The 71,725-nt window shown below is 46.4% G+C and overlaps 1 protein-coding gene and 1 long non-coding RNA gene across 2 annotated transcripts; both read left to right on the top strand.

The window, feature by feature from the left end:
• Positions 1-3,905: 3,905 nt before the first annotated feature.
• On the top strand, positions 3,906-9,964 carry PHLDA1 (pleckstrin homology like domain family A member 1; the record flags this gene model as incomplete). The annotated part of the gene is made up of 2 exons (XM_080577206.1): positions 3,906-3,939; positions 5,330-9,964. 2 exons carry the CDS (start codon positions 3,906-3,908, stop codon positions 6,367-6,369), a joined length of 1,074 nt encoding a protein of 357 aa, XP_080433332.1. The 3' UTR covers positions 6,370-9,964.
• A 39,374-nt stretch (positions 9,965-49,338) lies between these two features.
• Positions 49,339-55,354, top strand: LOC308200694. Its single transcript, XR_013955750.1, has 2 exons — positions 49,339-50,758; positions 53,465-55,354. It is a non-coding gene; the product is annotated as an uncharacterized lncRNA (long non-coding RNA).
• Positions 55,355-71,725: the final 16,371 nt, after the last annotated feature.

Below are 71,725 nucleotides of genomic sequence, written 5' to 3'. Positions count from 1 at the left end.
AGGAGAGCTGGTAGATGTTAAAGATAACTTGCAGCCTGCAAGATCCAGAGCCGTGAATCCACGCGGGTGACAGATTTTGGTAAGCTGCTCTCTAGATTGGTTTGCTAGTACTAAATCAGCAGTTCTTGTGCTCTCCAGGCTGCAGCAAAAGGAAGGATACAATCATACAAATTGAGGTGCCAGTTCTAATGGCACTGGTTAAATACAAACTGTTTCAGTGCTCAGCATGGTTTTGTGATGAACAACTCTCTTGTTTAGCAATTTGGAAAGGCAGTATGTAGCAGGAACATTAAACTTTCACCACTGATTGGAGTACTGTGACTCATTCTTTTTGCTTCCTATGGATTTATACCAGCTGTAGAGAAACTGTTCATTAGTATTTCAGGAGAGTAAGTCAGTTATCTTATGAACTTCAGGCTAGGAAAATGTGTCACAAGAAATCAGATTTCTTAGCTGTTGCAGTACTGCGCTACACTAAAGTTTAGGATTTGTGCAAGTGGGGTCTTCTGGTTTTGGTTGCTATATTGAAGTGAGAACTATCGGGGGGAGAAATGAGGTTCGTGAGGAAAGAGGCAGGAGAATCAACTGAGACTTTGCATGAGGCAGAAGGATGCTCAGAGCTTGTGCTTGATGGATTGGGGTGCTGCTTGTTAATTCTACATTTCTGACAACTGTAGATTAGATTACGTTAGCACTAATGGGTTTTCCTGTATGGTATAGCTCCGTTAATGATTTTAAACAGTATCCTGAAATGAAGTAGTAGACCAGAATTAAGTTTAGCATTCTTAAGGCTTGTTTTCTGGAGAGGGGGGATGTTCTAAATATCAGCTTTTCTTACTGAGGTCTTCCACAACTAGCTTCACAGGCTTAGACTTCTTAATCAGATTATTGGAACCAATGTTTCCCAACCTATATAGCAGGTAGTATAACTTTGACATGTTTTTTACTTGTTAAATGAAAAACACAGCAGAATGTAGAAAACTGCAAGAGCTTACTGTGTTCATCTTTGCCTTCAAGCTGATGCTTAAACTTTCCCTTTGTTTTAGGGCCCACTGTTGTTGACCTCAATCAGAAATTGATAGAGAATGTGAGCTAATCACCAGAGATTTCTGTATTCACAAACATCTGTGCAGCAGTTGTTTCTCAGATGCCTTGTGTTGTGCTGGGTGTGAAGACTGCACTGTGTTTTCAGTGGAAACAAAACGCTGAGCTATGTATAAAAGGGGACAGTCTGATAACAAAGGCATTTCTTTTATGTAGTGTATTGGATGGAACTAAAGCTGTGCAGGTGTTTGGGAAGGTGGATTCAGCTCTACAGCAGCTCCTCCTTCCTTCTGTGCTGACATAGCCTTTTCCAGGTAGTGTACCCTGTCCAAGGCTTGTGTGTACAAGTTAGTCAAGTAACTGATACTCACCCCAACCTTGGTTGCACTTCAGAATTGATCCGTTCTATTTGAGATGCACTGATTCTTTTAAGTTCTCAAATGAGTGTCAAAGTAGTGACCTGTAATCACTAATGCTTACCTAAAGTGAACATAAATCCATTTCCTGGAAATAGTAAGGGTCCTACACTGTCAGATCAAGATGAGTTGGAAGCTTTTGTATGACAGGTTGTGTCAAGTGATGGCTTCCATCCCATTGCTTCTTAAATCCTTCTGTTAGGCTGCTGTTAGCCTTCCACATGTGGCCTGCATCCCTCAGCTTTTGCAGGAAAACTAGAACAAGCGAAGCAGGCAAGCACAGAGCACACCAAGCAAAAAGATAAGGTATTCCACACTTGGATCTGCTTGGTGTATACTAGAAGTGGGTGCAAAAGAAGTGTGGAGGTTTAGCGGAAGAACTCTTGTTGTGTCAATAGGTATCTAACTGAAGTGTGCTGAGATCACAAGAGGAGTTCCCTCTGCTGCTGCTGAATTTCAGCTGTTGTCAGATGTACTTTTATGTGCTCAAGTGTTGCAGGTACCCACCCAAACTTGATGCTTATCCTGGAGCTGATGAAAAGCAGTCGGTATGTTTGAACTCGCAGCATGTCTTACTCAGCACTAGGTGATCAACGCTGAGAGACTTCAGGTCACTTAAACCCTCTTACAGGCTGGCTTTGCTCTCCAGTGGGTGCTCAAGTGCTTTATAAAAAAATTTGAAAGACAGACAGCTACCTGTGAAGTGCAAGGAACTCTCGAGAAGCCAGGCTGGAGCAGCTGCAATGCCAGTCTGCCCCTTGCACACAGCTTCTTCATTTGGCACTGTCATACTGTGCTTCGTAGGGAACACCAAAGCCTGGCGCAATGCAACTGGTGGTTTGGGTAAATACTTCATCTGGTTATGCCTGGTTTACTGTGAGATAAGCACCGGTATCAGTAAGAAGGAATTCATAAAAGGAAACGACTGCTCTCCGGATTCCATGCTGGGTGCTTCAGTGTTCAGTCAGCAGGAAGTTCCAGTAAAGTTACTTGGAGACACTGAAGGTCAAGAAAATCGTTTATGAAGTAAGCACTCGGTATAATTGTTCTAATCATATTGCAACACTTCAATTTGTCATGTATTTCTCAATGGCTATTTTCTCATCTTGCTTCTGTCCAGCAATGACTAGATCATGCTTCTTTTTAAGCTTCTTTTTAAGTTTCCCCCTTAACCCTTTTGCTGTTTTAGCCATTTATTTCTGTGTAATGAAATGGGTGTTGTCACTCAGTGTAGATTTAGCATCTCTGAAATTAGTTGATTGTTGGTATCAAGCTGCTCTTTTTTATTACCCAGGAGAACACTAAAATTATGGGCTTCTTAGTCTTTCATGGTGGCTTCCCAAAACAGTTTTTAACTTGCCTCAGGGTTTAAAAAGAACACTTTAAAGAGTAATTACAGTAAGAGTAATTAAGTTTACACATACAAAATTTATTCTACTGAAGCCTTTAAATTAGGGAGCTTATGATATAGGAGACTGAATGTACCTAATGACCAAATATTCATGTTACCAGTATTAACTTAGAGCAATTAAACAAAAGGAAAAATTTAATAAGGGAAAAATAGATTCTTCTAAGAATCAGTGTTTTTTCAGGTTGTAGTATTTCAGGTTTGACAGTAGGAGGCATCTGTGCATCAGCTATATCAGAAGAACTTTCTCAAAGTAGGAACAGATGCAGAACCTGCATACCATTTAGTGAAACTTAATGGTAGCAGCTGCAGAACATTTAATATCATTGCAGTGCTTTAAATACATATTTAAAGGAAAGTCAGGTAAAACCTCAGTGGGACATGCAGTGGGCTTAACAGTGTTGAATGTGGGTTTTCAAGATACTAATTCTAAGAAATGTTTCAGGAAGTTCAGTTGTGACTTCCAGCTAGGAAAACAAAGTTTGTTATTTAGTAAATTCTGAGCAATAAAATTTGGGATATCATGTTCTTTTACCATGAAACTCTGTCAGTATTTCCTTTAACCTAAGTCTCCTAAATTCTGACTGCTCTGGTGTTTTTGGTCAAATATAGTGTATTTTAAATGTCTGTTAATACTTGCTGACATACAGAATACAGTTTGAAATGGATGTTTTGCATGTTTACTTCTGATTACATGCTTAGATGAATTTCACCAGGAATAAACAGTTGTGAGTACATTAGCAGAGTATGTCCATGGTGCTTAGAGTTGGGTTAAAAAGCTGACATCCAACATTTACTACAAGACAACTGAGAACTTTATACAATGGAAGGCCAAAGTGAAATGAACTTAATCCCCTTCTCCTGTATACTGGATGAAATTCTATGGCTTTCTGTACTCACTTTTTTGTTGATTAATTGCAAATTACTCCCAGCACTGAGAACAAGCAAAAAATGCTCATGTTAAAACACAATCTCTATATAAATGTTACAGTGCAGTGTTGCAAGGGAAAAAAAAATTGGATGCTTGCTGCAGAATAATGTGGGACTCCTACAGTAGTTTCCATACTACTGGTTAGTGTTTGCTAGGAAGCAAATGACTGGTCACGTAGAGTAATGAAGCAGCAACCAAAAGTGTACAGGTCAATTAGAATCACAGAGTGGTTTGGGTTGGAAGGGACCCTAAAGCCCACCCAGTTCCAGCCCCCTGCCATGGGCAGGGACACCTCCCACCAGACCAGGTTGCCCAAAGCCCCATCCAGCCTGGCCTTGAGCACCTCCAGGGATGGGGCATCCACAGCTGCTCTGGGCAGCCTGTGCCAGGGCCTCACCACCTGAGGGAAGGATTTCTTCCTAATGTCTAATCTAAATCTTAAACTCTTTTTAAATCTTAAAACCATTACTCTTTGTCCTGTCACTCCACTCCCTCCCCAGCTTTCCTATAGGCCCCCTTTAGGAAATTGATTTCTGGGACCTTGTGTTCTGTGGGTGTAGTTCAGTGTCCTGTGCCTTATAAACTTAGTGTTTTAATCAAGTTGTAGATTGCTATAGATGAATATGGATGAATGTTAACACTTTGACACGTAATCAAGAGTAAAGTAGATGCAAAACGTGAAAAGCTGGGAGATTCTCTTACTCCCTTTGAGCTGTGTGTGAGGCTCCTTGTGGGAGGGTCAGGAGATGAAGATGCAGGTAATTGCAGGGAGCATTCAGGTAGAAATGGCAATGAGCTACAGCTTGAGACAACTGTGAATGATGTTCAGCTCTTCTTAAAATGAGTGTGTACCTCTATTAAAGTAAGTGTGAGACTTGTGAGAATAGACTGTTAGTGTGTGTACTAAGCTCCAAGGCGAAGGGACTGTTTTCTAAAGTGACCTTTAGGATATTAATCCCTCTTTTTGGTGTAGCTAGTACCTTACCTTTGTTCCTGATTTGAGATTCTTCCTAGTTACTTTAGGAAAGGTAAAACAACCAAATTACTTTTAATTGCTTTCACTACTTAAATCAGGGAGAGGTAAACAATTAATCAGAATTAACTTACCTTTTATGCTTGAAGTTCAAACTTGCAAGACAGGCAAGAGGAAACTATCAGAGAGAAATTCCTTTTAAGCAATCATTAATGTTGATTTTTTTCTAAGGTGTTCCTGCTGACCTCTGCCATAGCATGACCTGCTTCCTGCCTCCTAAGAGCAGGGTGAGGAGGTGGTTTTTATTTTTTATGGTCCTTTTAAATACATGTTTAAAAATAAAAAAAAATAAATAAAAGCAAAGCACTGTTCTTGAGTCTAGTGAGACATAGAGCCATCAGCCACATTCAGTTACCTTGCCTCTTGATCTTGCATCTTGATAACTCAAAGAGTTTTAAAACAGCTTAACCCTCAGCCCGTTGGCTTTTCTATGCAAATAAAGGGTTTCTGCAACCACAACCCAAAAGCTGGCCGGGGGGCAGGACTCTAACAACAAGCAACCGTCTGGCAACAGCCCCGGCTCACCGCGAACGGGGCTCTTATCTGGGGGCCACCTGGGACGTTTTCCGAGTTCCCTCCTAACGTTCCGAAGCCGGGAGCGTCCCCTTCTCTCCCCATCCCTCCCCGCCCGCTGCAGGGGGCAGAGGGCCGTGCTCGCCTTGCAGGCGCAGCAGCGAGGCGGAGGGGGGCTGCGTGTGGCTCCCGGCAGCGCCGAGCCCCTTCCCCAGCCGAAACTCCGCTCCTCCGTCCCCGGCCTCCCCGGGGGGGCTCCGCAGCCGCCTTTGGGGGGCTCCGCCCGGGGTGCCCGGCGAGGGGGCGGCGGTGCCGGGGCGGCGCCGGCTCCCCGCGTGTCGGCGGGGGCCGCCCTTTCCGCTGGGTGTCGCCCCGGCCGGGGTGGGCGAGGCGAGCTGAAAAGGCGAGCGGGAGGGGACGGGGGGAGGGCGCAGCCACGCCGCGCCACGGGCGGCAGCCGCTCCGCATCCCGCGGGCCGGGGCGCTCCGGCGGCGGCTCCTCGGCTGGTGCCGGCTGCCGCCCGCCGAGCCCAGCCCCCGCGGAGCCGGGAGGATGCTGGAGGGCGGCTGCAAGGCGGTGAAGGAGGGCGTGCTGGAGAAGAGGAGCGACGGGCTGCTGCAGCTCTGGAAGAAGAAGCGCTGCATCCTCACCGAGGAGGGGCTGCTCCTCGCGCCCCCCAAGCAGCAGCCGCAGCCCCAGCAGCCGGCCCAGCAGCAGCAGCAGCCGCCGGGCGCCGAGCCGGCTGCCAAGATCAAGGAGCTGCACTTCTCCAACATGAAGACGGTGGACTGCGTGGAGCGGAAGGGCAAGTACGTGTACTTCACCGTGGTGATGGCCGAGGGCAAGGAGATCGACTTTCGGTGCGCGCAGGAGCAGGGCTGGAACGCGGCGATCACGCTGCAGATGGTGCAGTACAAGAACCGCCAGGCCATCCTGGCCGTGCGCTCCACCCGCCAGAAGCAGCAGCACCTGGCGCAGCAGCCCCACGGCCCCCGCATCCGCAGCGCCTCCAACTCCGCCTAGCGCCGGCCCCGCGGCCCCCCCAGGGGGGCTCCGGCCGCCCCCCCCCCCCCCCCAGCGGGACACCCCGCGGACCTGGCCGGGACCCCCCGCCCGGCCGCCCTCCGCGCCCAGGAGCCCCTCCAGCCCCGGGTTTGGGGACCTCGGGACGGATCCTGCGGTGCCCCGGGGACTCCAGGCAGACGTGACGTACTGTAACTTTAACGTATCTTATTTATTAGTTTTGGTCGTTTGTTGGCTTCTTGTTTTCAAAGGCTTGTTTGCAGGACGCTTCGGAGCATAGGCCGTGCCCAAAAAGCGAAGGAAAAAGCGCGGCGTACGTTAGCGCCCTACAGAAGCCCCGGGTAGCCTGGCGGCGTGCGGTGTGACAAAAAGTCCTTCGGTTTTACCCGAAATACGCTGTGTTACGCTAACGCGGAAAATGTGATGTCTGGCTCGGAATTTGGCTGAAACCCATGCTGCGCGTGAAAACTCTTCTCTCCAGTGAGAAGAGCGATTACAAATCGGGCTATAAATGATTCTCTTTCAAAATACACGCCTGGTGGAAGACGATAAAATTCTATACACGCTTGGTTATTCAAAAAAAAAAAAAAAAGTAATGCCAGGGGTTATTCCGAGACTAAAACCCATCTGTTCGACGTGTGAGCTGAGGGGAATCCAACCCGATTCCTCGCTGGTGCAGGAATCACGGCTGGATTCCGCGATGGGTTTGAGGCTCCGGCTCCTTCAGGCCGGAGGGCAGCAGCTGAGAACCATTTATGAATGTTTCTTAGCATCCGAATTCAAGGTTCCATCTGCTTGTAAACGGTCTGGGCTCTCGACCTTATTTTCATGGCAGTTTTTAAATGTCTCGCATTAAAGTAGCCCCTAGTTTAAAATTCATCTTATGTATGTCTTAGTGTCCAAACGCATCATTCTGGTCACAGCCCCCGTAAGCTGAGATAAACTAGACTAATTTTGGTGTTCAGCACTGTCAGATGCTGCGAGAGGCGTGCGATCTCGCCTCTAAAAATGTTGATGAAGCCACCAAGTTGGAAAACAAAGGGCTAATTGCACAGCTGGTGCGTCTTCCTGTGCCTCTCGCAAGCCGCCGGGAGTTCGGCCGTGGGCGCGAGCGAGCGCGGCTGGGAGCTGCTCACCGGGGCGGGATGGGCACGCACCCCGTGTGCTTCTCAGGATGCACACCCCGTGTGCTGTGTGCGTCCCAGGGTGCACACCCCGTGTGCGTCCCAGGGCTCGCACCCCGCGTGCATCCCCGGGCAGCACCCTCCAGGCAGCGCCCGCTTCGTGGTGCTCTCCGGCACGAGTTGCGCTCGTGAGCGGGGCAGACCAGCTCGGGGCCCCCCTGTCTCTGGCTCAAGGTAAAAGGCTGCAGCCGCAGAGCTATTTATTTTAACTAACGCGGCGAGGAAAACCGCTTCTGGCCCCTTGACAAGTTACGTGAGCGTAAACAAAACCTTTCAAAGCTGCGCATCCAGCACCCCATTGTTTGTGTAACTGAGACATAGTTTGACTGTAAAACCCCCACAATCTTGGTTCAAGCTGTTTCTCTAAGTGTTTTAGGCAAAACTCTGAAGCGACACTCAAAAGGAGAAGTCAGTCTGCTACTGCGTGCGATGGTCCTTTCTGGTCTGCTGTGCACCTGAGCTTACTCCCAGCCCTGTAAGGAGTAACCAGAGATCTCTCTTTGTCCTCTTCTTCTTTCCCCTGCCCCCAGGTGTCTGGGTCACGCACACAGACACACAAAATGTGGCAGAGTTAAAGCCCAGACCTCCTCCGTCCTCTGTGGTTGCCCCCGAGCTCTTCTCTCAGATCTGGCCCTCGAAAAGTTTGTGCGACAAGCCTGGGGAGGTAGATTACAGCTGTCCTAACAAAGTTATTACTTGGAGACTAATTGAAGTCGAAGGTGCCCTGCATCTTCTAGGATTAGATTCGCTGTCTTGGCAATCATAATAGCCAATTTCCACATCTCTGTACATCTGCCATTATCATTCTGCTAATGCTTGGATGTTAGAGCTGCAAGGGGATTCTCTAATGAGCTAGTTGGAGACTTACAAAATAGGCTGTAATTTGTAATTTGGCTCCTCTCTTTAGAGTCGTTAATTACAGTTTACTGAGTAACTAATCCACCTTTTCAGATATACAGACATATCGCTGGTATCTCACCTACTAAAATATGTTTCAGCCTAATGAAGAATAAATGTACTTGATGAAAAACTGTTCCTACGTGATTGGAGACGTGCCTATTTCGCTGGTGGAGGCAGGTATTCCTGTCCCAGGCAGGCACAAGCCCACTGAATGCCACTGAATTCTACAGATCTGGTGTAAAGCTGAAATGTTACTGCTCTTTTGGAAGTATTTGTACTCTGAAAACAAAAGATGAGAGTTTTAGTGATATAATTGATGTAAAGGGCTGAAAAAGCAAAGGAAATTCAAAATGAAAGCTGTTTATCCACTGATTCGAGGTCAATGTTGTGTTTCACCTCACATTTCTTGTTTTAAGTTGTTCTGAAGGATGCTCTCTCAAAACCCTTTGGACTGATCTAGTTTGCTGACAAACTTTTGCCTGTTGTCATTGCCCACTGTGTTACCTTTGTAGAAATGCTGGTGTCAGACGGTCACGCCACAACATCCACCTCGAGCTGTTTCTGTGCCTCAGCCTGGGCTGACGGGTCACGGCTGGGATGGGTACGGGCACCCAACGTGCTGGAAACCAAAGGGAAACGAAGGGGCTGGGGTCCCCTGGGGACAGTCGCGCTTGCGGCTCATGCCGTGTCAGTATAAAGAAGGCTGAGGTGTCCGACGTGGTCAGTCTGGTAACTTTCTCACCCTCTAAATTCCCTGGTGTTCTCGGCTGATAGCAATTTTTGACCGTAGTCTTCACTGGAGCTGCTTGGTTAAATACTGTCTGTCACTGCCTTGTAGGAAATGGCCGTGAAAGTAGTTCCAGCAGATTATGCTCCATCCTAGTGGAACCGCAAGAAAAGGAATAATAGTGTCTTTCCCCTCATCAAAACAAATAAAAAACCCACAAACAACCAAACTAGAAACAAAGCAACCCCCCCCCCCAAAAAAAAAAAAACAAAAAAACAGTATATGGTTTAAATAAATTTATCGAGAATAAATAACAATGCCAGTAAAACAAAATGGGAAAATGCTTGGTATAGGTAACAAAGTTGTAGACAGTCAATAAGGAGGTCAAAATTTTACATCTCGATTAAAAATAAATAAATAAAGAAAAGTGAAGAGCGGCTGAGGGGCAGGATGCAGCCAGAAAATTCAAGCTGTGGTGACCGTTTTGTACCAAGAAAATTTAGAAATTGGGGGAAAAAGTAAAGGTCAAGTGGATGTTGTTTTTGTGACATCATGAAGTATTTCCTCTCTTTTACTGTTCATGATATGCAAATGCCAGCTTTGGAATTATAGCTGCAGTGATGTACCAAATGTTTTCTAGCATATCCTATTGTGAGCAGAAATATCAGTGTCGTCAAAAAGATTGTGTGTAAATATGACTCATAAATGATTTCCGAGAGATGTGATTTATTTTTCATATTTTTCAAGATGCATTCCATTTCAAATAAAGAGGTATCTATTGAAAGAGTTCTCGCTATGTCGAAGGAATGGTTGTTTGGGCTCTTTTCTAGCTTTAAAATGATTAAGGCCTGACCTAAGCTTTTCCTGCGGCCTCAGAGGAAGGCTTTCCACCTGTATAGATCTCTTCTGAAGGAAAGACCCACCTAGATGCTCCAACGGATCTTTACACGTAGCATGATTACGAGGATCAGCATCCTGTCCCCCTTCTAGCAGTGAGAGATGTGAGCACCGACACCGCGTCCCACTAATTTCAGCAGTGCTCTGCTTGGCCTCCAAGGCAGTCCTTGTAACAACTAGGAGACTCTTTTTCCTTAGTAAACAGCTAAACTGTAGGCATTTGAACTTAATATTTGATACGAAAACAATATGCTAAAGAGCTAACCTCTCACAAATGCTGATTCTCAGAAGCTTTGAAAAGTTATGTGCTTGCAATTAAGTATCTGTGGATTTATTGTCTTCTCAAGTGCCCACCGTTGCTTACGGCTTTTAGAGATGCCCCTCATGAGCTTTTAACACAATAATAAGTGTCTCTGTAGGGACATAAATATAGCAGAACAAGGATCGCATTGCTTGACGTTGTTTCTGTTCCCACATCAATGGTGATGTCTATAAAGGTGTAAAGAAAATACACCTCTATTTTTCTGCTTTAACTTTTGACTAAGAGAATGTAAAACAGTACATGCAAAATGGTTCTAAAACCAGGGCCATTGTTTTCCTATTGGGGAATGTTGTTTTACCAGGGTTTTCTCAAGATATTTTTATGATCAAACAAACAAACAAACCGAAAAAACCAACACACCATAATGAACATTGAAACTTAGAAACCAGTGTAAGTTTCAGCAACTAAATTCTGTGGACCTGATTCAAAATTCATTGAAATCAACCGTGGGTTTTTTTTGTTTTGTTTTTGTTTTTTTCTCCCAGACTAAGACAGATTGTGACCTTTTGCAAAAACGGTGGCTCCTTTTCTGTTTCTGTTTAGAAAACAAACGAATGAGAGCCCAGAAGCGAGACCTCCGCCCAGAACCCATGCCAGTAGTGAGGGTGCAGCGATTAGTATAGCACTAACATTGGCCTTTCATCTTTTCCAATGAACTGAGGGGGAGAGCAACAAGAAGATGGAACAACGCCTGTGTTTTCCAAACAAAATGAAATATAAAAAGAAGTCTCATCTGAAGTGCTTTTTTTTTTTCCCTCTGCGCTGGCATGGTTCTTTGCAGACCCATTGAATTCACAGCAGAGCTGAAACGAAACAATTTCCTTTTTAATTGAACCCAAATAAGAGCTAAACCCAAACCTTTACTTGCCCGTTTCCAGCAGCAACACATTAGCCCTTTCTAGGAAGTGCCCAAATGGCTTCCCTTACCTAAGCCCCCCCTGTTTTTTAGATCAACCATTGCAATGACTGCCAACTAGAGTCTTTTAAACAGTTTATTTCTAAGTTATGAAGCTACAAACAGTACTGTGGGGACTCCAGTGTTCTTGATAAGATTTTTCTGTCTTTCCACTGAGAGATTTCTGGCTTGTGAGATAAGGACCCTGGAAACACCGCACAGCTCCTCCTTGCTGCTGACAGCATTGAAGGTGGGCAGAGCAGAAGACGGTGACCGATCCTGGTAAGAGCTGAAACCCTTCAAGGAGTCCTGACACCCAAGGGACCAGCGATGGGGCTTGTGGGGTCTCGGCCTAATGCTACATACTGAATTTCCAGGGAAAGCGCCATCAGCTCCCGGGTGAGGGGCTGGGAAATGAAGTCATCTTGCTAGCTGTCACCCACTTGAAGCCCATGACTGGCACAAATGACCTGGTTTGATTGCAGCAGTCACTAGTTTTCCTAAAGAGACTTTGTAGGGAAAGCCAGAGGCGTTTCGTTTAGGTTTTTGGACGAAAAATCAAAACAGAGACATTTGCCCCAGTATAGACTAATCACAGCCACTTTAAATTGGCCAATTTTACAGTCTTTTCGAGTCACCCTGATGGATGTCTCCATCAATGCCAGCTGCCGCCGCGTAGGAAATGGTCGGATGATGGCTTGGTTTACCTTTTGTGCAACAGGGTGCTATGACAACAGCGGGCTTCACACAAACAAAATCAGTATCGACCCTGCCTCGTAATCTTTGTCCTGCAATGGTTTGTAGTCAGCCATCGTAGATTAAACGTGCCAGTGAATGCATATAGGGTGAGTAACCGTTACAACGAGGCGCACTGTGCTCTGCGGTTAGCGGGATATTTCGAATGAGACAATTTACCACACGTTTTGTAATGCTTCCAGCAAGATGAGGAAATCACTGCTTTTGTTTTTAAGATCTTGTCAGTGTTTTGTAAATATTTCTGATATTTATGACTGTACATATGGTGTTGATTATAACTTGCAGGGGACTCAAGTATTGTGTCATATGTTGTTTAGGAGGCGATTATTTCATTAACTGTAATTTTTGACCATGTTTTGTCCCTCGCTGCATCTTTTGTACCTACGGCCGCCTGCAAGGCTAGAAATATGGAAATAGAGAGCGAGCTGGGGCTCCGCGAAAGCACAGACACAGCCTGTCCTTGGCTTCGGTGCCAGGCCTGGGGTCCTCTGAGGGAACGGTGCTCTTCACGCCGCGGCGTGCTCGGGGCCCGGCCTGTGGACGATAGCTGCCTGTGCTGTGACAGCCCCTCTCTGCAAGGCTCTCAGCCCTCATCCTCTCCTATCTCTGCCTCAGAGAAAGGGAAATTCAGGACTGGGATGCCTGTGCTGCCCGCCCAAGGTCGTGCAGGAGCAGGCCGGGTGCCTGGGGCCTCCGAGCAGTGATGGTGCCTTGGTCATGGAGCTGAGCAGGACCACAACACCATGGGGTGGGACCCACGGCCACCCCAGGGGGGGTTAGCACCAGATTCAGGTGGCTCCTGCTCCTGGTTATTGCCCCTGTGCAAACAGCCCAGCAGGAGGGGAGGGATCCGAAGTTATTGCCCATTTCCTGAGACATTCGGCTCCTCTGTTTGCCGCAGACTGCAAGGGCAAAGGGAGGTTATCAGCCCCGAGATAACTTGGAGGGATGGTGTGGATACGAATCCGGTGTCAGAGCAGATTTTCCAACACTGGAACTGCCTTAGCTAAAACATGAAAAACGAGAGAGGGGACTGATGCTCTTCTGTCCTTGTTTTATTGCCATTCTGCTGTCACCTGCCCATTCCACTCAGAAACTGGGAGTATTGAGATTGCTCTAGCCAGAAACATCCCAAAAAAATGCTTTTAAACCAGGGAAAAAAAAAAAAAAAGGAAACCCTGATTGATGTGCAAGGCTGTAGCAACCCACAGACAACTGGCTGATGCCAGGGGATGGGCTGTGCAAGGCTGCTCAGTGCTTGCACAACCGCCCTGTAAGCCCTCCATGGGGCTGAAAACACCCCCCTACCCTCCCTCCTGTGCCAGCAGTTGCTGCAACATGCAGATGACCTTGCTGGGGGCTTTTTTGTGTGTGTACACAGTAAGATGAGCAAGAAAAAAATTACTCACTTCTTTTAAATTTCAGCCTTGAAATGGAAAAGCTATTTCTTTATTTGCTTTTTAGGGCTGCTAGTACTCTTTGCCAGCCACAGAGTGATGCCTCGAAGTGTGTTGGACGTGTACTGGCCGCTCTTTTCGTTTTATCGCGGATAGCTAGTATTTCCTGTCCCACTAAGCCACGTCCCCCTGGTACTCGTTCCTGGTGCTTGGCTCCCAGGCAAAGTCACAGCTCCTGTCACACGGCAGCGGGCTGCGTGCTGATGCTGTGTGGGAGCGATGACGGGGGCATCAGCGGCGGGGAAGTCACGCTGACAGCTCCGCTCCCCGGCGGCGCGTGGTCGGCATTCCTCACCGGGGCACCCGCGGGCCTGGGAAAAGGCCGCGGTGCCGGGGAGGGTCCCTCAGTGAGTCCGACTGTCCCTCCGGGTGGGGGAGGCAGAGGGGATGGATGCTGATCATGTTCCCATGAGCATCTCTTGGTGACGCCCCAGAGCCCAGGGGGGTGGCTGCAGTGCTGTGAGCACAAGCCGGGTGCTGGGCCACGCAGAGCGCCTCATGGCTGAGAGGGCAATGAGGCGTTACAGGCATCGTCAGGTGTCACACTAAGTCGTTTTTTGTCCCATTCTCAGTGCCAGCACCTTGCACGAAGCAGAGAACGGGTGCGTGGCTGGATGTGTCTGGGCTGACGCTGTGATCGCTTCATTTTAGGAACCAGCCCGCAGGCAGTCGAGAGGAGCAGCTGCAGAGGAGCATGAGCTGCTGCCCCAGGGAAGCCGCTACGATCACTCCCAAACAATTTGGAAATCGTTCCTTTGTGTTTTCCTGAGGGCTTAAGGAGCTCGCCACACGTCCTGGGCCACGGCCGGGCCGGCTGGCGTTGTGAAACTGCAGCCAAGGGGGGAGCAGCACCCTGCCACCCCCCGGCATGGGGCCTGCGGCCTGGGCCCTGACTCAGCTGGGCAGAGGCGGCTCGGGGCGGGCGGCTTCAGTCACTGCTGGGGGTGAAAGCTGACGGGCGAAGCCTTCCCGGGTGCTGAATTATTACAAGGAAACCGTTTTTCTCCCCCCAGTCTTCCTTAATTCTACTTGTTTCAGCCACAGAGCCACCAACCAAAAGGTATTTTCTTTCCAGAACGTAATTCTAAGCAATTTGGTCATTTTCCTCTTAGCTGAAAATCTGCAGCAATCCCTTCTGCCTCCGAAGCTCAGTGCGCAATGGTAAGTGCTTACACAGGTATCCTTAACGCAGGATTTAATTCTGGGCAATGGCATCACTCTCACACAATACGAAGCTTGCATAAAAGGGAAGAATACATATCTGCAAAGCTGGCATGGCTACTAAGATCATTTTGCTGGCTTCGATTTCCTAATTTTTTAATTTAATGAGTCATCAGAGGATTTCACTGTTAATTTTCAGAGCATTCACTTAAGGGTCTTTTTCAATGCACTCGCTCAAGTGAAGTCAGAACCTTAAATCGAGCTGAATGCAGTTTTGCTGAGCTCTGGCTGTCTGTATTTTTTTCCAGCCCTCTCCCCTCTGCGTCCAGCCCGCAGCTGCCGGTGGGAGAGGTCTGCACACCGCGATGCCGGCAGCTGCCGTGCCGTGCCGTGCCTTGCAGAGGGGTCGGCGCCTTGTACAGGTGCTGCCGCTGTCGGTCAGCCACAGGCATGTTGCCTGCTCGGTCTGTACGCAGCCATCATCTGTGAGGTCTGCCCTCCTTCCCCAGGGAAGGTATTCCCGAGCCTCTGTAACCAGGCAGCCTCCTGACAGAGAATCAAAACCCTGCACCCAGCCCCAAATCCCTGCACTGGCACCCCTACATGAATGTCCCTGCCTGGGAGAGGCTGGCTCACGGTGGCAACACAATATTCTGAAAATAAAAATATTTTTATAACCTGAAGAATTCCCAGTTCATGGAAAAATGCATGCCAGAGGACCAGGACTCACTCAGCGCAGTACCTGTGCAGGTCCCTAACTCCTAGAAGCGGGCACTGACTGGCTTTCACACCCTCAGAGGTGTGCAAGTGAAGCCCCTCTGGGGCTGAGGAAAAAACGAGGCTGTTGAGCAGCCAGAGGTGTGCAATAACTGCTCCTCTGAGAAGCTGCCGGGGGGGTTGTGGGAGCAGTGGGGAATGGAGGGCAACTGGGGGGACACCGGTGCCACATAAAGACTTTATCATGGAGTAGGGGTGTGCTGCTGGCAGCCAGGAGGCATGTCGATGAACAGCTAGTAGTCAAGCAGGCTGCACAATTCACACCCGTTCACTGATCAGCTTTGTGGCCTCCGTGGCAATCTGAACCCCTAATCACGCCGGCTGCCCCAGGGGAAGGACACGCTGTGCATTCATGTTTGCCCTTCAGCCCGAGCTTGCCCGGCAGCACATGAGAGCCCCGGTTCCTCCACGGGAGCGAAGCGCTGGTGGAGTGGCTGCAGAGGCACCGTGTCCTCCAAAGCAGCGGCTCCGTGCAGAGGTCAGGGGCTAGGGGATGTCAGGGCCTCTCCCTGCCACCCCCCAGAGTCGTAACCAGATACAGCGCCGGTGTCCAAGGCAGGCTTTCCAAAGGACTTCAAAACACACTGGTGGAGGCTTTAGCAAAGACCAGACCTGGCTTTCCTCAGCTGAGCACCACCAACCCCATGAAGACCCCTTCCACGTGGTGCAAATGAACCTCATGGTGACCTCACTGCCCGCAGGGCTCCTGCTCCTCGAAGCAAGCTCCCTGGCTCCTCCTGCAGCCACCTTTGCCTCTGTGACACCATTAATGAAACCTGTGCAAATGTGTAGAATAATCAGGTGAAGCAAACCTATGGAGCAGTTGGGAAAATAAAGAATAAAGCTCTGGAGCTGAAGTTATGGCACCACAGAAGCCTACGACAAAATTTCATTGACTTCAGTGAAGGGCTTTGTCCTTTTGGAAATCTGGGATCCTTTCTGCCCATTCAGTTGCCAATATGAAAACAAAAATAAAAATAAATAATCAGTCGCATTCAGCACAATTTGTTTTGGCCTCTTGGTTAATGAGAAAAGGAGACTCAGGCACCAAAAAGGAAAAGCATCAGATATCCAACTACTCATCCCCTAATGCAGTGATTTATGACAGAGTCCTACAGGCCCCCAGGAGAACAGGCAGAGCCTGCTGATGAAGCTCTGACGCTTGCTCAGAGGTTGAAGAAACAGCTCGTTTGACAAATGGTCCCAGTTGTGTACACTGGCCCCTTGGAGGGACAGCTGGCCCGGGCTCCAGCCTGTCGCAGCCGTTTCAACACAATCCCCCTTTCCTGGTTGTGAATTCAAGTCGGACAGGGTAACAAAATAGGTGCTGCTCATGTTTCCCAGGTTGATGGCACCCCAGCTTCCCCCAGGGGGGCACAAGTCACCCAGAGGTGAATCTAAGAACTGGGGAGCCCAGCTCCTCTTGGTAGCTCTGCAGCCGCCTGCTGTGCTTGAGGCTGGCCAGGTCCCAGCGTTTTGGTCCAAAGAAAATTCCCAGCTCTAACCACTTCAGAAAAATGACCTAGCTAAAATATTTCTCAGAGCTAATGGAGCTTGGAGTCATTTTTAATCCTGGTTGGAAGCTTAAAATATAGACATGTGCAACCTTGAGCAGGAGGTCTGGGCCAGACGGCCTCCAGAGGTCCCTTCCAGCCTCGGCCATCCTGCCATTCAGGGACAGCGGGCAGTCCCGAGGCATGTGGGGATTCACCTTTCTGCCCATCACTGCCCACAAACCCGCCTGCACTGAGCTGGTGCCTCCCCAACAAGCGGGCTGTAGCCCCGGGCACAGCTGTGGTGTCTGGAGGAGGTGCGTGTGTCCAGCAGGGGTGACGGGTTTGTCCCTGCTGCCTTTCCCTGGGGCAACTCACCACAGAATGGGCTCAAAATTAAGGAGGCCACACTTGGCAGCTCCCAGGGATGGCCCTGCCAGGTTAACGAGCTGCTTCTGGTCATAGCTCTGTTAGGGTTGCTGCAAGCCCTGGGAATGCTGCGGCAGAGGCCAGGCCCAACAGGACGTGACAAAGGAATGGGAATTTCACTTCGTGTTGGTTTCCATTGAATTCAGAAGGAAATCAGTTCTTGGACCTTTAAACTGGGAAGTGCTGATGGGAGGTCTGGCTGGAGGTGGTGGTGGCTCCCCAGGGAGATGAGGAGGACACTCTCCTTCCCCCATGTTTGCCCACAGCCAGGGAAGCAGCACTTTGGGGCAGAGCCCCTCATCTTGCCGTGTCTGTACAGCACAGCAACAGTGGGTCGCCCAGGGCCAGGCACCCTACTCCTTGAGGACGTTGCAAATAATAACAAGGCAATGTTATTCTTTAATAACTGCCGTACTGCGAATCCCATGGGCTAATTGTGGCATCAGGGATGTTGTTATTAGCCCTCACTCTAATGTCTACTTCTCTGAGAAGAGACATGGATTTCATGGCGTTATCCAAGGAGGACAACAATGAGTTTCATCCAGCTCTCCATCTCCTCTGTTCTGACTCATCTTCTCCCTCTCCAATTGCTCTGTTTTGCCCCAAATCTGTTCTTCTGCAAGTGTGCCCAGCTCACAGCAAACATCTCCACCAGCAGCACAGGAAGGGAAACGGTTGCGTGACAGTGTTGTCAGTAGATGGTTTATCTAGCTATAATTCCCATGGCTCCAGTTCTGCGAGTGCTTATACACAGACCTCATTCTGCAGAGGTGGCAAGGGTAAAGGTCAGGGTTTATGAATCATTTCCTCCTGGCTGTGGCAGTGAGGTTGGTTTGCAGAGTGAGTCATGGCAGCGCAGCCCGGCGCGGTGACAATCTCCAAGAAAAAGACCTTCAGGTCATAAGTAACCCTCAGACACGGCAGCCAAGTTGCCATCACTGTTTACCATCCCTGGTCACAGATATCTTTGCTTACTTAGAACAGTAGGTAAGGTGGGTACTGTGTACCAGTGTGTGAGAAACCGTGCTTCTCCTGGAAGTGTTGCAAGGCCCGCTCGCCTCCACAGCCACTCGTGCTGGGGACTGCCTTGGAGAGCATTGCGCTTGTGCAAAGTGGTCTTCACACCAACCCAGGGTGAAGCAGAAACATCTGCAGCATCTCCTGAGGATCCCCACAGGTCCTGCATGGGGCTAGGTTTGAGAAGGGAAAGCACAAAGTGCAATGCCCATCTGTGGTCTCCTGTGAGAGAAGAGGTGATGCCAGAGCAGCACCAGCAGCAGGGCAGGTTTCGCTGCTGCCGTGCCCGCAGTGACTGACACTTCCTTATTTTTAAAATAACCAGCAGCATGAAGTCCCAGCATTTCACACGTTTGAAGGCCGGATTGTTTCCTCTGCAAGTAATCCGTAGCCATCTCCGATTACTGCAGAAAGACAATGGTTATCCTAATAGCATAACGTCCTGTGTTGGATGCTTTCGATGCTGATGACTGCATTGTGATTAACAAAGAGTGACTCCAAATCACAGCAGTAATTGTCACGTATGTGTGAAGGTATCGCTCATCCTCAGGGATTTAGGACTCTGGCATAGCATTAATGAATACAATCCTTCCATTCACTTTAGGGCTTTAAGTCTTTCTCACATATCTTCAGTATCTTCACAACTACTAACCATAATTCACTGGAAAAGCTTGAATGTGAAACACATGTTTCAGCAGGGTTTTAAATCCTTATAGTCAACATTTGGCTTGAGACACTTCTCTTTTTCCTCCCTCAGGAGCTTATCGATACCATAGTTCAAATGCACAGCAACTCTTGGAGGCTTTGCTTCTTTTGTACCTACTGAAAGGCAACAGATTTATTCTCTTGAACCAATCAGCAATAACTGAGGAAGGGATGTAAGATAATTTTGAATTTACACAATGTCCTTCCACGCCAGACTGTGCCTGCTTTCTTAACAAGACTTCAGGTTTCCTCTGGGTTCCCATAAATTGGTAACGTGTGGGACTGTGCTTCAAAAAAATCCTCCACATCTCCACTTTTGTCTCTCATGATAGCAAGTTGGCATGCTTTCCTTTATATACCTCAACAGTGAATCCTCTTATTTGGTTACAATGTTCAAGACTTTGTTTTTTAAATATGTTAGTAAACTCAGGTACATGTGTGCCTAGTCATACTCAGCAATGGTTTGTTTTTGCTTTATGATCGATTTCTGGATCGACCATCTTGTGTGCAAGTCAACAATGATTTCTTTCAGCTTTCCTTTTCAGCTTTTCTTCTGCCTGTGCTTGAAACCTCTTGTCGTAAACCTCTTTGGGGAAGGCAGGGTGAAATGTTCCACTTGTCTTTAAAACCGTACTGCTCCCAGGGCAACATCCTCCTCCTCCCGTGTTTGATGAAGCAAGGGGATTCCTCCGGACACGAGCTGTCCCTCAGCCCTGCTGCTGGTTAGCACATGGCCTTGGCAGGAGATGGGGAGGTGCGCCCAGGAGGAAATCCTATTTGTGAAGGGTTTTGAGCCTTCAGATCCGGCCTCAAGTGTGAAGCCCAGCATCCTGCCCCCGTAGCTCTGGTCCTGCTTTCTGCACGCTGAGTTTCCCCTGTGCAAAGGCCGTTTTTCTTGCTGTCCCCACTCTCTGCCTTCCAACACATTGTCAGCATAAAGCATGCAGATAAGTGCTCAAGCATTTCCTGAGCTCATAGCCCTGTCTCCTGAGGGACAGTTAATCTGATCCAGTCGAAAGCCTGAGTACCGAGTGTCAATGCGTCCCTTATATACATACCGCATGCAGTTGTGAAGGTTTCTTCCCGTCTCTGAATAAACCACTAAAGCGTTCCCCTCTCTGCAACTGCCTGGCAGCAGGGGCATTTTTGCTATAATATTATGTATCACGTGTCTGTCTAAATATAATGACATTCTGCTTTATACATAGACTGCCTCTATATATACTCACATTATATATACACAACATATATTGTAAAACTATTAGTAGACGTGTTTGGCTTTTGGGGGATGCGAAGAACTCTCCTCAGCAATGGGGTTTGTTTGGCTGAAGCAGTGGCTTTAAACTGCAGTCTGTGGGCCCGCTGGGGGGCCTTAAAAAAGTAGCTACAAGGAACAAAACCCGGTAGGCTCAAGAATCTCCACCCGTGGGCCTGTAAGCAATGCACTGGAAAAGTCTCACAGCCCTGAACTTTGCAGGGGTTGAAGCACATTTAGCCTGTAGCCTTGTTTTATTGCCTTGTGAGCATCCAACCGGTCCAATAAAGTGGCATCGGGACAACTGATATGCATATAATTTAAAAGATTTTCCCAGTTATCCTGTTTCTACTAATTCTTATCCCAAGGTTATCGCTACTTTATGTATAGTCTGCTTGACTAATTTCATCCATCTGCTCCTACGAAGGCTATTTCATTTTCCTGCAAGAGAAAGAGAAAGCCTCAGCTCTAAAGCTGAAGTTGTGCCAAGCCTAATATCCAGCCAGCAAATGTTTTCTTCTTCTTTTAATTTGATTTAATTTTTATCCCAGCCCAGTATATTGTTTCCTTGCATGGGGAAAATGTTAGTGCAGTGGGCTGGTAGGACACCTGTTGTGTAAATCTTTGCGATTTTTATAATGCGAGCTCCTGCTGGCAGAGACAGCTGTGTCTCACATTTAAACAGAAAGGATAAGGTATCGGAGGAGGAAGGAGAGAAAAAAAGGCTTAACATAAGAAAACAATACATCAGTGGCCAGAATCTGTTGTCAAGTTTTATAAGCTAAATGAGTTACAGTTGAAGGGGATATTAAAAGAAAACCATCCTGTTCCTAGAAGACAAAGTGTGTTTTCTTACAGGGATTCCCAGAGGATTTTGCATTTCTGACAACGGACGGAGCAGACAGCTGGTCCACACAAAAATGTACGTGCTAATTAACTTATCCCTCCTGTTACACCCAGACAATATTTAACAAGCAGACACATTGCTGAGGAATACTGGCAAAACTTGGGGGGCTTCCTTGCACAGCACCGAATTCTTCTAACTTACTGCACAAGTTCCTCAGTCCCACTGGTTCAGCAAAATCCTTGGCATGAGTGAGGAAAGTGGGACTGTTCCCTCCATCAGCAGCGCTTTGAAACATGCAGGGTATTTTTTCCATTGCAGTTCAACCTCTTCCTCTCCACCACAGAGGTTCATGCCCAGCAGTGCAGCAGAGCCACAAAGCCAGACTTATGCTGGCCCCCTGGATATCCGCGGGTTATCCCACTGGTGAGGGGGCAGGACCTCACTGCCAGCAGCGATGCCTTGGGGTGCTTGTGTTGGGCACGTGTTGGTCCTCTCCAGCCAAAGCAGGAGGCAGAGGCTGCCTTCACCAGGCTGCTGGGTGCAGTCTTGCAGGTAGAGGCTGCACGGTGCTCAAATATCTTCAGGCTCTGGGTGGGAGATGGGCTCAAGCCTGCCCAGCCCTGCTGAGGAGTGCACATTTTTGGCCTGTCCATGGCAGTGTGGTGGGAACGGCCCCTTCCTTCACCAGGGGAAGTGGAAATTTGGTCAGTGCTCACAAAGGGGAATTGGGTCTTTGGGGATCAACCCTACGAGCAAATGACAATAACACTGTGGGAGGAGTGATGTATGAGAGGTCAACGTTTGCAACCAGATTAGCACAGACTTTTTCCTTCGGTGTTTGAGCCTTTTTGCCGTTGCTCAGATCATGTCAAGTTTACTCATAGTCAGAGAGTGCTTTCCAACAGCTTCTCCTGAATATTTTAATTCATTTATTTCTCCCATCCGCTTCCCTTTCCTCTTCCATTTCACTATTACAGATGTCAGTTCAACAAATAAAGTATGTGGGCAGGACAATGAAACTATTCTCTTGCAAAAAAAAATGATAGAGAGAGAGAGATTATTCCATTCTCCTGCTATTAACTTTAAAAGAAAAGGCCTTTTGTACCTTTCATACAAGCGGGTGTAATGATACAGTTGTGTACCTCGGCTCCTTAGCTTCTGAGGAAATGATTCAGGAGAGCATCTTTTTGAAAGACTATCAGTATAACCTGAAATTTCTTTTACCTAGGAACCTCTTTGAAGTAAGGCAAAATAACTCCTGAACATAATGCCACACAGGTAACCTGGACTGTGCTGCTTCCCTCCATCTGCTCCACACTCCTAGCTGGGCTGCTAAAGGATCTGGGGGATTCTCCATCTATTTGGATACGTAATCTGATTTTTTCTTAGTTTCTACATCATGTTCTATTATGAGGGTAAGGGAATGAGGGAAAGGGGGGAAAAAGAGGCTAGGACAGGTGAAGAAAAAATGTATTTTCTGGAAAAAAAATAAATATCATTTTGGTGTTTTGCCTGATATTAGGACAAGTACTATCTGTCCAGAGTATTCCACTGCCAAGTGAATAAGAAAATAAATAATTTTTTTGATATATTATTTTCATTATTTTCACAAAAACATTTGTGTTGCTACTGCAAACACTGACAGTAAGAACATGTATACCCTTGCTCTGAAAACATGGGTGGTGTCTTCCTAACCAGAAAGGGCAGTGATTTTTCTCATGCTTTGAATTATTTTCTTTCCACACGGGGCATGAGACGTGGTCTGCTATGAGCGCACAGTATTTCAGCATCCCCCCCACGTTTTGAGGAGATGGGTTTAGTGTCAGGCCATTCATGCACCTTGTCAGGACAAGGAGAACGAAGTCCCGCTGGATGTGGCTTTCACCCCTCCAGCTGTGCACCACCTTCTCCGTGTGCCTCTCGTCTCTGACCTCGTCCCCTGCGGTAATTACACCACGCACTTGGCCACCGGGATGGTGTGGAAGAGCTGACGTTTCTCCAGAACAGAAGAACTTCAGCACAAAAACACTGCTCTGGATGCCGTGGCGGCCCAGCGATCGCAGCGCTGTGCGGACACAGCCCGGAGGAGCTCCCTGGCGCTGGGACCCAGTCGTGCATCACGCGGTGCGTTGATAAGGATGGGCATTACTCATCGGGTGCCGCCGCGCCGATGTGGCAAAACCGTCATGGTCTATTTTGAAAACGTTATCTCACGCTCATTTCCTTGTACATCATGCGTTAGTCTCAACAATAAGCCACTAAAATAGGACATCGCTTGTTTCTAGGAAAATCTTATGCTACTTGCCGTCATTCAGTGTGTTTGCTTGTGAATGACAAGCCTGAAAGTGGCCACACAGCAGGGTTTTAATGAAGCCACTTGGTGGCAAGTCCGCATATGCCTCTGTGACCGACTAACACTTATCTGTGCTCTCCTGTGCTCAGTCTTCACAACGTTTAAATTTCTTCCTAGATTTTATTCGTAAGATGATTTAATAAGCCACAGTCATTTATTCTCATATTTCAGATCTTCATGCCATTCAGGGAATGACCAGGCAAATTAGGAAAAAACATGAGTTAAAAAACTGGCCAGCATGACTGACCATGGCTTTGTAAATAATATCATAAGATGAATAAGGGCAAGGAACAGAACTGACTTTATTTGAGACCAGATTTTGACATCGTTCTGATGAACAATAATGAAGCCTTTGAATAATCCTGTTACTTTCATTTTATTGATTTCTGTAGATCCTCTTTCAGGGCAGGACTCAGCATAATCTGGGCCTTTATGATTTAATATCCTTTGGTGACAAGGCAACTTTACTGCTCCAAGTATTCTGAATATTTCATAACTTGACTCTGTCTTGATGTCTTCGTCTTCCCCTAAAACCTGGTTAGAATTTGTCTGTTTGAATCTATCATTTTTAAGCTTTCCCCTGAGTTCTCGAAGAGGTCACTGATTAAGTGTGATGCATCTCCTGGAGACAGTTTTCCAATATTTTAGACCAATATTTAAGCACAGAATGACATCTGCATTGTAGTCTGATGACCAGTTAAGTGTTTAGCTTGGAGCTATGACCGTGTCTGAATTCACTCCAGCCTTTTTGTAATGAGAAAAACACCAGCAACAAACTCTACATCTCTATCTGCTGGGAAATACCAGGTTGTTTCCACCATATTGCTGAGACCAATTTTTCAACCCCCTTCAGATTTAGATGAGGACTGCACCCGATCCCGTGTCTGCACTGTGCAGGCAGGCCTGCCCTAGCTGTAGTGGGTTAAGATGGTGTGCCAGGCCAGGGTGGTGCTTGGATGTGTCCCTCCTGGCTGTGAGATTCACCCTGGTTTCAGCTCCTGCAGGTGGCCGTGCAGTGCACCGGGCCCTCGGTGCCCACGTGTGTGCTGCTCCCTTCGTGGCTCCCTGCCACATGGGGCTGGCACAAGTCATCGCCATCGCTGTGTTCACCCATGTGTACATTAACCTTGCTTCCGAAGTGTGCTGATCCAAGTGCATGATCAAGGGAGAGCAGCCTGCAGTCTTCAGGCAATGCCTGCAGAGAAAATCAAGCTGTCTCTTTGCAGAGACCCAAGCATGGCCCCTCCTGCCCCATGTGCCCCACATGTCCTGGTGATGGCTCCGTGTGACAACACCCTTCCTGAACGGCTCCAGCATCGCTGTTACAACGCTACGAGCAAGTTGCAAGTGCCTGGGCTCGGGCTGCCTTCAAAGGAGGAGAAAGCAGGGGCATACTTGGGTGGGCTGGTGGGATGTGGGCAAGGCAGGCAGCAGATGTCCAGAAGGAAGAATGTGAGTGCAAGGAGTTCGAAAAGAATACACAGTGAGCTTAGACGCACAAGTACTTAGAAATACAGACATATACAGGGGCCTACTAATACTTACATTAACATTTTCTGCGGGAAGTTTTACCTGTATTTTACCTCACACCTTGCAAATAAGAGTTTCCTCTGCTTTTCACATTCAGATTCTTTGAGAGAGAGAAAATGCTGAAGTCTTGCAATAAAATGCATTACCATAAAAGAGCTGCTGGCCAAGCCACACAGGAAATGCAGATCTATATTAACATCTGAAACAGCTGAGAAGCTGTAGTCTTAAGGGCTGACCCCAGGAATCATGTATGAATGTCTGAATACGAGTGCAAATTCAGTCCTCGGAAGCAGAGGGTTTGCAGGAGAAACTTTCAGCTGTACCCCAGACTGCTCTCTGTGTTTGGGAACCTGCCTCATCTGCTGTCTTTAGGATAAAGTAAATTCCCCTTTCCCTTGCTTCCTTATAGGAAAGGGACAAGGTTAAGAAACAGCCTGTTGGAAACCCTGGCTAAGGTGGGATTTCTGTTTCTATTAACCTATGGGAACAGTACAAACTCAGGCTGAAATATAATCAATTAAATCAATGGTATTTATCTTTACTCTTCAGATTTCATCTTCAGTCTTTTCTTGTGACTTTCTCCCATATGAACTTCCATGGCAGGGTAGAGGTTGAAGGGAGTTATCTGTACAAAAAAAAAAAAAAAAAAAAAAAAAAAAAGCTTCATCCTTCATCCTTCTAACACGTGTTTATAAATAATAGGTCTGTTGTTTTAAATCTACTTCATCTGAAACGTGTAATTCTGACCATGCTCTTCCTGGGTAGAGGGGTCAGCCTCTCAAGGTTTGGTTCAGAACAGGCATAAGAAGGAGGCTTACTCTTTTATTCTTCTCAGCTGAACAGAATTAGTCATTTTTTAGTGTTTCCTGATGTCCGTTCCCCCTTGTTCTCTCAGATTAACCCTGCTTCTCTTCCTCTCCTGCTCTGGTTTCCTATCTGTACCTGTAGCAGAAGTCCTCAGCAGGCTGCAAAGCACTCAGATGGTGTGGGCAGACTTCTGGACCCAAAGAAGCACGTCCATCCTTGGCCGAATGCCACAGCCTAATGCGTTCTGCACATTAACTTCTGCCTCACTCTCCCAGGTACCTGACGCAGCCCACGGCACCAAATCCTATTTCTAGAGCTGTAAATGTGAATTGGTGTTCCTGGTGGTCACGTTCCAGCGATATCTGCACAGACGAACACTGCCGCCTGATTTATGCACCTGCTGCTGTAAGCCTGTGCGTCTTCCAACGCAGTGGCTTGCAGGGCCTGAAAATGAGGTTTACTGCAAATCTAAGAAAGCAACAAAAATTTAGAATTAGCTTATGAGGGATAAGCTAGTTGATTTTACTTTGCAAATTAATATATTTATATAGCTATGCCTGTGTTTTTCTGCTATTATACACAATACAAAAGCTACAAGTAGCAGCCATTTTGGCCATCACCTGCTGCCGATATCTGTCTGTTAATTTGGAGCCCGTTTTATCTTACAGGTGAAACAAGCATTGTAATGTAACAGCATAGAAATGGACAGGCTTATGTGCACTGATAAAGTATGCCATCATTTGGCTTTGGTGACAGGGCGCATTCTCATTAATACTACACGTCGTGCATGTCACCACCCAGACAGTTCCACCTGCATGCAGAGCTGGTAAGTGTTGCCCTGATTCTGCAGGGGATTTCCCAGGTCATGGCACTTTCCTCCGCAGCAGCAGTGCTCACATTCCTGGAAATCCTATCCCGCGCTAGGTAACAGGAGGCTCAGGACTCCAGCCTCATCCAGAGAACAAATTCCAGAAGCGCAGCACAGATTGCAGACCCTATCGGGAATGCATCACAACAACAAAGTTTCTAATTTTGGGACTCACTACCATTATTCTTCATCTCAGGTCAAAAGTAATTTCTTATGGGAAAATATGTGAGTCAAATCCTTTCTGTTTCTTTAACCACTAGGCAGTATCAGGGCAGAGGAAGCAGTACCAGCTTGCACAAGCAGGCTGCAGAGCAGACGGACATGCTTGTATGACGGCGCGGGGTCCCTCTCACATACGTGCACACATGCTCACACGCAGAGTCATTCCTAACCTATTACAGAATGTGTTTGTCTGTCGGCTCTCGTATTTTTAGCATTTATTTTTGCGATACTGACTTTATGTCCCACTGAGCAGGGGAGACATTATGAAAGCAGCAGCCTCGTGGCAGCGCAGAAGTATTTCCCATCTTCCTTCCCATCCGAAATTCTGTTTGGAAGATACTAACAAACAGGTATTTCTTACCTCTCAGACCTGCTGTTTGGGTTTTACTGCAAATAAGTAACTTGCAGACAAGAAAGCTAGGACTCTATGTACTCCTCCAGTTTGCAATTTTTATTTATTTATTTATTTTAATTAAAAAATCACTCCCTTGCTGTTTCTCGCCTTCAGGATAATTATTTAATGTAAATGAGTCCTCCTTGCACAGACACTGCCTCCTCTTTCTCAGGCTTTTCATCTTTGCCAGGGCTGACTAAAAAGCCTGCCTATGGCCGAGAGAGCTCGGCTCATGTTTGGGAATAAAACTGCAATCTAACGTGGCAATAGCAGCGGCACAAAGGGCCTCTTTGTGCTCCTCCTCGCGTGCCTGAATGCTGCAACCTGCCTGCCCTGGAGGCTCAGCCCCGCGGTCAGGAGGGCAGGATGCGCCCCTCTCCTGTCGGAGGCACGGTGCTGCTCGCAGCCCTGCCCCACAGCACCCGGAGGAAATCCCAGCCCAGCTGGAGCATCTGCCAGGGCCTACGTCTCCTACCCGGTTTTCCTGCTCGAACAACGGGGTCGGAGGAGTTGTTATCTGCTTAATTGCAAGGCTCGGTTTGCTTCCTTTGTTTTGATAGCAGGCAGTTGTTACAAGGGACAACAGATTGTTTCTGATAGCAGACTGTTGTGGCAGGGAGAGCTGCCTCTAGGTGACATTCAGAAGACAGAGCTCACAGTTTAAGGACATTTAAGATGCAGGCTGTGTGCTGGCAGTTAAGCAGCAGAGCATCCCTGCAGCCTCTGTGTGTTGGATAACAACGGGTTTAAGAAAGGCTTCACAAAGCCTGTCTGAATCTCCTGTGTGGTACCCTTACTCCCACAGCACCTCCGGCTTTCCCCTTTTGTAGACAACGGGCTTTCCGGCTCCCATCCCTCCTTCCTGGGTTTCCTGAGCTTCCTGAAGCAGTTACATCAGTCTTGCCAGGAGCCTGTGAGGGCTGGCTCACTGCCCTACCCTTGTCCCTGTTTCATGTCATCATGTGGGATGTTTGCTCTTGGGCCCCCAGTCCCCATGGCCATGGGCAAGGAAGAGATGCTTCAATCACACGGGAGCAAGAATGAGGGTTCCTCCAAACAAAGATGCCACAAATTTGGAGACAAATGCTCCATGACACTGTACTTCAGGTATCTCATCAGGGGGTAGCCAGATACTGAGTGAGTGTACCACAAAGAGCTCCTTCCTACTCTCACGAGGAGAAAACCCTGCTGATACTGGTAGGAGAAGACTGGGTCTTAATGATGGTCTGAAACCGAGAGACTGGCAGAAATATGGATGCAGGGAGAGGCAAAGGGATTTCGCTTTAGGTACTTACCTAGGCACTCCAGGTAAGTTGGGAGAGTTTAACCTGAGTTTAACTTGAGAGAGTTACCTGAGGGGTCTATTTGGTGGGCCACAGCCAACAAGAGGAGGGATCTGCTCAGTTCAGAGGTGGGAGAGCCCTCTCCTTGTCAGACCTGACCTCCGTGCAGTGGCCTCACTCCTCCTGACTCAGCTGCGCACCAGAGGGCAAGCACCAGTACCAGGGGGTGCTTTTCCTCGTGAGAGCACATCCCTGCTGAGATGGGGGGCCACAGTGCTGTAAAACACCAGTCTCTCCTTCCTGCAGCTGGGCTTAAACAAGAGAGAAAGCCTAAGCCTGTGTTTGTCTTTCTGTCTTGGCACCTCCTCGAAGTTTTTTGGTAGCACCCACTGAGTGCTCAGCACTTAAAAAATACACGGTTATAACGTGCAATTGAAGTCAAACCTAGGTTGATAATTTTCTTTGTTTAGAGCTGGATCACAGTATTATTAGGTGACTTCGCTCATTCACTCATCTCACTTACAGGTGATGTCCTCATCACCTGCCAAGTTTCCTGTCAGCACTGTTGCTGTGTCTGTATAGACACATGTAAGAGCATACGTTAATCTTGTATGGGGAAACAACTATGAGGGAAAGAAGAACACTATTTCCATTTCTTGATTCTCAGACAACAGTTGTCTTGTAGCAACTTTCACTATCAGACTTTGTAGGAAAACAAAACAAAACCAAAAAGAACATTTTCCTTTTTTTTTTTTTTCAGATTTCCTTCTTCACAAACTTCCTCACTAGGAAAGAAATAGATTTTAACTATCCTGGGTGAGGTTCTCAGGTGGAGTTTGTAATCAGGACACAGAATCCCTTCTGTGGACAGATGGATGCATTTAGGGAACCCAGACTGTCCTCATGTCAGGACACTGTTAGTACAGGGATGAAATTTCTGAAATTATTGAATTGTCCTACGTGTGTAATTCAAGAAACATTTGAACAAAGAATAGTTATGTAGGGATCATTTATAAACCAGCTAATCTTTGGAAGTCTCTCACATCTCACATACTCTGTGCTCAGGATAAAGTCTAATCCAAGTAAATGAAGGTGAAACTACCATAATTTCTTCAAATTAGGCCACAGATATTAACTAATTAGTTAACATGCTGGGTCAAATTCTAGGGTCTTTAAGCCCTATGGAATTTGGAAAGAGCTTTAGCAAAATTTAGTGATGTGCTAACCACACAAAGAACAAGGCTCTCTCCTTGTAAATTTGCCAGTAACATTTTCTCAGATAACTGGGGTTTAGGCAGAAGAAGGAACAGGAACCACCCAAGTATCATTGTAGGATCACCAGCTGAAAACTGCAATCTGGAAAGCTCTTAAAACGCTAACTGGTCTTACTGGTGCCTAAAATTGAAGGGTTCCTGATGGAGTGCCAGCATGGAAGTGTGCCAGTGGAGGCATGTCCCCAGCCAGCTGGACCCAGGACCTGTCCCGCCGTACTGGCAGGATCCTGTCTTAGAGCTGTTGGGGTTTCTCATGGCCTTGTGTAACCGCAGCTGATGTGGTCCCTGGCGGGAACTGTCCTGAGCTGCTGGCTTTACTGACGTTCAAGCTAGGTACTGCTCCACCTAGGTATTCGTTAAAGATCATGCTTGCTGATTAGGCTTAAGATGTCTGTGAGTCAATCGAACACCTTAAAATTACAGAATATACTGGACTTCTTGTGAAGCTCACTGTGCCAATTTAAAATTGATGCTGCTTCTCTTTATGCCTGGATTTCTCAGCCATGCTCTATTCCATCAGTGAGTGCGTGTGGCATGCATTTACTCCTGACTGGCAAGGTGTAGGCTGCATGGTGCAAACATTTGTGGTGACATATTTGAAACTTGCTTTTTATAAATATTCCCTACAAGTTTCATAAAACATGAGTGTCTAGCGAACATCCCTGTCAGAAAGAAAATTCAGTAAATGTTCAGGGAAGGGGGGAGGAAGAAGACACAATAACAGCAGAAGTGAATTCAGCTGCTAGCATGAGTGAACACTGATAAACATTTAGTGTTTTAATTATTAGCCTGGCTTTTACTCTCTCTTTTGGAGAGGTGACTGGAATTCTATGCATATCAGCAGATGGGGTTAACTAGCTCTGTAGGCAGAAGACAACATCACCTTCTTGCAACTTAGGCTATCATGCTGTGAACAGTCAGGGTCCAATTTCTCAGGCTGGTAGACAAGTCAATATGCACATCTGCTATTGAGTGAGCTTCCAAAACGCCGTGGTAGGCTCCGTGTCTGAATCCTCTTGGATTCAGTGGGAGAAAAATCATAAGTTCATAAGAGGACTTGGGTACCTGTGGCTGTCCTCACGAGAGCACTGTCTTCCCTATGTTCTGTACACAGTGGTTTTGTTTTGTTTTGTTTTTTAGTTTTTGTCCCGTCTCATTAACTTTCCAGCCCAGTCTGCCCAACAGCCTTGCTTCACAGTAAGGGATGGAAGGCGTGTTTTCCCCAGTGCCTCTCTCCACCTACAGCATAGTCTCTAGGGTTGCAATCGGGATCCTTCACATTCAATATGGACTTGGGGGAGGGAGTCAGACTTGTGGAGTGTAGCATCTCACTTCCCTGGTGAGTATTTCAACCTCCAAGGCCAAAAGCTAGGCATTGTCAAATCTTTTGGCAATGTTTCCCAAGTTATCATTTATTAGTTTTATTAGTTATTTTATTGTATATTTACTTATTTCTTTGTTTATAATTAATAGACAAAATATGTTGTAGAAACTCTATTGGGAACATTGCTGTAAATTAGCTAATTGTACTATTAGGTTATCCTCCCCTTTGTCTGTCTAGGATTCTTTTAGCTCACCCTGGGTTCAACAGGCCTGTTGTTGTGATCTCTGTTTACAGGAGCTGGACCACTTAGCATCCTCTTGGGTAGCTACACAGTGGCTTCTTAGGATCCTGCCTTGAGGTGCTAAACTCTTCTTCTAGGTCATGTGCGAGCATCTGCTCTTAACCTTAGTTTGTGGACTGCCCTCTCAGAGCTCGATGTTTCCTTACCAGGCACAAGAATACAACATTAAGACTCTTTGTGAGTCTGTAAGGAGTCTTACGAACTGAAACTTCATGGAAAATCTCACCAGGCTTTCCCATAAGTCTTTAATTACCTAGCTCCATCTATTCCTTGGGTACAGGAATGGCTTTATTCACCCATATATCTTCTTTAAGCTCTGTGACACAAGTGCTTAACACAATGCAGCTTCCTAAGTCAACAAGACAAAGTATTTCATGCTGCTCTATCATTTGTGGAGGATGGCTCTTGGCAAACAGGATAGCTAGTGTGTGTATATACATAGGGTGTGCTTTGGCAGTCCTCATCCTCCATCTTTCCTTGGTACTTGGAAATAAGGTATTTACACATTTTAAAATTTTTATTTCTGACTCATATTAGTCAGACCATCCAAAGAAAACATATGTACTCTCTACTGTGATTTTTTAAGGCACTGCTTTTTTCTTTCCATTGCCATCATTTTTCCTGTTCAGACGACTGTTTTTATAAAAAATGGATCAGAGGCACAACTGATCAAATGAAAAACTGTTCAAAATGAGACAGTTTGGTTCATTAGTTAGCCATTTCCTAGCAGAGTTTTAGTATCACAAACACTAGTCAGCCAGTGGCGGAACAGCTGGTGGTGTAACTTAATGCATGTAATTACACTCTACATAGATTGTGGTGCCATTTTTTTTTCTTTCAGACAGGTTTCTATTCAAGACTGAAGGCATGTCATAACTGATCAGATTTTAATCCTTCTGCAGTGTGGCCTCATAAGCAGATTGTTAGTATACATTTATTACTACATCCAAGAATGCTTCATAAAATCAGTTCTGGTATTAATTATTTAGGTAACTCGCTAGAAATGAATCTTCAGGGGATGATGAATAATATTAATGCAGTCATTAGTTCTGATTGATTTCTTCTCAGCTGACAAAAATGAACTTTAATTGTTAGAAGCCGCAGGCAATGCCAGGGCACTGCGACTGTTCCCAAAACAGCTAATTTAAAGTGAGTGCTCAGCGATGGGTGTTTAGGTCCGTACCTGGCCTTATTCTGTGCTGCTGTAGCTCTTTCAGAGAGAGTGAAAAGGAAGGGTTTATGGACTTTATTGTACCTGGGTTAGAGTGGTGGTTTGCTTACCTGTGGCCCTCATTTCCCTCACAAAACCGGAGCTGTGTAAATGCCTTGATAGCTGCATGTGCTAATGAGGATGGAGGTAGAGAAATGGCTCCATTTGGGCTTTCCATCTTAAAGGCTTCCCTCAGACAAAGTGCAGAGAGTTACCGAGGTGAGGGAACTGCCACTCTGAAGCCTGGTGATGGGGAAGGAGGAGCACGGTGCCCTTTCTTGGGGGCAAGGTTAGCATTTACATTGCAGGCGCCATTTACGCACGAGCAGAGCGCAGAACAGACCTTTAAGAAAGGTGATGCAGAGGAGGGAGCTCTCGGCGGTGTGGATCTGTCTGGAAGTATCTTTGCATCTTCCCCAGCTATCTTCAGGGGCAGAAAGCCAGCCTGATGTTTTTCCCTGGGTACCCTGTGTCGAACAGGGGCTCTCACTGGCTGGACCCAGGCCGTGCAGGAGACGTGCCTTTCTGTGACACTGCTGGCCTTCAGACATTGCTCCGTGGCAGCAAATTCAGCCTTTCCTTGCCTCCTCACCTTGACTTCGTAGCTCTAAGGACAGACGTTGTCCCCTCATCCAGCTGTTGTCTTTGCTGCAAGGTTCGTGTCACCTCTGCTGTCCTGATGAGGATTTACCAGGGGAAACAGCTGAGGGAGTTACAGCAGCTCCTCCCCACCTCCATTAACAAAGCCAGTGTTAATTGGCATACTGTCTTTGCTGATGAGTGATGGTCACCTAGCTGTGCACCTCGAGGGTTACACCTGCTTCTCCTACAGGCACCAGGCTCTGACAATAGATGGTCACAGTACAGGAGCACACAGTAACAGTTCCTGTGAATACAAGTTTGAAAAAAAAAAATCTTAAAAATCTACAACAGAGTGGATTACCACCCCCCACCCCCCCAATGCTATGTTTTAGGATTTTAGGTCAAAGCTTAATTAAATCCTGTGGCCTGTGTACATAGATGAATTTAGATGATGATATTTTTTCCTTCTGGCCACACTCTCTGTGGGTGAAATGCACAACTCCTTAACTATGCAGCTTTTCCAGAAAAGTCCTATTATTTTTTTCTTGTAAACAGAACCAGAGGAAGATGGCTTTTGATTTATACACAAATCAATACTGCCTTCTGATTGAACCCTGCACTGCGCTGCTGTAATTATATTCATGGATTTTGTGTAGGTGTAAGACAGGAAGCAATTATGGGCCGCAGCCATGAAAGGATATAAAAGAAATCTCACTCTTCCCTAGAACTATAACATCAACGGCACTCTCTGTCTAACGTCAGCCCCTTTCACATGACTTCTGCTAAGTGCACTGTTGTTTAGCTGAGGAAGAAGTAATAACAGATAGCTGTGAGAGCAGTAACTGAATAACATCCGCATGAATTTAGGGCGCTGCAGTGTTTTGAACTTTGTCTTCCTTAAAAAGCCAGTGCTTTTAATTTGTACCGGAGCAGGTCACGGGTTTTAGCTCAAGTATTTTCTTTTCTATTTACCCCGAAGTTAATCAAGGGTGTAATTTATTCCTCAGGGATTCATCATGGGACCTTCGGAGGAGCATCGTTCCCTTTCGGTTCCCAAGTGGAAAACAGGAGAAGAGACACCTGGCATAGGCAGGCGGATGGCACCAGGCACCCAGCTGCAGAGGGCCTGAGCACACTCCGGGGAGTTTTCACCAGTGCCAAATTCAGGTCCTGGTGTCGCAGGACCAGGGCTCACCCCTTACTGTGGCCCTGGCGTGGATCAGCCCTGCTGACTGGTCACAGCCCCGGCCTGAGCTGTGCCAGGGGAGAAAACACCCCAAACATCAGTGAGCGATCCCACCGGGCCTGGGGGCTCTCGGAGTTCACTGAACTGGTTTGCCCCTTCTCTTGCTTAGCAAGTTGCTTTTACAGAGGAATTGTATCACGGGCCTTGTATCACATCACACTTGTTATATCATCGGCTGGAGAGCTTCTATTTATGGCGTCTATTGCTTCCAGCTCTTAGAGGGCCACTTCCAGCCAGCTTTAAAGCCAATGTGCCTGAAGTGGGATTTTTTTTTTTAATGATAGTAATTAACCTTTGAATTGCCAACTTCACCTTTGCTTATTCCTTTCCGACAGGGAGTTATCTGCACGCGAAATGCCTGTCTTTGTAGGAAATGGGAACCTGCTGATCCGTGTATTTGCACTTACTGCTTAGCTCATTCGGGATGAAAGGCCAGGAATATGATGACACTGTAGGATGTGTTGTCCTTTCCCTTTCCCTTTCCCTTTCCCTTTCCCTTTCCCTTTCCCTTTCCCTTTCCCTTTCCCTTTCCCTTTCCCTTTCCCTTTCCCTTTCCCTTCTTTCCCATTTGGTCTCAGATTGTTCCATTATAAACCCAATTCCACATTTAGGTGCCAAAGCAGATTGTCAACATTTTTATCATAATAATAGCTATGATGTTCACGGACATGACTGAAAGAACACCGTTCAAAAGCTGTTGATATATTTGGGGCTTACATAAGGGTTCAGCAGGTTAACTTTCCCCCCTTTGATAAAGTAATAGCTGGGAGGGGAGGGCTGATCTCTGTAGCAGGCAGCTTCGCATCTTCTCCAGAGATCCTATATCCATCGGACGTCCCCAGGGGACAGATTTAACCTATTCTAAAGTCAATGGGTGGCGGCTGGGGCCTCAGGGGTCCTGAGCACTGCAGCTGCTCCCCGCTGGTGTGCCCCGTAGTACAAGCACGTCCAGCTCAGATGTGTCCCTGTGATGACACCGCTGTTAAACTTTCGGTGCCCGTGATACAGGACACAGGCTGAGCACGCAGCTGGGTGTGCGGGCTGAACGGACTGCAGCCAACACCTGAGCTGGCACTGGGCTTCCTGAAACAAGTTAACAGGATGGATTTTTTCTGAGGACAGACAGATCGAAATGGGGAGCTGGTACTGAGTTGGTGCTCGGCATCGCACATCCGGTCGAGGTGTGCTGGCAGTGTGCTGCGAGGCCAAGACCCAAGGGGCTGCAGTCTGCAGGTTTTGGAAGCCTCGGAGGAGCTGTGCTGGCCTTGGGGAAGCTCAGCCATGCACAGTGGTAAGGTGCAGGTCCCCTCAGCCTCTCAGCGGATTCACGGCAGCTGGGCTGATTCCCGCTGCTGAGATAAATAAAGGGCAGCTGAATGCAGATCCATCAGGCTGCCCCGTAACAAAACACCCTGAACCTGCGCTGCTCTCGCTTGACTCAGCCGCAGCGCAGGCAGTGGCTGTGAGCAGATGCTGAGGGACACTTCACGTTGCTGTGCTTCCAAAATAGCCAGTCTTGTTTTTACTACAGAGCAGGCAGCAACATATAAAAAAAAAAAAAGTATAAATAAATACACAAGGAGATGGGATGCCGCTCTGTGAGAGCTAATCCGCCCTCTCCCCTCCTTCGGCTAGCTGAGCTGCTTGCCTTTTTTATTTTGGATTTACACCACTGGTGGGAATGCACATTCCTCATGATTTCAAACAGCTGGATTCTGTATCCAAGGGCTCCGGCTCCCAAGACCAATCCAGATTTATGCAAAGTTTACACAAACACAAACACAAATAAATAAATAAGCGGGAAGTCTGGGAATCACACCCCAAGCTCCTGATCCCTCCTCATTGGAAGGGGTTTTGTTGCTCTCGTGTTTCAGGGTAACCCTCAATTAACTCATGAAAGGCCGGAGAGGCATGAATACAGCAGTGTTTGCTTTCTGGGAAGGATCCCAGCAGCTGGACTCTCCTTGGCGGGACACCACGCGGTGCTTTGGAAAGAGCCCCCGGCATCAGGATCCAAAGGGGGCCGGGCAGGAGCGCGAGGGTGTAAGATGCACTTCGACACAGAGGGACACATCGGCTGGTGAGAGCATGGCCTCCAAACTGGGGCTTTGCTGGTGGGTTTTTCCTTTCTGTCTTTTGTGCTTTTTTTTGGGAGGGGTTAGGGGGAAGAACATATTTCTCCCCCTCACTCTTCATGTTTGCCTTTCGTCATTCATTGCAATCTCAAGCTTCCTGTATTTGGGTAAATAATGTTATCATCTGTTTCCAGAAATGGTTTGGGACAAATTCTTCTTGGAAGTCCTTCCCACGCAGTTATATTTCGGTGTCCTTTATTTCCCAGGCAGGCAGTGAGACCTCATGGCTAGGCTATATCAGTTTCTCTTCCCCACCCATCAGCTGTCTACTGTGTTGAGATAGGACCACCTGATGCGATACGCTGTAACAGAAAAATAATTGTCAGCAGCGTTTTCTGTGCCGCAGTCAGGAGGATGTGCATTTCCACTGACAAAGCAGGCTTTGAAAATTCAAAACAAAAGCTAAAATAAAGATTTCTGAACCGGCAGCAATGACTAGTTCCTGAGGAAAAACAGAGCTTTATTAGCATAAAAGCCCTCCGATGGATTTGTGAGCTGTCTCTCTGAGATATACGGGCAGTCACTCACATGCCAAGAGCCTGACAATTTTGCATTCCGCTGCCTGAGAAACCATAACTCACTTTAGCTGTTTCGCTGTGAGGAGAGGCTGCTGTCTGCAGAGGGCAAGCCTCCTCCCTCCCATCTAAAGCCAAGTGTATTGCAGAAGGCTGGCTTGCCCTCTGGAAGGCCTCGCTGACCAGAGGAAGAGCCTAAAACCCAGCCTGAAAGTCATAAGCGCGGTAAGGAAGATCACCGTGAATCAAACAGATGATTCACCTGGCCTTGGCCTGCTGCGGCAGCCCCGGTAGCGAGGCCGACTGCCTCCCCCGGGCAGACCGTGGCACGAGGGATGGAGCCAGCTCACCCGCTTTTGCAATAAGGAAGATAACCATCTCCTCGGCCGGGGCAAATGCAAAACTGTCTCGCGGCAGAGGCCAAAGAGGAGCTTCTTGTCATGGTCACGAGCAGTGGTCCGCCCGTCCACGGACCTCTCCCACCCCAGCGGTATCCCCACCCTCCCAGACATCACTCTCACTGCTTTATCCTCGCCAGCTCCTCTCCACACAGCTGATCATAACAATGCCTAGGAGGCTGTTTTTGCTGTTCCAGTAGTAGTAATTTTTCCTTGAGGAGACGTTAAATGAGTCACCGGAGGGAAAGAGAGCATGTTGCTCCATGTCTGAGCCAGATGCGTCAGGTTCCTTGAAACTAGGGACTGTGAGCAGTTATTTGGTGAAGCAGAACACCAGGTTTACAGCCCCATCGTTTTTCCATTTGTTCATAGCAGAAAAGCTTTATAATGCAAGCATGAGGTGATTAAATATTTTAGCTTCATTAGCTTAGCTGGGCTGTGAGGGAGGTCCAAGAACAAATAAATGTTAAAAACATTTTTCTCTCACTTTCTTTGTTGGGTGTTGCCTTCTTACAGACAGGAGGAGAATGGCTAAGGGCTTTGGCTTTGCGGTGGTGAATAACAGACACGGGCTGTGGACGAGAAACACTCCCTGGTTGAGAGTGCAGGGGTTTGAGATGGCACGCTTCACACTTTTACTCCTCTGAGGACCGTGAAGAGTTGTGTGTGGAGAGGTGGCCTCAGCTCTTCTGGCTGCAAGCATCCATGGAAGCTCCTGTTAAATGTGAACTCCATAATATGTCGTTAATAACCATAATGATCACAATTACAGATGATCTTAGGTTCTGTGTCTGCACAACTTGCTGGTACCTTGAGGATGGCTAAAATACTTGGACTGCATGAGTGAGGCACACCTTGGAAGGCCAGAGCGTGGGGTGGCATGGCACAGAGAGGGAGGAGAGCCTTCAAGAGGGGTAAAATGTTATTGGAAAAAAAAAAAACAACATTTTTGGTTGGTTTTGCTAATAAAATAAACTGAAAGGTGAGTGGAAGAATCATTGAGCTGATGCTCTGAATACAGCATAGGAAGGGCCCTTGACCTTGCTCATGGCAGGGTGTTTTAGCACGGAAAGGCACAGCTGTGCTGTACAGAAGCATGTTTCTCAGCCAGCAAGACAGAGGAGAATGAGGAAGGCCTGAAGAAAGATCTCTGCCAACTCAAATCTACTGCTTATGAGGTTCATACCTTAACTGGCCATGTTTCAGGCCTCCAGTAAAAGTGTCCCACTGGTCCCATCTGGATGGCAGGCTCCGGTTCTGCAGCTACGCCCTCCCAAGGTGCTTCACCCACAAGCTGTGCAAGACACGTGGGAATAAGTGCAAACAAAAGTAACTTGTTCTTTTTTTTCTCTTTCCTGCCTGTTTTCAATTTTGATTGGATAGCAGCACTTAGAGAAAACAACTCTGTCTCTGGGAGGGATGCTAAGCTTCAGAACAGGGCATAAAAACAGCTGATATTTTAAGACAGATGATTAAAATAGACATCTGCGGGACTAGAAGACTACAGCTGCTTAATGCAGCTTTGAGAGTTGAATCAGCAGATTCAGGTACAGACGCTGCCCCAGTGTATTTCAATTCTCCCTGTCATATTGATGCCTACAGAGTAACGTACACTGAGATGGTATATTGGGGATCACATTGCAAATTACACTGCTGATCACAGGATACCTGCTGCTGCTTTCAGATATAGTGTGTGGGGTCAGGAGCCTGGTGTCGTGTGCCGGCGTCTGTCATGGTTTTCATGTGTCAGAGGAGCCACAGACATCCAGTGCATCTCAGAGTGCCTTCTTTCTGCCCTCTCCGGCCCACCACAAAGGAGGCACCTAATCTGGCGGGGAGGAAGAGTCTAAATCCTCCTAAAAGATATTTTTCAACACAGAAGGAATGCAAAGATTTGAAACCAGTTGGGAAATGTTAAGGGTCAGAAGCACAGGAGGGGGTGTTGCTAGCCAGGATGGATCCTTTCCTGTTTTGAGAAGGGGATTTGTGCGCCACGAAAGAAGATCGGACTCCTCGGTAGCACTCAGGACTAACTTCAGCATCCAGAAATGCATCCGCAGAGCACCAGCTCCCATGGATTGCCTCACGTCTCTTGGCAGAAGAGAGGATAATTATTTCTCTTTCCTTCAGAAAGCTGTGGTGGATTCATACCGTGGGTTCCCTGGAAACACTTGCACTGGGGAAGAGGCGTTACGCAGCGCAGGAGCACTGTGCTTCAGCCCTTTGAAGCTGGCTCTTTGTTCTGCGCTGGCAGGCTGCGGTGGCAGGTGAAAGGGGTACTTCATGCACTGTAATGTGAATTCCTAGCTCGTTGCTTTGCAGCTTTATCAAAGCTGGCAATACCCCCACCTCCTCGGTCCATCATTGGGGAGGAAGTCTCTCCATTGAGAGCCTCATGCTTTGACCTGCATTGTGAGAGGGTAAATTACGGTCCCATAAAGACCCATCTTGATAAGCTGGCTCAAAGAAGCCATGTCTGTGCTTTGTAAACCATGATGATTAGCTTTCCTTTTAAAGTGGAACCAAGTCCCTGGGGTTTGTCCTGGCCAAAATGGGTTGTTATTCAATACACTGGAAAGTGATTGTCCCGTAATTAAAGTAATTTCAGGGTGTACAGTTACTGACCTCATCCTGGACACTTGAAGGTGGAATTGCCTGCCTGCAGGCTGCCTGAAGCCTGCTGAATTATTGGAGCTGCCTTTCAACTCTGAAGCATGCAAACCCGTCTGCTGTCTACAGCAGCACGAATTTGTGCTGTCCCATTGCATTATGTCAGTGCTGGGCAAAGCTTCCTACCTGGATCCTGCCAAGCGGGGCTGTTTCAGCCTCTTCCCCCAGCCCTTTTGTTTTAGCTGGCTTCAGATGTTCACTAAATAGCAACACATTCATTTAATGAATAAGGAAAGGTGGTATGAGCTGCAGTTGGTGTGAATGTACCTGCTTCAGGACTGTTCACTGGGCAGCTAGAGGTGGCTGTATCTCCTATAGGACAGCCGAACCACTTGTAAACCTCCCACTGAAGGTGCCACTTGCAGCTCAGCTGTCTGGTGTTGCACACTGTCTTGGCTGTGGGTTTGAAAAGATGGAAGGGCACAAGGGCATGGGGTACACCAGGAAGGGCACATGAGCATAGGGTTTGCCTGGAAAGGCACGTGAGCATGAGGTAGACCAGGAAGGGCACACAAGAATGGGGTGCACCAGGAAGGACACAAGGGCATGGGGTGCACCAGGAAGAGCACACGAGCATGGGGTGCACCAGGAAGGGCCTGGGCACAGCAGTGGGGTCTCAGCAGAAGCCCTTGCCTGGGGGCTGCGGTGCCTGCCCACTCCCTGCAGGGTGTTCTCCATAGCATTAACCTGAGAGACGTGTCCCTGCAGACATACTCCATGCGCAGCCTGCCTTTTTTTGCCATGCCCTGGAGTCAGCCTCTTCCCATCTGTCTGTTGCCTTTTAAAGGTTAATATTTGATATTTGGTCTCGAGCATTCACTTTCATTGTTGTATTTTTGAACTCCTGCCCTCAGTGCAGGTTTTCTGTTAGAGCTTCAGCTATGTGGGCTTCAAGGCACCGTTGAACTTTACTGTAACAAATTCCTGCTTTTTTCCTCCCTTTTTACTTAGGAACTCTTGTTTTTAACCCAGTGAGTATTAACTAGGAATCTTAATATAATGTGTCTATTTCTGTAAACAATTTTGAACAAAAGGGAATGCTATCCAATGTTCTAGTTTTGTAAGAGGATAGATTTCTAAATATTTACTAAATTAGCAAACTGGCCAATAAAGAGAAAACTTCCCAAGAGAGACAGACTGGCAGCGATATCAACTAATGTTAAGTGTTTTGCTGGAGTAAATGCTCTCACATGTCTTTGAGGATAGCTAGCAACAGGATCTGAGAAAGGCAACACTGACATCAGATGTACCCCAGTTTATATCACTTACTGCCAAAAACGCCAACTGGTCCAGAGTCAGAGCGAGGATTACACTTCTGCAGAATTGCCTGGTTGGACCTTGTTGCAGAGAAGCTGCAGAGCACTCGATAGATGCTGGCTGAAGCTAGTTCTTGCCTCTGGAAAGCACTGCCTGAGTCCCCCTGCTCTGCTGGCAGCTGGCTGGCGATGCTGAGCCAGGATGGCGAAGGAAGCCACCGGGCAGTGCGGGAGGTCGCCCAGCCCTGGCTGATGGTGCCCTGCAGTCTCCATCACATCAGTGTCCTTTCTCTGAAATCCTTATGTTTTCTTAGCTTACTACCTTATACACATGAGATTTTGTGTAAAACTGAAAAGGGAGTGAGCTTGTGCTAACCAAGCAGTATAAGAAAAGCCTGGGAGACATGAAAAATGAAATAACGATAAATCAGGCCTGGAACAAAAGCCAGTTTTACAGCGGTCCAAAGGGAGACATGGTTACATGATTTTACCAAGCTGGTGCAATTATTCAGCTTCATGGATGGAAACTCCAGAGGAAAGCTAATACCACCCACATACAGACTATCCACTCCCTTCCTTCCCAGTGATTCCCCAAAGGGAAAATCCAGCCTGCCCTCATCCCAGGGCTGCACAGTGAGAACCAAGACTGCAGGCCGTGGCTCATGACATGAATTAGCTCATAGAATTATAGAATCATAGAACACCCCGAGTTGGAAGGGACCCAAAGGGATCATGGAGTCCAACTCCTGGGTCCCCAGAGGACCCAAAAAATCAGACCTTATCGGCCAAATGCTGCTTGAACTCCAGCAGGCTCAGTGCCGTGACCACTGCCCTGGGGAGCCTGTCCCAGTGCCCGACCACCCTCTGGGTGCAGACCCTTTCCCTAACACCCAGCCTGACCCTCCCCTGTCCCAGCTCCATGCCGTTCCCTCGGGTCCTGTCGCTGTCCCCAGAGAGCAGAGCTCAGCGCCTGCCCCTCCGCTCCCCTCGTGAGGGAGCTGCAGGCCGCCATGAGGCCTCCCCTCAGCCTGCTCTGCTCTGGGCTGAACAAACCAAGGGACCTCAGCCGCTGCTCATACCTCTTCCTCTCTAGACCGCACACCATCTTTGTAGCCCTCCTTTGGCTGCTTTCTAATAATTTTATGTCCTTATACTGTGGCACCCAAACCGCACACAGTGCTGGAGGTGAGGCCGCCCAGCGCAGAGCAGAGCGGGACAATCCCTTCCCTCGCCCGGCTGGCAGTGCTGGGCCTGATGCACCCCAGGGTGCGGGTGGCCCTCCTGGCTGCCAGGGCACGCTGCTGGCTCGTGTTCAGCTTGCTGTCAACCACAACCCCCAGATCCCTTTCCATAGGGCTGCCCTCCAGCCTCTCACCCCCCAGTCTGTACATGTAGCCAGGGTTATGCCATCCCAGATGCAGAATCCAGCACTTTCTCTTGTTAAACTTCATGTAGTTGGTGATTGCCCAGACATCTAATTTGTCAAGTTCTATCTGCAAGGCCTCACCACCCTCTATGGAGTCAACAGCTCCACCCCATTTGGTATCATCCACAGACTTGCTCAAAAAACCTTCAGGTCCTACATCCAAATCATTCATGAAAACATTGGAGAGGACTGGTCCTAAAATGGAGCCTTGGGTATCCTCATTAGTGACAAGTCCCGACGTAGCCCCATTTACAGGAACACTTTGGACCTGACCTGTCAGCCAGTTGTTCACCCATCTTACTATCCTTTTATCTAACTGTATTCTGGTCATTTTGTCCAGAAGGATACTGTGAGAGACTGTGTGCTGCTCCTGGACATTTCTTGGTTTGTTATACTGCTGCATCATGGCAGGGGAAGAAGGAGCTCACTCCTTCTGACTGATTCAGAAGAGTCCTGACCTTGGGGCTTATTCCTGGAAAAGAAAAAAATTCAGTGGGAACTTCCGAACCCTGAAGTCCGCTCTGTGTCTGCCTACTCCCACCACTGGACATTGGTTTCATGATAAAAATACCAGACAACATTATGACGTATTAGGGAAAATCTGACTATGATATGCCACTTGCAGAACATCCACCATTAGCAGTCATTCTGCTATATTTAATAAAAAAAAAAATAAAAAACCATGAGCAAAATCTTGCTTTGCAAAAAGTCCTTAGTGCTGTAAGATTAACTCGTGTTTCCTGAAACTCTTTGCCCAGCTTGGGGAAAATTAATTCATGCCAGGATCTTGCAATAGATTGAACTGTGAAATTTTGCAAAGCTTCTCAGCACCTCAGATGTAGCACAGCTCCTGTCCCTCCCTGGCGCTAGGCTGCCTGGAGGCCACCACGTGGGTTATAAGACCTGGTTCCTTGGCTTGATCGGTAATGGCTGCTGGCTTTGGAGACCCAGATTGCTTGGTTTTGGCCAGTGATGTTGGTGAAGTTATTGCAGTAGCAGAGCTGAAGGGACATGCAGTTTACAGCACAGCTGTTAGCAACACAACCCAATCAAGGTCTGCAATGACCATCTCTACAGGGAGGGGATATTTCATTTCCTTTCTCACCATCTTTTTCCACCTCGTCAGGTGGCTTTGGCCACAGCTGTGCTTGGAAAATATAGGAAAATAGAGCTATGTGGTTAATCTGGATTGATATATTCCCTAGAGAAATCACCAATGAAAAATCTAGCCTCCTCAGCCCAAGCTATGTTAGTTAGCCCTCACCCAGCCCTGGCATATCCTGAGCCTGCAGAGACAACCTCTGTGTTTGCATTTCTGAGGCTCGTTTTGCTTCTGAGAAGTTCCCCCTACCTCAGTGAAGTCAATCCTGAAGTCATAGTCCCAAGCACTTTTGGTATTCCCCCTTTGGTTTTATCACTCCTTTCTCTTCCAGGAGCTCAGTTTAATCAGCAACCTAAAAGGAACTGCACTGGGGATTATCTCACTGACTAATCAACAGCAATCCACATGTCAGAGTCCTGACAGACAGACAGACAGGCAGACAGACAGACTCCCCTTCTGGGAACGGCCCCTGCTCTCGCACAGGCTGAGTGGCAGCTCTTCCCTTCCCAGTGAAGGCAGAGGCTGCCAGCACAACGCAGTCATCAGGCAGCGCTTCCAGCAGATAGGGTGCCGTGGGGAGGAAAATTAAATATTGCTTGCCTCTGCCTTTGCGCAGCTGCTGTTTTCTGGGATGTGTTGACTTAGGAAAGTCTTTCTTTGTGTAGTCCTCTTTCAGATGTTGCTTAAGTGCAAATATGGGCTGTTAGTTCAAATTTAGTAACAATCAGGATTGATGGAAAATCTCATACTAGGATGCGACAAAGAAATTCAATTACATACATACACTTGATTTCTATGCTAATAAGACTTACAGTAGTGCTAAAGAAACTGCATTCTTGACTACAGTGGCAGCTGGGTTTTGTCACTGAATACTGTGTTGGCAGCATACTAATGACTCATTTCTGACTGCCGACAGCTTATCGAGTGACTTTGTACAGTGATTTAAAGCCTGGTGCCAAGCTCGCAGGAGTCATTGCGCCCAGCCTGGGACCCGTTTGAAGTCGGCAGGAATTACACTGGGGTGTGCTATAGGGGCAGGTTTTGCTCTAGCAAACATTCCAGTTACCTTCGGCAAGCCTGGGATCAGGCAGATAGCCTGAATTTGTTTTCTCACTTGAGAAACAGGTGATACAAATTGACTACATTGGTGTTTGCAGTTGCATTGCAAACGGCACTTTTTCTTTTTTCCTAAGGAGGAAATTGGAAGTTGAGGGCAGTTAATTGGTTTTGTTAAGTTACAACCAGTCAGGTATGGCTGTAATTGACAGTAAACTTATCTTTCTCCCAAGAAAACAAGAGGAAGGTGAGCACAGTGTCCTACCCATCCTAGAATGGCCATTTCATGCAGCATCTGAGGGGCCTGTGGGCGAGGTACAGAGGTGGTGAGCCAGCAGCAGTCCTATTAGTACCTTCCTCCTGCTCACAGGGAGTCAGCAAATGTACCCGAACCCAGGACAAGGCACTCCAGTGCCTGCCATTCAGTGGGGCTCGTCCCTCTGACCCCTCCCTGGGGCAGAAGCCTGGTGACTTCTCTGTGCTCTGACCACGTGCAATTAATAACCGCAGTTATATTCCTTGTGCAGCTCTTCTAAGGGGAAGAAAAATCCAGACATAAATGCCTGTGAAGCGGTGGGCGGTGGGCTACTCATGTTCTCTTGCTGTTTGAAAAGGGATAGATAGATGGCTTGGATTTGGGGCCCCAAAGATTTAGAATCGGATGATAATGTTTTGTTTTGTTTTGTTGCACCATAACACGGATATGCTGTTTCTCAAGGACTCTACAAAAAACTCCAAAGTATGCTTATTTCCCGTGGGTATATATGTACACAGAAGTAATTTGTTCAGGACTTGGACTGAGATAATTTTCTTTTCCTTTTTTCTCATGGCACATTGCAGGCTTACTGCTAACTGTGGCATCCAGCTCTCACCTCCTGTAAATACGGCAGCCTGGTGGCTCCTAGACCTGAACTGATTCACAACAGTGGACAGCCCAGTTGGCTGGAGCCTCTGAAGCACACACACTGCCTCGTTATCAGGGTTTGGTCTGCATTAATTAGCTAGTGTGCTGGGTCTGGATCTCACCTGCGTGTTGCACGGTGAAGGTAAAGAGTGTTTTGCTGCAGGAGGTAGAGGCATGGTGGCACCAGGGATTCCCAAGGTGTCCGTGAAATAACACAAGGTTTTGAGGGTACAGGTGTGTTGTGAACGCTTCCTACTCTCTGGTGGGATCCGAGAAAGCTCTCGCTCAGCACCAGGAGCGAAGCCCTCCAGCACGGGGCGGTATCACCGGGTCCAGTGCAGATCAAAGCCGTGCCGGGAGCCTGGTCACCATCTGCTTCCGCCGGGTTGCGGCATCAGCTGCCCCGCAGACAGTGCCGGCACCGGCCCCCGGGCTGCTGGGGGCAAACGGGCCCTTTGTTTCCCAGAGCAAATAGCCTTATCTCGGGGAAACGACGCCTCACACAGCTATTCGAACCGACAGGAAGCCTGTGGTTTTGACTATGGTATTGAAATGAGCATTCTGGCTGTTTTTCCAGATGCTCAATACATTAATGAAATCCCTGAGTTGAATTTTTTTTGAAGAAATTTTCAGATTCACCCTGTTCCACTATATCTACATGCTTGTAATTATAGGCACTTACATTGCTATGTATATATATATACACATCCAATTATATTGTTTTATATATGTATATTCATATATGCACTTCTACTTATTCACACTTACAGATGGACGTGCAGTATTTATTCCCATACATTAAAGCTAGTCACATAGTAAATTCGTCAGTGCAGAACAGCCCTGCAGGTTCATAATTCACTACAACAAAGGAAACAAAGGGGAAGGGAGAAGGTAAAAGGAAGACAAAAAAAAAAAAAAAAAGGAATGTCTGCGTGAAGTTTATTGTCCTTGAGAGAAGGAGCTGGAGCTGCAAGGGTTACTCAGGCAGGAGCAGGGCTTTGGCTCAGAGGAGATAACCAAGCTGAGACAGGCGGGAGCTGACTGGAGATGTCTGGGGGCGAGATGAGTACTGCGCTACGGCAAGGATAGTGCCGCCCGCGCAGAGGTACTGCACCTACCTACCCAAAGGGCATGTGCATCGCAGCCAGGCTGGCACGCCATCACGGACACGTTACCTGCACGTGCTGTGCCCTTGTCACCCTCGCCAAGACAGGCTGCTGCCCCTCGTCTCTGAACACCAGTGTGCCTCCTCAAAGGGCCCCAGGCAAGCAGGAAAAACATCTCGTGTGTTGGAGAGGGGGAATTTCCAAGGCATGTTTTTTTCTCCAAGCCACCCCTGCAGAACGGTGGCTTTGCACCTGCCCCAGCTCAGGGCACAGGCTAAAAGCTGCAGCTGGACCCACCAAAGTCAGGGTGAGGCAGGACAGAGGTATTGGTGATTTGTATAGCTTATAGAGCGCTGAGCACTGTCAAGTAAAACTAAACACAGAAAATGGAAGCAGAATCTCTATTAAAAAAAAAAAAAAGCTAGCAATTTTCTAGTGCATCATTTTGCATTTTGACTTCATTATATTTAAATCTAATTTTCCATTAACCTGAGTCAAAATTGTTGTGGGTCAACTACAGCCTCAGAAAGTAAGTTCTGGTCCCCATTTGCAGTATCCTTATATCTCAGTAGACTATGAAATGCCTTCTTTTCTGGTGTTTCTCTGCAGAAAGCCCTGCAGATGATTACAGTCCATCAGCCACTGCTCATCCTTCTCCAAAACCTCTGGAGATCAGTCACGTCACCTACACACCTGTATTCCTAAAAAAAAACACAGTGAAATCACAGCTTGTCAGTCTGACCATCAGTGTTTTAGGATGAGGTTGGTAATGTATTTACTCAATACTTCTGTTACGGACCTCTGCTGTAAATTGCTGATGACTGTGCCAAATACCCATCAGACACAAAATTTTTCTTACTGGGTGTCTGTCTGAAGCTGACTTTTTTATTTTTAATTTACTGCCAAAGTAGTGCTACAGTTCTCAAGAGTGGAGCCAGAGATTAATGTGCCTGCATTAAAACCTCCAGGCAGAATTGTGTACCTGTGCATGTGAAGCACACAGAAACCCACCACCGGCCTCACCGACATCCCTGGGGTGCCATGCTGATGTCTGGCAATTTCAGGGTGTTTTTCCTGCTGCCAGACACCAGCAGAAGTCAGGTTAGGGCTGGCACAGGGTGCATTGCCCCAGCTCCATGTCCAAGTGAGAGGACGTCGAGCACAGGCTGCTGCCAGCTCTCCCCTCAGCTGGAGCAGCAGAGCTTCGTGCATTTGATCTCCTGACTGCCCCCGGAAGGTGTCCCTGGAACAAAATACAGCACAATTTGTGGCTTGGGTGGGCTGGATTCCTGGGTTTTGACCCCAGAAAATTGCTTGCAGTTACATTAAAAGAATGTCAGGTTTGCAAAGCCTGGACAGCCTTACTGCAGCCCCCCAGGACTCTCTGACAGAGCCTTTAATTACACGGTCACACAGTGCTTCCCCCCACGACTCCTGTCTCTGTCAGGGCTCGGGATGGCTGGTGCTTTTCTAATGAGCAGCTGTTCAATATTTGGTTTTCTCCTCCTTTCCCAGCATGTGGTTCTAGGGACATTATTCAAGCCCTGCTATGAATACAGAATTATTCATTTCTTTGTAGGCTTTTTCTGCATTGCTCTTCGCTTAATACCCCTGTGCTTCGCCAATGTAATTCAGCCAGACTCAGGTGAAGCAGGGAGAGGAGAAACAAAGAGTAAGGCAAACAAAAACCCTTCCTCTAATGCGTGAGGGGGCTTAATTTCAGACGCGTGCCTGCTAAAGTAAACACGCAAACACATCTAGGCTTTTAGTTGTTTAACTGATTCTGGCTCTGTGGGGGACAGCAGGCAGCGGGGTGCAGGTGCTGGTGGCAGGAGAGCTGCACACATCGCTGGGTAAGCAGCGGCTGTGCAGACCCTGCCATTCCCCAGGGGCAGGATGCCTGCTGGTCTGCAAGGGTATGACAAGGGGTTCCCAACCCTTTTACCTGCCCTCTTCCCCCTTGTAAAACTGGCATGTTTTAGCCAATTCCAGAGCTTCACAAAAGCGAGAAGGATGGCAATGTGACAGCTGTAAGGCATTCTGTAATTTGTGGCTGCTCTTGCAGCACATGCTAATAAAGTCAATGGTATTTTAAGTTGTATGCTGGGAGCAGTTGGATTAGGCTGTTCAAAACAAGCTGCTTAACCTAATCTACTCTTTGTCATAGAGCTTTAAATTAACAAGTTCTCGCAGTTAGCAAAACTGAATGGGAAGTGCTTTAATTTTGCTTTGGCCAGGACCCAAGAACAGGAGAACTGTTTGGGGGGTGGAGTTGTGCAGAGCAATACTGACTGATTCCAGGTGGCTGCTGTGCAAATTGAGCTCCTGAAGGTAGACCAAATCAACAGCAGTAGCTGGCAATTGCTTAATGTGATTATGACTTAGGTTGAAGTTTTCAGAGGGTCTTCAAACAAATCAAACCTCTCAGTTCAAGCAAGTTTGCAGCAAGGGGCTGGGAGGCATCCACAGGTCACCCACTTGGTTTTTGTGGGTAAGATTTGCCTTCAAGAATTCCAGGTTCCAGAGGTCAGAGGGAAAGCCTGGAGCAAGGAAGACATACTGTTCATGTAGAGGACCAGGTAGGGAACATTGACACCAGCTGGACACACACACAAGACCATGGGACCTAGTGGGATGCACCCACGGGTGCTGAGGGAGCTGCCAATGTCATTGTGAGGCCACTCTCAATCATCTCTGAAGGACCACAGCAAGTGGGGGCGGTTGCTGAGGACTGGAAGAATGCAAATGCCTGACCTGCCTTCAAGAAGGGCAAGAGGCAAGATCTGGAGAGCTATGTGCCAGTCAGTCCCACCTTGACCCCTGGGAAGGTGGTGGAGCAGGTCGTTCTGGGAATCATCTCCAAATGGGTGGAGGACAAGAAGGTGACTGGGAGCAATGAGCATGGGTTTATGGAGAGAAGATCATGCCCGACCAACCTGGTAGCCTTCAGTGAAATGACAGGATCAGGGGATGAGGGGACAGCAAGGTATCTGTTATCTTAAATTTAGCAAGGCTTTCAATACTGTCTCCCATAATATCCTCACAGACAATTTGATAAAGTACAGGCTGCGTGAAAGGACAGCGATGAGGGGATGGGACTAGACAATCTCCAGAGAACCCTTCCAGCCTCAGCTAATCTGCGGTTCTGAAATGGATGCAAGCTTTGGTAGCCCATCGTAAGAGGAGTCATCGTATTTCCTTTTCAATAGGCATCTTATAAAACGTGTTCCAACCTTTCAGAGTGCCTCCAGGGTAGTTGGAGGAGTCGCCACAGAAGTCAGTAAATTTTGCTTTGAGATAAGACTTTCACCCTCCATAGAAATAACGATAACACCTGAAGTGAAAGATAAGGATGGATAACACCTTCAGTTAACAGCGGAGCAGCCTTCTCCCCTGACCAAGCCTAGCAGCTGCCTTCCAGGCGGCAGCACCTGGGGCTGTTATCCCCTCTGACAAGCCACGGGGGTGTCCGCACGACAGCACCCTCCAGCCAGCTCCCGTGGGGGCACACAGCTGCCTGTAGCCCCGTGCTTCTTGATGAACGTGGGAACTGGGTCAGCCCTCACGTCTCTCCACGTGCCGTGCAGCAGTCTAGGTGTGCTCAGGTGAGACGGAGGTGTTTGTCTGGCTCACGGGGGGTCTGTAGGGCTTCTTGATGCTGGGGCAAGAAAGTGGCCAGCGCATGTCCATCCGCAACGTGGGCTGCCTGGCTGGGGAAGCCTCTCACCCAAGGGGTCATCCCCAGGGGTTGAATCTTATGATCCACAAAGCATAGGTGAGATTAGGAAATTGCCGAAGAGGAATGGAAACCCCAGCTGGAGCTGAGAGCCGAAGGTCTGACCGGATATCTGCACCCCAGCAGGCTCTTGGCTTCTCTCCCCAGCTGTGATAGAAAGAGAAATGTGAGCGGGAGCTTCGTGGGATGGTGGTTACTATGGCTACCCCCACACCGTCCATCCAGGCATCCATCTGCTTGGCTCCCGGGGATGGAAAAGATACACTGCTGCTTTTGAAAGCCGATGGTAATCTATCCTCGCCGGCTGGACGGGGATGATATCCTCCTCTGAGATCAATTTTGCCTGGCATTTTTTAAGCTATGAAAACCGTTCTAACAGCAAAGTCACGTTGACAAAGGGAGTGTTGTTTCCCTCCAATAACTGCCTTATTGTTACCGAAGAAGGGGTACGATGATAATGGAGAGGTACCAGCAGGTCCCCAGCACGCTGCAACCCCCACCGCCTTCAGTGGGGATTTAACCCTTCGGGTTTGCTCGGGAGACTGCTGACCCTTGCCAACATGCAGTGGTGCTGGTTTAAGAAATTCATAGAGTGCAGGGAAGGGAAGCTGGACACGCAGAAGCCCCTGTCTCTGGTTGTTCCTGAGCCTCTTGTGTGGCTACGCACAGAAAATCTGGGATAGGCACATACATCTTGTGAAGTAGGGTGGGTTTCTTTCTGCCATAAGGTACTTGCTACTCTAAATAGGTTTGCTAGCAAGTGGGACCCATGTTTAATTAAAAAATAAAAATAAAAATATATATATCTTTGCTGCAATGATGTTCGGATAGAGTTTACACGCCCTTCCGTTCCAGTTACCCTCTGTGTGAAGGCAGTCTTTCATTTAGAGACTAGTCTGGGACGAAAAATATTCTGCCAAATGTTCATTTTCTCGCTCTTGGGCAGTTTCTTAGCCCTCAGCATTCATTATGACTGTGACTGTCCAATTAACTCTTTTATATGGATATTTCTCTTTGGAAAAATTATGCAAACGCAGAATTCCTGGAGGATAAAACACAGCTGACATCTCTGGACTCTATGGGGGCTATATTGCCCTAGTCAGGTAAATCTGAGCTGAAATACAATGCAGGTTTACTACATGCATGCTCTATATGTCCTTTTGAATGGCGTGTCTCAAGTGCAGCCCTCAGTTTTGTTTCCCTCACGGAGTGTCACTGACCCGACCTGCCATGAGTTCTCTGTTTCCTCTGTTATCTGTGTCACACGGAAGAAGGAATCGTGTGACAAGTCAGTAATTTGTCTTATCATTCTTCTTCCTGGGAGCTCTGTCTAAGCCCTCTGTCCCCCAGAAAGCTGAAGCCTGTTACACCAGCAAGGCAGGCTTTCCAGCCCTGACTGATAAAGGTATAGACTACGGGAATTAAAACTGATTTTCACCAGAAAGGGTTTGTTACAAAGTCAAGTAGAATATAATGTGGTGACAGCAAACAGCGATCTGCGTCCTGGGCATAAATGTGTGTGTTTGCCTATGTAGATTTAAATATACAGATTTATATATGTTTGTCAGCATAAATCTATTAAAAAAAACCAGCTCCCTTGCCTGACCTTTGGTGTAGCAGATGCTGGGCTTCAGGCAGTATTGCCCTTCTGAGGGAGGGCGGATTTGAGTTCCTGATCCAGCAGCCTTAGTCTGATTGCTTGGGGGTGCTGAAGGGCAAGATGAGTGGTGTGCCCTTCCTGCAGCCTGTTCTTCATTTTCTGACTTGCCTCTTGACTTGCTCAGTTTATATAAGGGGTTAGAATACATGAACAGTATTTTCAGATGTCTGATTTTTGACTCGGAAAATTGTTGGTTTCAGCTTCTCTGCCAGATGGCTGAGGAGAGAGCAGTCTCTGCTTTGTGCTAAATGTTTGTGTGAGGATCTGAGGAAGCAGAGTCCAATTAGCATAAAAAGCCATTGCGGTCTCCCAAAATCTCGTAATGGGAAGTCACTGAAACAGAATGAGCAATCACCTGCCTAAAATAAAATTAATTGCAGCTATAAATCAGAACAACTCAGTGAATGATACCTAGCTCAGTCTGCAAGCCTCAGAAGTGACTGGCCATCAAGGGTGACAGAGATCAAGTGCTAGTCTGGCTCTGATGTTAGGCGTCTTGACTCCATCATCCATACAGGAAAGATTATGGTGCACCTTCAAGAAATCCACCACATACCATGAGTCCGCCTCGTCTTACTCTTTTAGTCTGGAAGATGTAAAATCTGTTCCTCTGTATCTGTTCCAGATTAACTCTCAATAGCACCAGTCCTATAGCTTTGTCTCCTTCCTCCTCCCAAAAAGTGATGACCATTGCCAGTCTTCCTCCGAACACTTGCACTAACACACACACACCGGAGCCTAAAGCTTTACCACAAGCATTTCAATGGAGACACTGTTCTAGGGTTATCCCATAGGGAATATATTTCTGCTGACCTTTAGCATATCTCACAAGCTGTCCTGGGTTTTGCGAAACTATGAAGGGAATGTGCTATGCACAGAGCAATTTGAAACAATGCAGTTGTCTCCTTTTTAAAGACAGGAAGTGAAAATGCAACATCAACTCCCCTGCAATCATCAGTGAAGGTACGGATCGCGTAACGGCATCGGCTGGAATTCAACCACAGTTAAAGAAAACATAGCCACGCACTAGAAAAAAAATGCCGACAAATTTCCAGTGACACCAGTAAGTAACGCTGGGAGCGTCAGACTGGCTGGAAGGAGACACGGAGCGAAACAAGGGAGCAGGGGATGGGCCCTCCTCTGGTGGGAGCGTGCTATCTGCTGCCGGGGAGACAGCCACACAGTCCTTGTGCTCCCTGTTGGGATCACGGCTGGAACATGCACTGGTAAGAAAAATCCCCGGCCTGAGGGACTCTTTTAAAAGCCAGGAGAAACACAGTTGCTGAGAAGGATTACCAACTCTTTGCTTTTAGCTTGGGCCCCCGGGACACGGGCTAAACAACTTGCCCAAGGTAATGCAGGAGTCTGGAGGAAAGCCCAGCAACCCACATCCATAATGCCGTAACCCTTTCCTTCCTGCTGGGACGTGCCTGCTGTGCATCCTTCAGGCCAGGGCTGGCACCCCGGCCGCTGCAGCCAGCTGCTCGGTGAGCACCCTGCCCTGCAAGGTCAATAGGCACAGGACGGTGTGACGATGGAGGGAGTGGTAACGGGACTGAACCGCGTTTATTTGGTTTTTGTAATTAACACTTATTTATCTGGGAAATTACTCTTGGGATTTACAGTATTCGGTAAATGTGAGTTGTTGGGAAAATGGGCAGTAAACTTAGCTGTAATCCTCAAGAAAAAAAAATAAATCCAAAGAACAGTTAGCAGCCTCTCCACGGCATTGCAGGATATTGTATCCACAGTGTTGCCATATTCTACTGTGCCAGACAAATTTCTCCATCGTTTCTCTTTCACTTTAGCTGGTGTAATTTGGTGTAACGTATAGAGGTCTGCAACGCTGTAGAGTCACAGCTGCCTGGAAAACTTGAAAAAAGAAAGGGCTATAAATTCTTTAAAGGAGGAAGAATCCATCTCTACCTTCAGAAGCGTAACTTACTGGTTCTCTCTGCGGGAGCCATACTTCACTGCTTTCAGCTCTCACCATGTCAGGTATAGGTCTGGGTCACTCCTTGGCTTTGGTTACCTTTTTTAAAGAGTGTTGAAACCTTCCAAAACTCAGAAGGGACGTGTTGATGCTTGTATAAAAATCAGATCTAACTTTGCATCTTAGAAATAAATCCATAAATGTCTACAATTTTTAGTCTGCTAACCTGTCCTCTTTTGAGGGGAGACAAAAAAGAAATAGAATATCCCTTTGCCTTTTGGTATTTGTCTCTGAAAAAACAAAATCAATAAGAAAAACACAAGACAAAACCTTTAGGAGAACAACAACAATAACAACAAACACACATACACATACACACACATATATATTGCTTCATTTCATAAGATGTTGGAAAGCTCTGGATACCCAAAAGCTGCAATTTGTAAGAGGAGTCCAAGGTAGCACATTGTATCAAGCACATAGTCTTTGGGTGTGAATTCATCGCTTAACTCCCCAGTATTCCCCCTCTAGCATATGATTTATGTCCATCCACATCACTCTGAAATTTGGCATAGTGTTTCCTTTCCTCCTGTGCAAGTTTTACTTTCTTCCTTTATAAATATCGCCTTCTGATTTCCAAAATCAGCTCTAAAATAGACTGTGGCCCCTGTTTTTAAGCACTTCAAGGTCAGATTTTAATCCCCTTGGAAGCGAGACATCTGTTCATGTGTAAGCAGCCACACCTGGCATCTTCAAGCTGCCTCATGCCCAGCCCTCAGTGGGGTTCTCAGATCGTCTTCTCCCTGACCTCTCTCATATTCCAGGCCTGATTTTTTTTTCTTATTAAAAAAAAAAGAAAAAGAAAAAGAAAATGACATTCTCAGAGCATACCTACCATATTGGGCCTCACAGGGAAGACAGCTAGGAATGAGACTGGCTATGTCTTGGCAGCTTTGCCCAATATACCAGTTAGAGCACTGTACTAGAACCTGTGAAGCCTCGGTAGCCCTGGTATTCTGTCCTGTTTGAAGCACAGGTCACCATCCTGTTGGCATTCAGCCCTACACAGGGCTTCAGTGTAATTTTGGGGTGAATTGTCCTGAATATTGCTGATTGGGTCTATTTTATTTTGACTGATTCACTGCATCATTGACTCTACCTTTCTCTTTTAAGTCTCAGCCAAGCCCCCACATCACTGGGGTGAGGGATGCTGCTCTGGGCTTTCTCTGCAAAGAACTGATGAAGCTTAATCACATATTTCCAGAAGTGTCACCTCTTCTCTTAGCCTCTGGCAACCTGCCTGGCTTGACTGGCTTCTACAAATCTCACTCATAGGTATTTCAGCCTTCCTGTGTGTTGTTGAGGAATATCTCACAGCTCAGGGCTTCGAGGATGCCTGCCATGTGGCCAGATGTTTTGAAATTAGGAAGTGCTGAAAGCGGAAACACTTAAAAATCCCCCATTGAGTCCTGCTTCTGGAATTTCATTGCCTTTGATAAATGTCCCTGTTGATCAGTATCGTATTGGCTCCTTTTTCCGTGTCCCACTGGAAGTGGCATCTTGTCTCCAAAACCCCATAGTGTATCAGACCATATGTACAATCTGTAACACGAGGAAACTCTGAATTAGCCTTCTCAGGCGATGAGCTTATGTGCTGAAGTACAATGAACATGGAACGCTGTTTGCTTGAATAGCTGCTAAAGTTATTAATAGTCTCAAAAAACATCCTGGAAATTCTTTTCAGTCCATTCTTAGTACTCGTTGACCTCAAACTGGCAAGCACATGAAAAAATGTTGGGAGGGGAAGCACGGATTAATACAAGAAAATAGAAACCACATGGTGGAGGGAGGGAAGATCAACAAGGCAGTATTACTGAAACAGAGGACTCCTTCTCACTCCTCATCCCACCTCTTGTCCTCCTCAGCATTTTTGATCAGGCATTTCTCTTTTATTAACATTTTTTCTTCTTTCTTATTCCTGTGAAAGGGTGACTCTATCCCCTTAGCTTGTCTTTCTCCAAATAGCAACCCAGAAGAGATGACATTTTTACTATTATCAATTATTGCTGCTTTTACTTAAAAGGAAGGCCTGTGCAGGGGGTTGTGTTAGAGACCTTGAAGAGCTCCAGGAGCTGTAGTTTTACTGTGTTTGTGCAGCCACTGACAGCTTCCTTCAGGTTTCTTTGTAGCCTTACTTAAAAAAAAAAACCAAAAAACTCTTTTCTCAAATACGTAGTACCAAAACATTCAGGAGCTGCAGAGCAGCTTGGCTACACCATGTCTGAGGGACTTCATTTTCTCTGTATCTCTTTGTAGTGGACAGCTGCTGATACCTTCTATGTGGTTGTGCTTACATTTTTACAAGCATATTTACAAGCTGTATTTCAGCCCATGGTCCTTAGACTCTTGGGGATCTGCAGACCACTGCCAAAAGGCTCAAGAACAGTTATTCTGGAAGGCAAATCTGTATGTTATACAGCAGTATGCCTGTATAGGTTCTCCTTTGAAAAAGAACACTGAAAAAATTTTGGAGGCCCACACACTGGAAACCATTGGGCTGGATATTCTATATGCTAGAGATACTGTAAATTGCTGAACGCCCTCCCTCAGCTCTCATTGTCATTTTGAGCCACTAGCTATCTGGGGAAGTCTTTAGGGCTGTAGTGCACTTACATACCTGTTCAGGCAGAATGATCTGATCCTTTGTGCTGTTCTTACATCTCTCATCCCCAATATTTTTCTCTACCAGTAGGTTTGGGGGGTACTTAGGGGCATCCTGATATCTTGAAGGACCAGTCCTGAATAGAGAAACATTGCATCTAAATCCATCGGAAGACTTTGCAGTGTTGTTTTGCATTATGAAAGCTGCAAATTTTACCATAATTGAATAGCAATAATGATAGCTTAACTAATAAAGATGGGATTTCAAAACACATTTTTCTTTCACAGCTCAGCCTATAATTCTTAAATGGCTTGCTGCCAAATCTTTGAAAGCCAAGGATTATTATTTGTCAGCTATTAGAAATTGTGTGTTAAAAGTCTAATCTCCTGTGTTTTGTGCTGTGTGTACTACAGTGCTAACAGTGCTACAGAAATATTGCTTTGGAGGCTTCTCATATATTGTATAACTGCTGGGAATTTGTTGGCCCTGAACATAAAGCAGCTATGAATAACTATCTCAAAATGCATTTAGAATACATTTTTCTGGCTGTGCAGTGAGAGGCAGGTATAGCCCTTATGGAAGTGGAAGGATGAGCAGCTGAGCTGCTACTATCACGTTATATGAAACCCTAAGGTACAGCCCATACCAGGTAGTGATAAAACTCCCCCTTCCCCTGTGCCATCCTCATTTCCTCTCAACACTGCTGTCTTTTATTAGTGCATGGATCCAACTACTGTTAGTAATTTCCTACTACTACTTTGGAGGTGCATCTTTAAACAAAGGACGGAGCTCTGATACTGACCTCAGTTTATCGCAATAGTTTCCTTGCTTGCTACTAGATTTGCAAGTCAGTTGATACAGCAGCCTTGTAATGGCAGTTTTAATGCTGCTCTTTGTTCTTCACATATTTCAATAATTACTTAGCTGATAGTGTTGCTTAACAGAAGTATGACTCTTACAGTCGAGAGTCACCTTTTATCCTGTGTTATACCCCTTCAGAGAAACACAACAAACACACCCTGCCACCTCTTCCACCTTGTCTTCAGCATATAGTCATGCATCTGTCACTACTATGATCACTTTTGTTACAAATCTATAGCAGTATGTAGTTAGTGTATTTTTACATACTCCTGACTTACAGGGAAGCTTTGTCATCATGGTATTGTTTGTTTCGTCATGTGGCCAAAAGATGAACCTCCTGGGGTGTTAACTGGTCAGTACTGGCAGACTGGTCTTTCTGGACAAATATTGCTTTGAGCTAACTTAAAACAAAGCAATGAAATAGAATAGTTGAGGGAAAATGTAACCTGTCAGGTTAGTTTCATGATACTTTTCCACAATCCTGCTTACACACAATACTTACACACAATTCCACAATACTGCTTACACTGTCTTAAACATGTGATAATAAGACGTTTTCTTGTCTTCTGGTGACCTCATATTTTAATAGAAAGTCTCAAATATGGTCCTCATAATAGATTCTTGATCGTTCTTATACTTTCTAATATATCAAGCAGTAAAAATAAACTGGTTCAGACTTGAGGCAATCTCAAGAGCACTCAGTGGTTGAATATGAAGAGGATAATATGGTCTCACATCTATCTCCTTTCCCTGAATTTAAAGCAAAGGAATTGTACCCTGTACCCTGTGGTTAGCTTGGTTCCCCAGCTGAAGAACAAATATAATGGGAAAAAAGAACTACCCAGCACTGTTAGATATTGGGACAGACTAGATATTAGCACTTGTTTCATCCTGTGTGAATTACGCACACTTCTGAAGTGAGCACAAGCAACAAGTACACAGGATGTGACAGAAAAACTCACAGATCCTTTTCTGAGGATTGGTTTTATTTTCAAGGAAACTCACATTACTGATCTTAGCTTGTACTAGCAATGCTAGTATAACACATTTTTCTCTTTTTTCCTACTTAGGATAAATCAAACACCTCTACTCAGGATCAATTTTCCTTTTTAAAGAGAATTAGCTGCTCTCCAGTGCCACTGATACAGTCACGGAACTTTTGCTGACATTGTGGGCAAAGATCTTAAGAAAAATCACCCCAAAAGTCACCACTGGAGAAAAGTGGAGATGGAAAGGGAATGTCTGACTGTATGTGGGTTCTGCATTACTGTAGATGGTATGACTTCATTTGTTCTGATCTTCCCCTGAACAATGGTGGTAGGTGTTATGTTTGGCATCACCAGGCAGTTTAATGCAAAAACAGTTGAAGGTAGTGGGTCACCAATCCTTTGCCTTGCTTTACTTTGGATATGGATATTTGTCCTATTTCTAAGTAGGTAGTTAGCAGCTTACAATGCTGAGGTTCTTTTTTAACTTGTAAAAATAAACAGTATTTGTCAATGACTTGTGATCCTGATGGACTTTCTCATAGTTAGGCTCCCCACAGAAGGACAATAAATGATTGCAGCAGGAGTTTTATACGCACAGCAGAATTTTATAAACATGTTAGTTGTCTAGGCATGGCTAAAAGATGCTCTGGATTCCTTCATTATGAAGTTCAAAACTGATGTCTGTAAAGGTCATGGACCTGTTGGCTAATTGAGATCTAGATGTCACAGTGATATAACTAGCCTGGAAAGAAAGCTGTTAAAGAAAGATGTGCTAAAGGGCCCATCCACATCATTTTTTATACTGTAAAAAGTTGGAAGGATGTATCAGATGCCATCAATTTAATGAAATGTTTACAAGCAATTATCAGTTGCATCCATTTATTTAGACTGCTTGCTTCTACCACAAATAAACTGTTACCCTCATTCCATTCCTTTTCTTGTTACGCATGTAAAACTTTCACTTAGCTGGCAACTCATTTTTATTGAATCTTGAGGTCCCAAGAGACAGATTTGAACATGTTTACTGCAGGGAAAACCAGCAGGACTTTGCTGACTTCACTGGAGTAACTGAGATCACAAATCTTCTTCAAGGAGACCCCTTGCATATAAATGCAGTTTGAAAAAAAAAAAAAAACACGTACAGATAAATGAGTAGAGAAAGGATTGTTGTAGTAATGACATGCATTCAACTTTCTAAAACTTCGGATGATAGAAAATATTTTAAACTAATGGGCTCCCTTCAATCAATTTCTGTTACAAAAGTCACGTATACATTGTAAGTAAGTGATAAGACCAAGATTCAACAGGACTCCTAAGGATGGCACATTACAGGTATGACTACTGCCACTGGATTTGGGGGTTTTATTCCATGCCTTTGATCCTGCTGTTCTTTGAGCAAAGAGTTTCTACCTACAGCAGGGAGTTCTGCGCATGATGGCTCTGTTAGATTTGGCTCTGTGTTGTTATATGAACTCTGCAGGCAACCAGTACACTTATCCAGCTGCACATCTGCTTTAGAAAATGTCTGAATTAATCGTATTGATCTCTTAGAGACAGCGTGAGGCAGTGCATGCGAATTTTCTTACCTGCTAACTCATGGTGGAGTTGAAAGATTCAATTTTCCTTTCATGTCACCTCTATAAATTCAGCTTCGAATTTCATCTCTTTTTTTTTTTTTTTTTTCCTTTTCTCTTTTAATCTTACCAGTAAGGATTTGGGAGGCCAGATAAATCTCACACTTACATCCCTGTGACTGCATTGCCATTTAGGACATCACAACTCAAGTGAGATAGGCTGTTGAATCAGGCAATTCACTGTAAGTACATGTGCATCTGAGCAATGTAAGGGATGTCTAAAAGTAACAAATATTTGAGACATCAAGTCTATCATGACAGCAATCTGTCAGATGTCCTTGACCTTCAGGCAGATGGGCCCAAGTTGGCTGTGAGACTCTTTGTGGCCTTGTATGAAGATCAGAGTGCCAAAAATCATGGACAAGTTTATGCCTGTAAAGTATATTTGGAATTACAGGTTCTTGTTTCTCTTGTTTATTTCAAATACTCTTCACATGCAGTTTAATCTGCTGGTTTCTGTGAACCCCACTCACTTTCACTGAACTGGGCTAGGAGCCCTCACACTAACAATGAGGGAACAGTGACCTTGAACAAGAAAGCAGCAATGACTGTGTGGGCCAGGCTGGGAAAGGCAACTTTTTTCCCTAGTACATCAGGACCTGGAAGAGGACAGCTGTCCTCTAACTGAACTAACACTTCTGCTGCGCGCTAATGAGCTAGTGGCAATTAGGGTACTGTCAGTAAAAAACTCTTTAATTTGAGAGGGGAGCCAGCATGTTTCTGAATGAAGGAGATCAGTGAGGCTTTGACCTAAAATATCTCCCAGTTCCTTGTGTGGTGCATCAAGACCTGCAGGTCATGTCCAGGGCACGCTAAAATCCCCTGTAATTGCTCATACTCTGCTTCAGTTATTCTGATTGCTTATGTGCAGAGCATTTAAAGCTGGTTTCATGCAATGACTGCTCACAGTTTCTGCATAATGCTAACTCACTTTTTCTTCTGGAATCTTTTAATTGTGCAATCAAAGTACTCTTCTGCCTGTAAAATCTATATGAAGGCTTGTGGAAAGAATTGGTATTCACTCTGCAAATGCTGGTGTTCAATTTACACAGGTGTCAGACAAACTCATCTAAAGAAATTATAAAGCTGAATGGTGTCTTCACTCATCATTTGTGATTTATGCCATTTCGCACAATGAAAAGGCATTGCTGACTCTTAACAGTCCTCAGGAACATTCGCCATTTGAAAATGCTTCAGAGATGACTGAATATTATTTAACCAGGAGTTTAAGAGCAATAAATAGTACTTTTAGAGACTGCTGTGAAGATTGATATGAAAAGATCTTGGTCTCTTTCAGACTGTAAACAAGAAGCAATAAATTAGCTGGACTGATTTCAGCAGAACGGAATAGATTACGATCTGTCAATCAGTATGAGACTTGCTCTTGTACGTGACTGGTCTTTGAAAGAACAGATAGTTTTAGAAAAGAAAATGCCTAATGCCTATGGTAGAAGTTATCTACTGCCTCTTAAAATAGGCACAGAAAATTGGTAAAGGCTGGAAATGTGCAAGTCAAAAGTTCTGCGGTGAAGTAAATGAAGACAGAGAGGTTCTTAGATTAATTAACACTTTTAAAAACTACTCATTTCTGACCACACCAGTAGTGATATACTGAATAAAAAGCTTGAATTAAAAAATATACAAAGCCAGACAAGTTGTTAACAGTAAATGTAATGGCTCAAATAAATGATTTAAACCAGTCTAGCCAAAGAGACAGTATAATGGGTGCTTTATTCTCACCAATGAAGAGCGCAGAAGAAATGACCAAGTAATTGGTAGTTAGTAAACAAGGTTTTCTAAACAAGGAACTGCCAATAAAATAATACACTTCTATTTTTGCTCATCTGAAGCACTGAAAAATGATTAATTGGGTGACTCAAACCCATGAGACCTTATGAAGACAATAAAAACTTTAATTGCTTTCTGGTATTTAAGGTCTTTTGCATAGCCCATGTTTTTGTAGCCAAAGGTCTTGAAGCTTACTTTAGAGAAGAAAGGAAAGAAGCAAAGAGGGTATGTGTGTGTGTGTAAGCAGAGTTTGTCCTGTGATTGCTGGAGCTGAGGCTTCAGGAGAATCATCAAAAGTCATCAAAAATAGGCTTCTGTTTAAAAACTACAAGCACTAGCAACATGTATGGTGCTTGAGACAGCTGAAGGGAGCAGTGATGATGACAAGCCAGCTTACATGAAGGACATATAGGACATCCAAACAGATAAGCAGCGTAGGAGTTGTCATAAACATTGCCGGCTCTGTGGAAGGCAAAAATCTATGTCCTCACCTCTTCTACCCACACATACAAATGCATATAGTTGTGGGCTATACATATAGTATATATAGAGCATATATAGATATGTAGATACACACATATAGGTATGCATGCATTAGATAAAATAGTGTGAGGAACAGCATACTTACACACTGTGAGGAAATGAGGACAAGAACTTCAATAGGAGGAGGAGAAGCAGCTGAGCATATGGCTCACAGGAGAGGGAAGGAATCACCTTTTTTTATAGTATGGTTCTGAAAGACCTATTTACATTTGTAATGACTACTATGTTAACAACCTCCAATTTCACAAATTTTGAATGTTCTCCAGTGCTTTGAGTGAATTTTTTTCTTGGGTGTAAATCTTGGTTAAAAAGAGAAACAGTTTAAGTGAACTCCATCGGCTCACTTGTATGACAGGTACGTCTGTGTCTGCTTCTTTGGCTGCCCAGAGCAGCCCAGGTTTTCCCCACATTTACTATGCAGGTACCACATCTGCCCCCAAGACCTCCAGCACCACCTGAGAAGCCTATCTCCTAGGACATCCACACCAACACAGACAATTTCTGTACATGAATCTGCCTCCAGCGACCCACAGTACTTTGGCACTTGTCAGATTGGAGGAGGAGGGCAGAAGAGAGACTTGGAGCAATCTGTTTTGCCTTGTGGGACACAGAGCCCCTTCCCGTCTCTTCTTTCCCCTTCCAGGAAGAGCCAGCTCTTCTGTTTGTCACAGTAGGTATGTCAGACAGCCCTCCAAGGACAGTCTGGCAAGGCCACAGCCATTCCCGAGTGGTGACTGCTGTGTCTGGGCTCTGCTAAAAGCTGTAAACATGAAACCCAAGTCGCCGATTGTGCAAAGCAGCCGTGCAGACCCGTGACTCACTGCCGTCACAAAATGGAGGCACTAGGCCTCCCTGCGACAGCAGCGTGGCTCCCTGCTCCCCCATGGAGCGACAGGGGAAACAGCCAAAGGGGCAAGCAGCACGGGACATGGCCCTTCTCTTATGAGGAAGGTGGCACTGGCTGTCCACAGGGCTCAGCCCGCTGCTGCCAGGGAGTGGGCTCTCAGCAGGATGTATTTGGCTCTCCTGGCACAGCTCAACATGCCTCAGCTCTCTGTTGTGGAGCAGATTCCCCTCCACTGCTCTGGGCACAGGCCTTCACAGGACACCTGGTGGTTCCTCATGCTGCCCACCAGTAGGCACAATAGTTGTTTTTTTGTTTGTTTGTTTGTTTTATCCTCCTTATTCTTTGTGCTCAGGGGCTGTTTACCCCCCGGACTCCCTCCTTTCTCAGACCCAGGCACACTCCTGCAGGCAGCTACCCTTGCAAGGCCAGCAGGGACCCATGGGGTAAAAACAAGTGCCCTGGCCAGGTCAGGGCCAGAATGTGCCTGGGCAAGAGGAGGGGGAAATTGGGTGACTGAGCTGGCACAGGTGTAGTGCAGTGCACTTCTCCTATTCCCCCCACTCACACACGCTTAAATCACAGGCAGGGTTCACGTTTGTGGCCAAGCTGGAACCAGGTTTCACACCATGGCTGTCGCCTCCCCCGTTTTTCCCCAGCCTCTGGCCAAATTGACCGGGTCTGGAAGCACTACCAGGTCTGGAAGCTGGGCCCAGAAAGTTTCAAATGCTGTAGAGGGAAGGAAGGCTTGTGTTGCTAGCAGACTGCATCCCACTTCTTACGGTTGTTAATAGAGGCTGTGGCATGCCGGAAAGAAAAAAAGAAAAATCAGCAGAGTGCTTAGGGCTGGCAGACAAGTTTAGTCTCTAAGCAGACAAAAATCAGAATTAAGATATGTTGCTAGGAGAAAAAAAAAAAAAAAAGATAAAAAGATTCAGGTTATGAGGAATACTAGAGGGGAAGGAAATGCTGTCTTAACATGTTTGGCTGTGTTGGTTATAATGTTTGATAGCTCTGGTTTTCCAGAAGATGAGTTGAGCTATGGAGGAAACTTTCTGTGCTCTCTACATGAAAGAGGTACTTACGCCAAGGCAATTCAAAGTTTTCTAAGTCATTCGATATCTCTTGACACTTTACTTAATAACAGCTTCAAATGACCCAAGGGAGAAGTTGCTATCAGCATTGCTACAACAGCTATAATGGTACACCACTGTCACCTTAATGACTTTATGTACTGCTAAGTTTAATGAAAAATGTGCCACTTCAGTGAGGCCAAAGATACCAGAAAATAGGGTTTGGGAAATAACAGTGCTACTGTGGAAATGTCATCTCCTTGGTGGCTGAAGAAATTCATTTAATAAAGTTATAAAAATCCTCATGAATGTTTGACAGTTTTATGTAAATGCAATAAACCAAAGGCATAGGGAGAAGAAGTGAAACTCATTTTGCATTTATGATGCGCAACAAAATTATAATGTAGATGAGGACAAAATGACCTATAAATGTTAAGCACATGGTTTAATATATAATAAGGCAGCAGTAGCCCTGCTGGATGGAAAAGTGCAGTATTGTGACATGAAGGACAGCATGGTGTGGGCAGCACTGGTGAAAGGGCAATGTGCAGTGTTCCTTCCTCCTAAGTAAAAGCTGGACTTTGTGGGTCCAATGGAAAAAAAAAAAAAAAAGAGAGAGAGAGAAAAACAAGAAGATTAGCTATATTTGTGAATGCACTTCTTGAAAGCTCAACGTCAGTAAAGTAGGTTTTATGTTGAAAAGTACATTTTTATGTGAAAGCTTTTCTTTCCTTAAGGTGTGAAGTTGACCCTATGATGAAAGCCAGCACAAGGTCTTCTTGGACTGTAGATGTCTTCAGGGTGAAAGCTGCAGACTTCTTGTCTTCAGCCTAACTTGGGTTCAAATGATTGCACAGCTGACATCTCCTCACCCCATAAAGGTGGCAGGTTGGAAAGCAGTGGGGTGTCTCACAGCTGGACAGTGGGGTGGGTGACATTCCCCTTGTTGCCTGGGTGTCCTTTCCCGTCCCCTCAGCCGTGCTGCCCCTGGACCTGTGCACACATAGGACCCACCGCAGGATGCCTGGGTCTCCTGCATCAGTACTGAGTGTGGCTAGTGCTGCTCAGGGGATCAGTTTACAGCAGCTTTACTTCTGCCTATAGTAGATACTTATGTGCAGAGAAGCTCCTGGTGTAGATCCTGCCCTGCCAGCACCACTGATTTTAATGGCAGAATGAGACCCCGATGGGGCTCAGGGGCAGGATATGGGAGCTTGGGGTGTCTGGCAGTGTGGCAGCCCTGCCTGTTCGCCTTGCTGCCAGCGTATGGACAGCTGTACCTGTGCCTGAGCTGCCTGCAGGTGGCTGGGTCGTCACTGACTTTGAAGTGCTGCTCTCCAAGCTGTGGCAGGCAGCAGATGCAGGGTGAGCAGCTCCAGTGGCTGTGCTGGGGCTGGGGCAGACAGCCAGTACCAGCAGCCCTGCCGCTGTGGCTGATCGTGGGTCACAGCCTTGCAAACATCCTGCCTGTATTAAAGCTGACCCATCAGTCCAGGACACGTTTGGGCTTTGCCTTGCTTGCTCTCCTACTAGAAATCTAATTTGTTATTTCCATTATTGCAAATCATTTCTGAGCAATAATTCCTGAGTGTAAATCAGAGCAAAATCAGGCCCTGGCAGCACAGGCAAAAGGACGCCGAAGGAACAGAGGAGAAACTGATTTGTTGCTGTAACATCAACAAGCCTGCCAGATTTCCAGGTAGAGAGCTGAAGACTGCGTTAAACTGACTCATCAGTATGTTTGTGACTCTGGGGAGGTTTGCAGCTGGTCGGGTACGTATGTTGAGCAGAGAAGAAAATACTGAGCAAAGAAGAAAAGAAATCCATGCCAAAGGCATACTGGCTTTGATAGCTCATTCCCATGCTGAAATTTAGACAAAGGGCTGTTATGGAGTTCTGTTTTCTTAATGTGTAGAGCCTGATTCAGACCATATTCAATTAGATCTGCAGATTGCTGCAAGCTCCAGTGTGCTTGTGCACTGCACAGACACACGTGGGGGGTGCGGGGAGGAAGTCTTATCTTTAAAATATGATGATGGCAAAGCAGATCATTGATGGTGTTCTGGAGCATATGTTAATGTAAGCCTTGTAGCAAATAATCTAAATGCCAGAATCTTCTGTCTTCTTAATGAGATTTCTCATCCTGTTGACTGTTGAACACAGTTTTTTTTTTTTTTTTTTTTTTTTTGACATATGCATGAGATTTCACCAAAACCCACCTGTGGCCTGATCCCCAGGGTACCCTTTCAGGAAGGAAGAGGTGTGAGGCTGCCCAGCCATCAGTTAGGGTGACCCTAGTCCCCAAGTCTGTTTGACCGTGACATTGCTGCACGCACAGCTGTCATCTCACGTGGAAATACACTTCCCAACAGGAGGCTGAGCCATGCTTGGATCTCAGATACTTTGAGGTGTCCAGACAGCACTGGGCATTGAGGCAGAGCACCATGGTCACTAGGTTTGGCCTCAGGGATATCTTTTCTGGGAAGTTTTAGATGTGGAAACATCCACGCAGTGAGTAGGAAGCCCAGGGCTGGGTCAGGATGGTATTTCAGCAAACCTTGATTTTCCTCTATTTAATGTTCTTTCTGCTTTAGTGTTGTGCTGCTTAATGGGGTTCAAGCAACATCCTCTGTACTGTGTAGGTGGTAGGGTTATGGATTTGGGCACAGGTGTCTGGTCTAACTCCTTTGCCACCAGTCTCATAATGCCCTATGCACTAGCATAAGGCCACATGGACAACATCAGGGAAACAGGCTCCAGCTGATGCAGAGAAACGGCATTGTGTTGTGTTCAGCAGGAGGCTGAAACAGATAGGATAACTCACAGTGGTGTGGGCGTGCACAACTCACCACACGTCCCAGATCTAGCCAGTTAGCTGGAGCTCTGGAGCTTGGAGCTCTGGTCAGAGGCTTCAGTCCCACCTACTATATCAACATACCCCCTCCCATGTCCTTGGATTGCTCTCCTCTGATTGAGCACCCAGTCCTTAGCATTGCAAAGCCAGCGCTGGAGGACACTGCATGCTTTTCTGGGGTCTCACCCCTTATGTTTTGTGTGTATCTCACTTAAGCCTGAAAATATGAAATAACTTGGAAAGTTTCCAGTCTATGGAGAACTATATTATAAGGAAGGGGTAATATATGAGTGGCTTTCCTTTCAAGGAGCTCCACTGGTAGAGAAATAAACAGATTCTTTTCTTTTTTTCCAATTCTTGGATTTTATCCACCTGTCAATTAACCAGGAAACTGAATGTAAACATATCAGACTTTCAGACCGTGAAATGATCATGTTTTTTATTGTATTTCCTTACAGTTTGATTTAGCTTCATCTCTGACCTAAAGCAGAAAACACGAGAGGAATTGCTTGAAGTGAATATGGGTTTCTAGGTCAAACAAACCTTAGGGGCTGAAATTACACATATGCATCTTATTTGTCCCAGCTGTTGAAATCTGTTTGTTTTGTAATGACTATTTGTGTTCTCCTAGTGCCCATTAAGCAAGAAGATACTGAAGTGTAAGAAGTCCTGCAGAACTTACAGTCTACTTGTGACTGAGATGCAATAAGCAAATGACACAAGGAAGGAAGGTGGGAGGAACGGCAGGGATAACAAAAACAGGATTGCGTGGTTATATAGATGATGTATGTGGGTAGACTGTGGTTCTGAATCACATGCAGAAGGGACACCACTGAAATCCAAAGAGCTGACACAGCGTTGCTCATCCTGGTAAAGCAAGGCTCCTGTGGACAGCAGAGGCAGACACCCGGAGCAGGGGCCTGGTAACACATCTCAGGAGAGCTGCAGGAAGCTGGCAGTGATTCCCCTGCCTCATAATGATGCTGTGTGGGACCTGGGAAGAAAGGAAGGCTTCCAAATCAAATAGTAGCTTTCCATGAAGTCTTTTGGGGGCCACTCCTGACATGAAAGGGAAAGGAGGCAGAGTACCAAATGACCTTTAGTTTTTTGGCTTGAGACTTGTGTTCCTGTTGCTGTCTTTATGAGCTGATGGAATAAAGTCAATGTTGCCTTTGATGTGTGCCAAGATACTATCGGTGATGTATGCAGTAATTCATTCAGTGGGGAGTAGATACTAGGCTAGGAACAATTTCGCCCGTCTGCACTGTAACTGTAAAATGGCAGCCACCTCACACTTCTGATATTTTACGTATGGTGTTTTGTCAACATTTGCCTATGCAATGCTTGCATAAAGGTGGACTTATCTTGATGTGTGAAGCCATTTGAAACCCTCATCAGGAAGTTTTATATCCTTACATAATCCCTGGCTTCCATGGCAATCTTCGTTACTGAAACTCATTCACTAAGAGACACAGCTGGTCATGGCCCATTAGGAGGAGCACGCAGGCACCGCATCAGTTCCAAAGCGCTTTGTCACACCAGGTTTGATATGAAACAACGCACAGAGACATGCTGTGAAACAAGGAAGAAGCAGAGGTGGGTCTTTTTTAAAAACTATGTCTTTGGCTTTTTTGCTTTTAGAAAGTGTGCGTCACATTTCCTTGTGAAGTAACTGGAGCAACTTAGGAAGTCTGGGCAGAAATGCCCTAGCTGGGGTCCTGCTGGTACTGATACGCCTGAGTTTTCTCTCTCATTGGCAAGGCATCCTTTTGTTTCTTTCTCTTTATTTATTTATCTGAGGGAAACAGTGTTTGTGTAACAGCATTTTCTCCTCACTAAACTCTAAAGCCCTTGCATTGCTTTTTTTCCCTCTCAAGGCAGAGAAGGAGGTATGAAGATGGGAGTACAGCACAGGCTGTTCAGATTTAACCTTCTCCAGAGTTTACTTTGCTTCTGGCTTGAGGGCAGGGAGAAGCTGCTGCTCTTTTTCTTGCAGGTGTATTGAGCATGTTTAAAAGGTGCTTGCATGCGTGACAGATGCTTTCTGTATCTCGTTTGCTTTCATTATTAAAAATAAATAGCAGCAAAACACCAAGGGCCAGAGTGCCTGCTTACATTTCAGAATTCAAATATACAAATGTGATTTCTTCTCACTTTGAAGGAAGTAAGAAATTATGAGGAATTCATATTTTGTGTCTTTTCCGAATATCTTAGATGGGAATTCAGGTGTTATTTCTCCCTCTTTAAAGCCCTGAGGTGAACCCATCAGAATACCCAGTACAGCAGAGTTAAAACAATAATCAGGAAAGTGGGAATCATGCCTTACCTTTAGCTCTGTGCCACCAGGACAGGATGAACAACTCCAGCTGCAGGCCAAGCCCCGTCCCATCACCACGAGGTGCTGCTGCCGGTGCCCACATTTGATTTCCATGCCTGAGTAAACCCACCCACACGCCAGACTACGTCCCGCTGCGCTTGACATTTCTCTTCTGAGCAGACTCCAGCATTTGGGAGCCAGCTGGGAAAATACACCGATATATTTCAACCACGCAGGTCTGCTTCCTCTGAGTTTGTGTTACCAGGAGAGAAAGCCAAAAGGGAATTCAAAGGCAGCCCTGCTGCACTCATGGGGCCATCAAGAGTCACAGCCCCAGAGCTGGACACAGCCAGCCCAAATCATTTTTTTTTTAATTTTTTTTGAAGGGAATTACACCAGAAAATAAAATGGCTCATTAAGAACAAAACCACGCTAGAACAGAAGCGCTGATCAGGAGGCAGGTATTTCAGAGCTGATGTGCCGTGGCCAGGGTCTTAGAGATATGATTGCTTCAGGGCGTTATTAATTATAAAGGCTAAAATCTCTGGCATAACAGGCAGTCAGAATAAAGTGTTCTCTCAGGAGGGAGCGACAGGGTAATGCAGGCCATTTCAAAGTCTCTCATCAGCCTCAGAGGGATTTAATTTTAAGATTGCCTGAAGTTAAACCACCAGCTGAAGAGGAGGCTGTTTATTATTTAAAAATCCAAACTGTTGCACATATTGTGAGGCTAATTGCAAATGCTGCTTCATTTTCTTGGTTCATTTTTCATAAAGGAAAAAACGTCTGATGCAGTTGTTGCCTCTTTTCTATCATACTATTAACGCACAGGACTGGGGGATGAGCAATCATTTCCTATCCCTTGTTCCATACCTGCAGGCTGTGTTTCTGAGCAAGCCGCTTCACCCTCCAGCCCTTTGTGCATTTAGCCTGTAATATCAAGAGAACAGTTGGTGCAAGGCAAGTGGTTTAAGTCCTCTTTGGGCCTTAGAAATCCTTCCCTGGGGAAAGGGCTACAATGCTCTAGGCAGGGACTGCGTACCAATGTATTTGCAAGGCTGCAGCACAGAGAGGAACCGGTTTTCAGAGGGCCTTCAGGTGTTAGTGCAAGGCTACAGGGTCATTACAGCACTCCTTCTTTTCTGCACTGAAGTGGAAAGAATAACAGGGATAGACAATGAAAATGGGAAAAGCAGCAGGGCAAAAAGGGGAGAGGCAGACTGAAAGGAGGGAGAGGCTACAAAAGAATGATGTGGGACAAGAACAGCAGATAGAAATAGAAGGGGGTTGCAAGCAGGATGGAGAGAAAATGAAACAATAGCACAATGTGAAAAAATGAATATAAAAAATAGGAAGACGACAACACGAGTGGAAAATTGCAGATGAAGCAAAAGGACAATGAAACGGTTCATGAGGGAAAGGGGAAGAGAGAGAGTGAAGGGAACAGAGTGTATTGATAGCTGAGCTCTCAGGAAAATGCAAATGATGGTGTTTAAGAAATCTTCCTGTGCTGCTTGGAATTAGGATGCTTCTGGCTCTGCCGCAAAATTAAGAGTGAAAGCCAATCCTCTTTGATCTGCTCCAGTGGTGCAGAATGACTCTAAGGGAATGTATCAATTAAGAAAATATTGAAATTGCTAGTACAGCATTTTACATATCTTAGGTTACACTGAAAGCA

Source organism: Anser brachyrhynchus (genome assembly GCF_964034855.1).
Source record: "Anser brachyrhynchus genome assembly, chromosome: 1".
In the NCBI taxonomy this organism is placed as follows: Eukaryota; Metazoa; Chordata; class Aves; order Anseriformes; family Anatidae; genus Anser; species Anser brachyrhynchus.
Note: the sequence above shows the minus strand (reverse complement) of the source record. Positions and strands in the feature narration are given on the sequence as shown.